We start from the raw sequence: 72,089 nt of genomic DNA, 5'->3' as shown, positions 1-72,089 counted from the left end.
AAAATTATGCATGATCATAGTACAGGAATTCAGTCACAAGAAGCAAAGAAGCCACATTTTGAGATGTTGAATTGGGAGTCTTTATTGGAGAGCCAAGGACCAGTCTCAAAGACCGGTAGCTGGGCCCAGAGCTTGCACAAAGCTTTTAACAACAAAAACAACATGTTTGGGATGGAAACCCAATTCCAACAGAAGCAGATCATCTAGGGAAAACTCAAGGACAAGCAAAATTTCCTTAAGGCTAAACAGCATGACATCTGCACATTCTTTGAAGCAAAGCTCTTTATCTGCAATTCAAAGAATGGCTTATCTCACCTCTAGGCTTTTGAAGTGGAGCAAAGAAAAGCCATCACCCAGCTAGGTGTCAAGTTGGCTGTGAGGACTAGGTACATTGTTTAGACCCAGTATCCTGATTTCAATCGTATCTTTATTAGTGATCACTAAACACTGGCAATGTCCTGAATGCAAGTAGATGGGTCTCAAGCCTTTAAAATATGGGCCTTTGGGAACACTTAAGATCCAAAGTATAACGTAAGCACACTGCAAATAAACCTGTCTGTATTGAAAAAGGGTATCTTAGTGTTGAGTAGAAAGACAGAGGCTTTAGGCAAGCAGTCCAAGAGGGAAAGGTGAGAATTGTCTAAGTAATAAAAGGAGGCTATGATGGAAAAGAATTTCTCTGGAGGTCCAAAATAGTAGAGACAGGAGGAAGCACAGGGGAAGGGCAGCCTGAATGATCTTTGATGGTCTTTGATGCATTTGGAATGGATTCTGGTGCAGGGTGATATATAAATATCTAACTTTAGTTTTCTATAGGTGCTTAACCAATTTTGCCAGCACCATTTACGGAAGAGGCAGTTTTTCTTTCCTCCATCCTATTTTTGGGGCTCCTTTATCAAATAATAGGTGGCCATAGGTCTGCCGGTTCATTTCTGGGGCTTCAATTCTATTCCATTGGTCTTCAGGTTCGTTCCTGTGCCAGTACCAAGCTGTTTTTTTATTACTATAGCTTTGCAATAGTGTTTGAAGTTTGGTATTGATATTCTTCCAGCACTATTCTTTCTGCTAAGGACTGTTTTTGCTATTTGGGGTCTTTTGATTATTCCATATGAATTTTTGGATTGTTTCCTCTATTTCATTAAAGAGTGATGTTGGGATATTAATGGGTATTGCATTGAATTTGTAGATAGCCTTTGGTAGTATTGCCATTTTCATAATGTTAATCCTCCCAATCCAGGAGTATGGGAGGTTTTTCTACTTCCTTAGTTCTGTTTTAATTTCCTTTTTCAGGTTTTTAAAGTTTTCATCATAGAGGTCCTCCACTTCTTTGGTTAATTCCTAGGTATTTTATTGGGAGAGGGGGCTACTACAAAAGGAGTTGCTTTCCTGATTTCAGTCTTACTGTTCTCATTATTGGCATACAGAAAAGCCATTGATTTTTTGAGGGTTAATTTTATACCCTGCTACTTTGCTAGTTTCAGATCAGCTCGAGTAACTTGGGAGTAGAGTCTGTGGGGTTCTTTAAATGCAGGATCATGTCATCTGCAAAGAGGGAAACAAATCCTCAAAGAAACAACTGCCCCATTAAGAAAGATTTAAAGAGAGACTTCTCTGAAGAGGAAATAAGAATGGCCAATAGACACATGAAGAAATGTTCAATATCTCTGGCATAAAAGAAATGCAAATTAAAACAATTTTGAAATTCTTCTTCACCCCAGTTAGATTGGCTGTAATCAAGAACTCTAATGACAACAGATGCTGGAGGGGATGTGGCCAAAAGGGAACATTACTACACTGTTGGTAGGAGTGTAAACTTGTTCAACCACTTTGGAAAGCAGTATGGAGGTTCCTCAAAAGACTTCACATAGAGCTCCCCTATGACCCAGCAATCCTACTTTTGGGCATTTACCCAAATGATCACAAACAAGGCCATACTAAAGCTACCAGCACAACTATGTTTATTGCAGCATTATTCACCATAGCTAAGATATGGAATCAACCCAGATGCCTCTCAATACATGAATGGATCAATAAAATGTGGTATATATTTACAATGGAATTCTATGCTTCCATAAAAAAGAATGACACCACGCCATTTGTAAGGAAATGGAAAGACTGGGGGAAAAATCACATTAACAGAAGTAAGCGAGACCCAAAGAAACATAGATCCCTTGGTTTCTCTCTTTTGTAAAAATTAGTATATGTCTAGGATAATCCTAGCCCGTGAGCAGAATAACTCAATAGCTATGTACATATGACCCTCAAAGTGAAATTAATTCCAAGACATGGAAGCAAGAGGTTTTTCTTTGTTGTTGTTGTTTTTAATGTACTATGTGATTTATTCCTCTTCCCCCATGGTTTATCCTCTGTTGTCACTGTATTTGTTTTTGGTATCCTTGGTTATTGTATATACATTTATCTGAATTAGGGAAGGGAAGCTGAACAACAAACAGGTGAGACAAAGGACAAAGGGTGAACCAATGCAACGGCAATACTCACAAGGCATCATATGGAAATGAACTGTACAACTTTGGGGTGGGGTAGGGAGAGGGAAAGTGGGAGAAAAATGGGGGAAGGGTAACAAATTGGACAAGAAATATACTCATTCCCTTGTCTAAACCCTCCGTACATCACCCACAATAATTTTTTAAAGATTATAATGAATTATTAGAAATAATCTTGGTACAGTCAAAGAAAATCAAGAAATTTTAAGTTTTACCTTTTCATTTATTTTATAAACCTTAATGCTATTAGTCTAGGTTTTATGTAATGTCTTTTAAAAAGTTATTTCCACTATTAAAAATGAAAAACAGGCTGAAAGTATAGCTCAATGGTAGAACTCTTGCCTAGTAAGGCAGAAGCCCTAAGGAAGAAGCTCTATGTTCAAATCCCAGTATGAGAGAGGGAGAAGAGGAGGAAAGGAAAGGAGGGGGGTATTGGGGAGAGGATGGAGAAGGAAAGGGGTAGGGGAGGGGAGGAGAAGGGAGGGAAAGTAAGGGGAAGGAAGGAGAAGGAAGGAGAAGGAGAGAAAGAGGGAAGGAGGGGAGGCAGGGAAGAGAGAGGAGAGAAAATTAGAAAGTTTTCAAAATAAAAAAAGAAAACATAGTTTTCTTATTCATAGTTGTAAGCCCTAGAACTGATTTCCATTTAATTCTTTTAAACTGTAACTATTTTTTAATTTAAATTTTATTGTAACAATGATGTACAGAGGGGTTACAGTTACATAAACAAGGTAATGAGTGCATTTCTTTTTGAATAGTTTACCCCCTCCTTCAAAGTTCATTTCCAACATAGTGAGTATCACTGTTGAATGGGCTCACCCTTCGTCCCAACGTTTCTGTGATTCTCCTTCCTTTTTCCAAATCAGGTAAACTTATATACAAGACAAAGGGTATAGAAATAAAAAACAATGACAACAGGGAATAAAACAAAGGGGGAAAAAATAAAGAAGAAAGAATTGCAAACAGGACAATAAAAATCCTCATTTCCATCTCTTGGAGTTCATTTTTGATAAGCATCATTTTATATGGTCACATGCACCTAGCTATAGAGCCACTGTAATCCTCTCCTAAGAATATCCTCCTGTGTTCTCACTGTGCAATGCTCGGAGTGCTGGTAAACCATAACTATTTAAAACCACACATATCCATTTACACTTTTGTTTCAGTCATGGAGCTCGAACTCAGGGCCTAGGTGCTGTCCCTGAGCTCTTTTTGCTCAAGGCTAGCACTCTACCGCTTGAGTTACAGATCCACTTCCTAAACTTCTTTTATGTTTGTAAACATAAGCTTAAGCTGAGCATACATGGTACATGCCTCTAATCCTAGCTACCTAGAAGGCTAAAATCTGAGGATCACAACTCAAAGCCAGTCCAAGCAGGAAAGTCTGTGAGACTCTGATCTCCAATAAACTACTCAGAAAAAGCTGTAAGTGGTTCTGTGGTTCAAGTGGTAGAATGCTAGCCTTGCACAGAAAGAGGCTCAAGGACAGCACCCAGGTCCTGAGTTCAAGCTCCAGGATGGGGGAGGGGGGGTTAGGAGTGGGAGGGGAGAACCTCAGGGACAGCATCCAGGCCTGGAATTCAAACCACAGAACTGGCACGCACACACACACACACACACACACACACACACACACACACACACACACACACACGAAAAAAGATTGGCACCAGACTTTCAGGATGAATAAAAGAATCAAGTTTTCCTCTAGAGAGAAACAAAACAAAGATCAGAGCTTTGCATTATCAATGTCTTCCATACAACTTGTGGAATCAGATAACATTAACTAAAACTTCTCTGAATCTCAGTATGTTTTCCAAATAGGTGTGTTCCTTATATCAATTAATGCAATCTGAAGGTTTTGTATAATAAATCCAGCGACTAACAGAAATTCAACTTCATGCTCCTGGGTCTGGGACTAATTTCCACCATGATGCCTCTTCAAAATGTTCTCTGTGGCTCCCAGTAAGTAAAAACTGTTAGTTTAATATTAATTTCTTCTCATTAGTGAGATACTAGTAAAATTTATAAAAGGGTGACTACAGACTGTGAAAAAATCTTTTCCTTCTTTTTTGTGCCAGTACTAGGGCTTGAACTCAAAGCATTCTACCACTTGAGCTATGTTTACAGTTGGGTATTTTGCTGGTCAATTGAAGATGGAGTGTCAAAGACTTCTAATATCAGGCCAGCTTTGAACTCTGTTCCTCCAGGTCTCAGCTATCTAAGTAGCTAGGGTTACCAGTGTGAGCCACTGGCACCCATGCTATATGAAAATCTTAAGGAGAAAGGAAGTAGTATATATAGAATGGCTACCACATAAAAACTACAAAACACTTAATTCCCAAATGTTTATAGATGCACTTTATTAGTGTGCCAGGAGCTTGTACTATAGGCTTTGCATTGACTTCTTTCAGTTCATCAGAACCAAGTATGTTAGGATCAATGATTATTTTCTGAGTGAGACTGAGGCACAGACAGATGACACATCAACAGAATAAGTTGGCACTGCTTTGAACCCAGGTAAATGGCTAGTGACTGCAAGCCCAGGTGTGGTATTGAGGAAGGCTGTGCTACTTGTCCTATGCTCTGTCTCTACAGCGCAGCCTCTAGAGACACAGCCACTCTGTGACTGGTCTTAGCATCTGAGAGCACACTTCATTCTCTGATACACACTAAACTGAGTGACACCTGCTATACAATTTTCCCTATTAGAGCAGAACCACTTCGTTTTCCAAAGAATAGAGCATCTTGACATTGGAAAAAACAAAACCCAGGAACTTAAAAATAGAAAATCTATAGCAATTATTTCTCTAGAATCTTTTAAACTGTACAATAACTCAAGGGTTTTGTTGTTGTTGTTTGGTCTTGGACAGTCTAAAAACGGCTGAAGCCACATACCAGGAAACTATTAAGGTCTAGACTGGGGCCTTCTTGCTTTATGATTTCCAACTAATGTCACCTTTTAAGATAGAATTACCAGTCCCCTCTCCCCCATTATCCTTGCAAAGGGCACAATCCAATAAGAATATCTTGGAGCCCAGCATTGTTGTATAGTTTAAACAAACTTCCAGCTGTTTTAAACAAAATGGACAGATTTTGTGGAACTTGACTGTTTTGGCTGAGAATGATCTATAGGATTATAACACTACAACCAGGATACAGCTGTTGGTGACTAAATCCCTGCTCACCAAATAAGAACCAGCCAGCATTATACATCACCAGACATCTGTTTCCTGTTTTCATTCTTCCCTTTCTCATTCAACCCAGATTTCCTTCCACCTGGAGGCCACCAAAGACAACTACAATCAAGGAGCCTTGTTTGACTCTCTCCTTTTCCTTCAAAGACTTGTTGTCAGGAGAGCTTAGTCATTCTACTTGGGAGGATGGGGGAGGGAAACCCAAGAGCTCTCAAGTACATTTGGAGGTGGAAGGCTATTAGGGGAAGAAAGCAGTCTACTTTTAAGTGACTTAATTTCCTCCTCACTTCCCATGAACTATTTTTCCTGTGGAGGCAGAACAGCCCACAGAAGTACAATTGTAAATAGCTTCATAAAAGGAAAACCTACAGCCCTAATAAGGTAAGGCCATAACTTACCATGGCCAGGGCACAAGATATGGTATCTTCTGACCTTATTTCCACTTTATATAGAACAGGATGTTTAAATTTAAGGGAATTCCTGTGTCTTTAGGGGGAGAGGGACAGTACTAGGGCCTGAACTCAGGGCCTTACTTTTGCTCAGCTTGCTTGTTAGGTTGGTGCCTTACCACTTGAGCCTTGACTTCAGCCTTGCTTTTTGCTGGTTATTTTTGAAGCTGGAGTCACACAGACTTTTCTGATCCCACTGACTTTGTACCATGATCATTTAGATCTCAGCCTTCTGAGCAGCTACAATTATAAGCATCAGTCACCAATGGGTGCCCACAAGGAACTTCATTCTAGGCAAATCATTGAGATCAAAGTTTTTCTTGGCCCAAGGCAAAAATCTTTATGACTAAGATATTGTTGCTGGTGGCCTGGACAGTGCTAGAGCATTGCCTGGCATACCTGGGGCCCTGGGTTCTATCCCCAGCACAGCAAAAAAAAAAAATAAAAGTATATCATTGAAAGAGACTAGACTTCCTTTACATAACCTTTACAGTTACTGTATTTTACACAGCTTAATAAAAGTGAAATAACTTACTTATCTAATGTATTCCATCATAAATGGCTTCAGAATAAGAAAGCAGTTGAAGTACTCTTAAAGTATCCAGGAAGTGTCTTTAAAGTAGGTGTAGATTACCAGCTGAGTGTATGCTTAGCACTCATGAGGTCCTAGGCTCAACCTTCAACACCAAATACAAATAAATAAAAGATAAACTACATATAGAAAGTTCTGCATATATAGGTAGTTCTGGGGTTTGAACTCAGAGCATGCTTAGACTGGTGCTCTTTTGGCGCATGTTGCCACAACTCCAGCTGTTTAGTTGTCTCTGGTACTTTTCTGCCCAGGCTGGCTTCAAGCCACAATCCTCCAGATCTGTTTTAAGTAGCTAGAATTACAGGAATCAGCCACTGGTACCCAGTTTATCATCTATGCATTTGATTTAGACAAACAATCTACATGGTTTAGTTACCTCTGTGAAGGTCAAGAATGAGCACCAGTAAAAGGGGATTTTTGCTCCTTTTAAAATCTAAGTTTCATAAACATGAACTACTTTTGTGAACTATTTTTGTTCTGATTCGAAGTTTTTTTGGATCTGGGTACCATGGTTAATTTCTGTAATACTAGGAGGCTGACATCTAGAGGATAGTTTGAAGAGTCTGTGAGAAAGGGAGTGGGTGTGAGGAGTGCAGAATCTGAGACACCATCTCCAAATTAGTGAGCAAACAGGCTAGGGGTATGGCCTAAGTGGTAGAGCTCCAGCCATGAGCAAGAAAGCTGAGTGCAAGGTCCTGAATTAAAGCTCTGGTATTAAAAAAAGATTTTGAGGATTTTTTTCCCCATAGGAACTTTAAGAAAAAAAATTGTAATCAACACCTACTAGGAACTCACAGTTAACAGCCAATAAAAATATCTTCTAGCTATGTACTAGTAGCTCACATTTGTAATCCTAGCTACTCAGGAGACTGAAATCTGACGATTTCCTGCCAGCCTAGGCAGGAAAGTCCATGGAAGTCTTATCTCCAATTTACCACTATAATACCAGAAGTGAAGCTGTGGCTCAAAATGTTAGAGTGCTAATCTTGAGCAAAAAAGTGTAGAGACAATGCCCAGGCCCAGAGTTCAAGCCCCATGATGGACCATATATTTTTTTTCTTTGTACTTTCTTGGCATTAGTCTTTGCAATCTTTGTAAATTTACCCCTTATGTTATATTTAAAGTAACTTTCCAAATGCCCAGTAGGGGAAACATAAAATGATTTGTCAAAAATGTTTTTTAAACGGATACAGAAAAAAGGTCTTACATTTCCAATGCTTTTCCACTCTTCTCCTCTGAAAATACTTTGCATACCAACATGGATGAATTACCAATTTATGGTTATATGACTTATCAAACAAACAGCATTCCACAATGGCAGATACAGAACTAAGGAATTCTGCACATTTCCTGGGTTTGCCAGATGCAATTCATCTGAGTTAAAGATACAGTACCAAAACCTGTATCATTTTAGTATCATTCAGTACCAAAAACCCTTGCTCATTATCTTACTAATCTATCATAAAAGGATTTTTTGACTGAGATGAGTTATCAAAATAACTCAGGCCACTCCACAATAGGACTGTTTCCAAGCTCTGACTGATGGGATATAAAGAGAAAATGTGTGTGGCAGCATATAGGAACCTTTTTAGAAAAAGTTGGCTTGCTCCTACTGGTCCTTATTTGAATCTCAAAAATCAGGACCTCCCAGCAGCTCAGGAAGAAGTCCCCTAGGGAGCAGTGAAGTCACTGGGCAGAAGCAGCAGCCAGCTCAGCACTTTGTACTTATCTGTGAGAGAAAATGAACGATAGCGCATCCAAACACTGAGACTTGTTCCCACCACTGGAGCCAAAACTAACCCTAACACACCAACTCTGTTACTTGAGAGCTCTGAAAAATGTTTTTTAATTCCTCTGTAACCTCTGCAATTTCATATTCGACAGTCAAAGATGATCCCAATGATTTTTGCTAAGTTCTAGGTCAATAATGGTTTATACCAAGCCAAATTACACAAATGCTGGATAAAAACTGAAACACATGGATGGGAAGGGATCGGAAGGGGAAACAAAGGAGGAGGTTACAATGCTTAATAAGAAATGTACTCATTATCTTGCCCATGTAATTGTAACCCCTCTGTACAGTATGTTCACAATAAAAAAAAAATCTTAAAGCCAAAACAAACAAACAAACAAACACATTCTTGGCAGAAAAATAGATTGTAAACTCAATCCCAAGTCAGGAGTATATGAAAAAAGTTAACAAAGAATTACATAGTTTAGATATTTCATTTTATTTCAAGAAAATTAGCCAGGAATCATTTTATTTCTACTGTGAATGATTGTCATGAATTATTCAAGATGAATTTTAATGAGTATGGTAAATTAAGCTTTCCTAAACTGTGAATACAACATACCCCCAAAAAGCAAATAAGCTTACTAGTTCCTGTGTCTTTTATATCAAGTGACTTTAAGCCTGGTATGGTACAGTTCACCTGTACTTCCCAGCATTTGGGAGGCTGAGGCAGGAGGATCACTTGAGCCCAAGAGTTCAAGATGCCATCTCAAAAGCAAGCAAACTGAGTATAATTTTCTTACAACCGATTGTTTTTATGGTTTTTCCTCTAACCTCCAATGTTGTTGGAAAATATGCTACTTAGAAGCCATTCATCCTAATCACCTCCATCCCAGGAGAGGGTTCTGGGTAGCAGAGCTTCCTTAGGCTGCTGATTGAAGGACCACAGCTTACCAGCAGCTGCTCTACCTTAGCCTATTAAGTCAATCTAACTCTCCAGTGTTGTTCTTTCTGCTTCACAGCAATAACAAGACAAATCTTGGAGGAAAAAAAATCATGACAAAATGGACCAGAAATATTCTAAAATAGTTGTAATCATTCTGCAATAGACAACCAGAATTTCAATCTTTGATACACAACCCACAGGATTTGGTTCCTATGTGCAGTCCTTGCTTCTGCACTTTAAAATTTTAATTTTAGGAGAAAATGAAAAAGCCATGATTACAGTAATAGTATACACCACTATCTGGAGGATGACACATTTGGAGAATACAGTAAGAAACCCGATGTTCAGTCCTTTTCCTGGTACTCTTCAATAACTGCCTTCCTGGAAGGAATTCATGAGCTGTAATACTTAAGGAGATTCTCATCTGTAGGTTTGAGAATTTTCTTATCTGCCATATTCACTACCCATCCTGGAGCAAGACCAAAGAAAATCTGCCTCGGATCCTTCCGCGTACTGAGCATTTTGAAGAGTTCATCTTTGGTGATATCAGGGAGAACATAACCATATTTCTTGGCAAGTTCAAGTCTTGCTTCAGGAAACTTGGCAGGGTCTGCCAGGTAACCCCGGTTCTTGGCATCTGTGTAATATAGTACCAGATCTTCAGGTGGAAGCATTCGTTTTGGAATGGGTTGTCCACGCAGAAAGAATGGAATAGGCTTGCACAGAATTCCTAAAAATAAATAACTGTAAACTTTGGCTCTTTAATGACTATAACACTTAAGAAAGAGATGAGAATTATACTAGTAAATATATTTACTAAGTTTTCAATTATGAGAGAAATGAATGGAAGTTATCTGTTACAAACTACATACTGAGGACATGAATGCCTAAGGACCAAGGCAGCAACAAAATACAAACCTAGAAAAAAAAAAAAAAAGTAACAACTAATAGGTAACAGAGAGAGAAAAAGAAATGACAACAATTAAGCTTACCCAGACTTATTGGATCATAGAAAGCTGTAGTAACAACACCACCATTTTTTTCAATTGCAGCGATGGCCAGTTCTGAAGCCAACTGTACTTCAATGTTAACTTTCGCCTGAAATGTGTCTGCACCCTGTCATAGGTCAGAATAAAATCAGTTAGTAAGGTGTTTCACTAAAAATAATTACAGCAAGCTTCTTTTGTTTCCCCTCCAAGCTATCTATAATGTAGTAACAATCCCCTTATTTGTACCAGACTTAGGCTTGAACTCAGGGCCTGGGTGCTGTCCCTGAGCTTTTTTTGCTCACGGCTAATGCTCTACCACTTGAGCCAAAGCTCTACTTCTGGATTTTTGGTGACTAACTGGAAATGATCTTGGATTTCCAAGATCATTTCCAAGCTGGCTAGGCCAGCTCTGAACCACCATACTTAGATCTCAGCCTCCTCCATAGCTAGAAAGATAGGCATGCACCATTACACCTGACTAGCAATCCCCTATTTTTAAATATCTCTGCTTTAGGGTTCTATCACATTTTTTTCTACATTTTTTTAGGCCACTCTGTTTCACCAATTCTCAATCTGTGTAGAATAACTATTTCCATATTTATTCCAGAACTATTTTACCTATTTATTTAATAGTAGATTGGTTAATCCTTGTAACCATTACATAAATAAAAACACTCAAACACACAAGAATAATTTGCCTAAGATCACAAAGTTAGGATTCTAAACCAGGAAGTCTAGTGAGAGTCATAGCTTTGAGGTAGGTTGTTTTGCTTCATTTACAATGTTGGGAGTGGGGATCAAATCCAGCCTCAAACATACAAAGCCAGTGCTCTATCACTAAGCTATACCCCCAGCAGCATTCATGCTCTTAGCTACATTATAGAACACAATCTAGATTAAAAAACAACAACAACTAATCATCTTTATGTCCAAGGAGTTTAAAGATGGGCTAAAGGATGTTGAGCAGGTAGAAGAACAAAAGTATCACACAATATCTGTACTTCAGAGGGGTTAGCCCTCTCTGAAAGGAAAAAGGCAGAAAACAGACCTCATTTTACATGAGCTGAGGCTGGAAAAGAATAAGTATGCTTTTTCCTAGAACATTCAACACCAGAAAACACAGTACTGAAAATTTTAAAGCTGTGTTTTCAGTCACAGAAGAGGCTAATTTTTCTCTACTTTCAAAACAGATTTATTTATTTCAAAATAGGAAGACAGCAGCATTTTCACTCTTTTTGGTCAAGGACATTTCTTGCCTATATTTAGGTATATTTAAAACAAACTAGTTTTCATTTTTGTTCCTTCTTTTATAAATTGTTCATGTATTTCAAAATATTTCACTGAATCTAAGATGCATTTTCTCACTTTTTTTTTTGGTCCAGTTGTGGGGCCTGAACTCTGGGCCTGGGCGCTGTCCCTCAGCTCTTCAGCTCAAGGCTAGTGCCCTACCACTTGAGCCACCAGTGCCACTTCTGGCTTTTTTCTTTTTGCTTATGTGGTGCTGAGGAATCGAACCCAGGGCCTCAGGCATGCAAGGCAAGCGCTCTACCACTGAGCCAACTTCCCAGCCCTTCTCACATTTTTTGTATCTGATATTGTTATATATATTTATAATCAGGGACAGCTTTGATTAAAAAATTGGGACCTTGGCATATTCTGATTTTTATTTATTTTGTTGTTTTGATCCTTAGGACATGGCAATTGTCCCTGTGCTTCTTTTGCTCAAAGCCAAGACTTTACCACTTGAGTCAAACAGTCCCATTTCTAGCTTTTTTTTTTTTTCTTTGTAGCTTATTGGAGTCTTACAAACTATCTTGCCCAGGCTGGAGTCAAACCACGATCCTCAAATCTCAGCCTCAAGTAGCCAGGATTATAGAAGTGCGCCACCAGTGTCCAGTGAATTGTAATTTTTTAATTACTGCTCCATAGACGCTTAAATGTAACCCTATTCTTGAACACTGGTGTCAGTTCCAGTATTTGCAGCATTTGTAAATAGCATTTTTAGGAAGGTTTCTTTGACAATATATATTTCCAAGTTTATCTTGTACTGGCTGATCAACACTGTCTTGATATCCACTACTTAATTACAAATCTAAAATTCAGAAAAGATAAATAAGGTTCAAAGCTATAAATGATGTGATTGCATTTACTCAATCATTGCTCCAGTAGACTTTGCAGGATAATTTTCACTAACATCTGAAGTATACTAGGATGTTATAATTTAAGTGATGATGAACTCATGGGTTCTTCCACATTAGGATACATGTCTAAAGCTGAAGTGTTGCTCAAATGGTAAAGCACCAGCCTAGCAAGCACACACACATAAAACATGCCTATTGCCTTATTTCCAGACTTAGTACACATTGTTTTGAGTAAGTGTAGTCAAAAAATATAATAAATACACTGGACATCAGTGGCTCATACCTACTATAATCCTAGCTACCAGGGAGCCAGCCAAAGGAAGACAAAACTATGAGATTCTTATCTCCACTTGAACAGAAAATAAAAGCCAGAAATGGAAGTGGTACAACACCAGATCTGAGTGGAAAAAAAAAAATCAAGCATTCAGTCATGAGTTCAAGCCTAGTACCAGCACAATTAAAGTAAATGACATGAGATCAAAAGGTCAAAACCAAAATTCTAAATTCCCAGACAAAACATACAGCTCAGCCAGGTGCCGGTGGCTCACACCTGTAATCCTAGCTACACAGGAGGCTAAGATCTGAGGATCATGGTTCAAAGCCAGCCCGGGCAGGAAAGTCCATGAGACTCTTATCTCCAATAAACCACTAAGAAAAACGAAGTGGCACTGTGGCTCAAGTGGCAGAGCACTATCCTTGAGCTGAAGAGCTGAGGGGCAGCGCCCAGGCCCAGAGTTCAAGTCCCACGACCGACCAAAAAAAAAAAAAAAAAAAATACAGCTCTGTTGATGCAGAGGAGCTGTGCCAGTCTTTATCTGCTGTTTCTCAGATTATAATTTTGTAAATATATGCCTTGCAAAAAGCAATTGTGGCCCTAAAAGCAGCTAAAAGTTAATGTACATAAAATGAAATTTGAGATTTGCTGATGATAAATCTTTAGTGGTGTTACTAAAAAAAAGTGTTAAGCATCTACAGTAATGTAGTACTTTTTCAAAGTAATCTAAAAGGTTTTCCATAAACACATACTTCCCTCTAGTGGACACTCTTAACTGATGTTAGAATGGGAGTTGGTTCATTCTCTCCCCTCATAAATATTAACCAAAGACTATCATATGAGCTAATATTTCCAATATTTTGAAATATAGCAATAAAAGTACCTGCCCTCACAGGAACTTAATTTGATAATAAATGTCAGCTGTTCATTATTCAAAGAAAAATATGTGGGGTAGGTAAGGCAGGCACAGAATGTGACAAGGACCAGGAAGGTGCTCTTTCATAAGAAGCTGTAAAAAAAAATCATTCCTGACATGCTGATATTGAGAAGAGAACGAAAGAAGTAAAGGAGTAAGCTAGAAAGATACACAGAAACACATTCCAGGACCAAGGCACAAAACTCTACCCAAAGAGTGTCAACTGTCTAAATGCATAATTAAGTAAACAATCACTGCTATGCAGTACTTAATACAGCTCCTTGGGGCTGGGAAGGTGGCTCAGTGGTAGAGCTCTTGCCTTGCATGCATAAGGCCCTGGGTTCGATTCCTCAGCACCACATAAGCAAAAAGAAAAAAGCTGGAAGTGGCACTGTGGCTCAGTGGTAGAGCACTAGCCTTGAGCTGAAGGGCTGAGGGACATCACCCAGGCCCAGAGTTCAGGCCCCACGACCGGACCCCCCCCAAAAAATCTTAATACAGCTCCACAGTTGTGTAACTATAAAAACAGACAAGGAAACCTGTTGAATTATTCTGGGAAGGGAAAGTGATAAGAGGGGAGAAGCTTGACTGGAATATATTGTAAACATGTGAAAATTTAACAGTGAAATTCCCTTCTGTATAACTAAAGCAAGGAATTATTCTGGGAAGGGAAAGTGATAAGAGGGGAGAAGTTTGACTGGAATATATTGTAAACATGTGAAAATTTAACAGTGAAATTCCCTTCTGTATAACTAAAGCAAGGAAAGAAAAAAGGAAGGAAAATAGGAAGGAAGAAAACACACTTTACAGCTCCTACTGCATAAAAATAAAATTAGTAGAGTGTTGATTACAGTAATTTCCCTTTAATCCCAGATTGCTTTCTATACTTACAATATCCAAGATCTATTATAGTCCAAAACAATCAAATGGAAAATTCCAGAAATAAATAATTTCTAGTTGCCTTTTTTTTAATATTAGCAACTGAACCTAATATAGCTAGGAAAGTGCTAGACCTCAGCCCTTTATAAATTTTAAACTGCTTGCTGAGTAGTGTGATGATATCTTACACTGTCCTGCCCAGTCTGGCCTAGAACAATCATCCCTTCTCCTACCAAATTTACATTTGTTTGTTACAGCATCACAGTACTTGACTTTGAGCTCTCATTTTATTTAATAATGACCCCAAAGCTAAATAGTGTATATGTAGTGTAAAGCTAAGTAGTCACTAAGTAGTGACACTTATGAGAAGATAAAGAGGTTGCTAAGATCTTTGTCAACTAATTGATATTAACCTCAAACTGTGCCTAATTTATAAAGTAATCTGTATTACAGTTATGAATGTAAAGAATATGGTGTTATACAGAGCTGGGGAATAGCTACACCATAGAAAATGGGCAGACTGCTATACACAAAAATTTTAAAAGTATCTATTTAAACCAAGAAGTCTTCTACAGACTTACCTCCTCAACCAGCTGTACCCCATAGTCCCTCTTATAGGGCTGGATGGTCACACCTCTTCCATTAACAAGCTGGGTTAGATCAATAGGTTGCGTTGGATCAACTCGACCCAAATCAATAAGATACTGCAGTCTCTTTAGACTCAAAGGATGATACTGGCGTCTGAAGCTATGAAACAAGAATGTAAGTGACAAAATAAAAATTAATCTTCCTGTAAGTTCTGCAAATCACCTCAAAGCTTTGTTTTGTGTTTTCCTCAGCACTTTTACGGCTTACTAAAATAAAACCCTCCTGTACAATACAAACATGTAACAAAAATATATCCTTTGTTGTTGTTGCACCAACATTAATTTGTCTCTCTATATATATTTACTCATATACACAAATAAGCAAACAAATTTATGGGAAATTTAACTATTTATTTGATTTAGTAAAGGAACATAAAGTAATAATAATAGCTATTACACACTAGGTGACTACAAAGGGAGAGATTTTCTTAACATGAGCTTAAACATTATCATGTCCATTTTTCAGGACTGAGTACATCTTGGCTTCCCTCTTCCTTCATTAATCCAAGCTAAATTTTGTTACCGAAAATGATTCAAAGGGCTAGGCAATAGTGGCTCACAAGGGATCAGACCTTGAGGATAGTAGTTCAAAGCTAGTCTAGACAGAAAAGTCTGCTAGACTCTATTTCCAACTAGCAAAAAAAAAAAAAAAAATAGGGCTGGAGGTGTAGCTGAAGCTGTAGTGTGCCAGCTATGAACAAGAAAGCTGAAGGAGAATACAAGATCTGAGTTCAAGATCCTGCTCAAGCACACAGATGCGTGCATGTGTGTACACATACACATACACACACACTCTCTCTGTCTCTGAGGAGCAGTATTAAGTTTGCTTCAAAGTGTATTGTAAACTTCTACCAAATTCACAAGTGATCCACTGTGGAAATTTGGAATTTGCACTTTAAGAAGTAGCAACCTTACCTATGTCCTTCATTAAATCCATATTTTGGGATTCGAATGTAAAATGGTGTCTGGCCTCCCTCAAAGCCCAGCCTGGGTCGAGTTCCTCTCTGCCTTTCTCCTTTATGGCCTCTGCCACATTTCCTACCTCTTCTCCGACCTCTTGGACGTCTTTCCTAAAGGAAAGAAGAGAGTTTTAGGATCTCCAGATACATTTCTACAAAAGTGTATTTAATCTCTTTACTTTGTTTTATTATTATTCCCTTCGTTCACACAAATAGTACTGGTTGCAGGTGCTGTGTGCCAAGCACCGTTTTATCTGCTCAACCATCCTCACACTCTACTGGAATCTGTCTCTGAAAACCTGGCTACAAACTTGGGCAACTAAATAAAATACAAGATGTGTTTCAAATACAAAGTTCAATAGATGGGACGGGAATAATAAGGGTTCTGTCGCAGGCAAGCTGGGGGGAAATCCTACAACTGTAGGAATAAATATAAACAAAAGTTTACGATATTCAAGAAAATGCTTTACTACTTTGGAGTGAATCGTAAATATGTAATTTTATCCGCTTTATTTTACTTGAATTCTATTGCACAAAGAAAAGCTTTTCCTTGTTCCTACTGCTTCGTGAAAGCAGGTGAAATCTGTTACAATGACAGCGCGTTCACAATGCACAGCTTTTCGCCCTCCATCCGGTGAGTTTCAGAAGACAGTAGACGGTAAATCAATTCAGATCTTTACTATGATGATCAAGATTCTAAGAAGCACTTGAAAACCATTCTGTGGTTTCGCTCCAAACATACACTTCATGCGCATGCGGGAGCGGGGCAGGGGCGCGGGGCAGGGGCGCGGGGCAGGGGCGCGGGGCAGGGGCGCGGGGCAGGGGAGCTGGGTTCGGACGCCCGCGGCCGCCTCAGCTCCCAGCCCGGACAGCCGTTCCCGCCAACCTCGGGCCGGGCGTGACAGGCCGGGCCCGCCAGGCCGCAGTCGCTGCCCTGATATCCACCGCAACCCCGCACCGCCACCAGCCTGTTTACCGGTTTCCTGGAGCCGGGATTGGGCTTCAAGTTGGCCAGGGACACTCGAGGCAACACCCGGAGCAGATCGAGAGACCGGGCCCCGCCGCCTCGAGCGGGACCGGCCATGACCCCCTCAGCGTGAGGACTTCCAAGGGCGCCCGGAGCGCAACCCCCGAGGTCACGTGGCCACGTAGTCGCGCCGTGCTGCTTTGCGCTTTACGGCCACGGCCCTCCGCTGTCGCGCCGCCGCTGTGCGCGGGAACTCGGCGTAGGGCGGGGTCTTCCGGGGCTGCCCGGGATGCTGCTGGGAGTGGCTTGGGGTTCGTTCTCCCCGGTTACGGTCGTGTTTTCCTGGGTCGTGCCTGGCTCTCACTCGGTCCCGTTCGGTATTCTGAACGAAAACCGGAGTCCGCGTCGAAGACGCCCTGCATTAAAGAGATATTCTGGGCTCCTGTGGCTCAAGCGATGAAATCTTAGCCTAGCAGTTCGAAGTCAGCCTGGGAAGGAGAATCCCTGAGGTTTCCCGGCTAGCTCCCAGATAGCCAGAAAGGGAGCTGTGGCTCAAGTGCTCTGAGTTCAAACCCCAGGACCAGCACAACAACAGCAACAAGACCCAAGTGAGAACTACGTTAAGGAAGACACTCGGGAATGAGCGAGCTGATTAAGCAGAACTAAATGCATTTTTAAAGCCAGTCCTGGGGCTTGAACTCAGGGCCTGGGCACTGTCCCTGAGCTTCTTTTGCTCAAAGCTAGCCCTCTACCCCTTGAACCACGCCCATTTCCAGCCTTTTCTGTTTAGGTGGTACTGAGGAATCGAACCAAGGTCTTCATGCATGCTAGACAAGCACTTTACCATTAAGCCACATTCCCAGACCCACTGAGTGCATTTTAAAATATAAATATTATGTATTTCCAGATTATCAGATTATTATATGTGTGTATCAATGTATACCATAGAATTTTAGTTTCAGAAAAAAAAAAAAAGCTCAGATGACTAAAAGGAAAGTGCTTCATAGTTGGGTAACAGTGGTTAATGCCTGTAATCCTAGCTACTTTGTAGGCCGAGATTTGAGGATTGAGGATTGAGGGTTGTGGTTTCAAAGCCAGCCAAAGCAGGAAAGTCTGAGGCTCTTACCTCTAAATAATCACACACACACTCACACACACACACACACACACACACACACACACACACACACACACAGAGGAGGAGGAGCAGGAGGAGGAGCAGGAGGGGGGGAAGGAGAGGAGAGGGAGGAGGGGGAAGAGGTGGCGGAGGCATCAGAGGCGACAGGGGCCATGGCACCTCCAGAAGTGGCCCTGTGGCTCAAGTGGTAGAGTGCTAGCCTTGAGCAAAAATTAAAAGGAGCTCAAGAATGGCATCCAGGTCAGGCCCAGAGTTCAAGCCCAAGGGCTGCGGGTGGGGTGGAGAGAAAAGGAAGAAAGTGCAAGTGCTTCATATTATCAAGTACAGTTTAAAAAAAATTGAGTTCTTTTGGGGAGAATCATATTAGTCTTGCCTTTTATCAGAGAATCGTTGGTTGTTTTGTTGGTAATCCACTTGTGTCTGCAACCTTACACCCCACTTTGTTTTCATTTTTATCAATAGGTTTTTCCATAGTCTTTCTAGACCATATACGACCAAGAAAAGGGGACAAGAGAGAATATATGTATGGCTCCAAGAAGTTTGTGAAGATTCAGAGCAAAACTGAAATGACACAGGTTTAAGCTCATGAACATGACCACAAAGCCTAGATGGAAATACCTGTACTTCTAGATCTTGAGTTTTACTTAGAACTTCAGTTCCTTTGGGGAAAAAAAGTTGCAAAATATAATTACAAATTGTACTCCAATCTACAGAAAGATATACAATTTTTTCTCCTACCTATAAAATCATTCTTTACATTAAATACTAAATTTCTGCAGAGCGTTTGCAGAGTGTCTCTAGGCCTGGGTCCAACATGGCTGACCACACTGTGTCTGCTCAGACTGATCTATTTCAACACTGGAGATGCTGCTTAGGGCCCCACTTCTGCCATCCCAGGTTTGTTTCTGTCCCTGGTGATTTCTTACATAGGAACTGAGCCACCCTTTGGTTTCTACCTGAGGATTGGCTGGCAAATGAGACCTTTGTCTAAATTAGACCATATTCTACCAAATGAAAAGGATGAGCCAGGCCTTGGTGAATATAGTCAAGACAGCCTCTGAGACGGAAATCAACATCTTTGGATGGTCTCATGCCCAGAATCATGTGAGGAGCAGTCTATTGGCACCAAAAAAACAAAAACAAAAAACAAGGTAATGTTCAGAGGGATGAGAGACTACTGCTTGAGCCACAGCTCCGCTTCTATCTTATTGGTGGCTAATTGGAGATTAGAGTCTCATGGAATTTTCTGCCAGGCTGGCTTTGAACCTCAATCCTCTAGTCCAGTCTTAAACAAAATGTTGCCAGCTCTTTTCCCTCAGTCTTTCCTTGTAGATGGTTGATATCAATTACTTGTCTTCCAGCTAAGATCAAACAATTTGAAGAGCCCTTGAAGAAACCAGTCATAGACACTTCCCAGCATCTCCTTTAAAATAGTATACTTGTCAGGAGTATGATGTGGACAGCCCTGCTTCTGCTACTTAAGTTAGAAAGCAGCTAGTATTCTTAGGTTGTTACATTTGTTTTTCATGTGTTTTCAGGGGTAGTAAGAACTATTCTAATAAATGATTTGGAGCAGTCAACTAGCATACAAAGATTTTTTTCTCATATGAAATAAACCAAATACATACATAAAAACTTCTAGTTGAATGTAAAAAAAAAGTTTTGGGCTTAAAAATGTTTAGGGCTTACACTCAGGACCTGGGTGCTGTCCCTTAACTTTTTCACTTAATGCTAGCACTCTGCCACTTGCGCCAGAGTTCTACTTTCAGCATTTTTTGTGGTTAATTGGAAATAAGAGTCTCACAGACTTTCCTACCTCAGGCTGGCTTTAAACCACAACCCTCAAATCTTGTTCTCCTGAGTAGCTAGGATTACAAGCATGAGCCAGAAGAGCTTGGAACCTATAACTTTTTAATTGTGGTATAAATTCATATTGAATAAATGCAATACAAGGAAAAAAATGCACTGCCCTTGTTGGAAGTAAATAAAATCTTTGTTGTATAGGTTATGCGATGTCATTGGTGAGCATAAGTTTGCGGCTAATTGTAAACTTTATCTTTGTTTTCCCATATTCAGCCTGTTGATTAAGCCTATAGAAGTATCAGAATAATTTGAGGAAATTCATTTGTGTCTTAAAAATGTCGATTAAGGGAGTGCAGTAAATAGGCATGTGATTCTTTCTTTCTTTCTTTCTTTTTGTCGGTCATGGGGCTTGAACTCTGGGTTTGGGTGCTGTCCTTGTGCTCTTCAGCTCAAGGCAAGTGCTCTACTGCTTAAAGCCACAGCACCACTTCTGGTTTTCTAGTGGTTTATTGGAGATAAGAGTCTCACAGACTTTCCTGCCTGGGTGGCTTTGAACCCTGATCCTCAGATCTCAGCCTCCTGAGTAGCAAGGATTACAGGCATGAGCCACCGGCGCCCGGCTTAGGTATGTGATTCTTTAAGTCTAGGGAAGTTTTATATCCTCATCATGATAATCACACAATTGGTATTCATTTCAAACCCATATATTTGGGGATTATTCTAACTCATGTTTAAATCAAGGATGGCTTGAAATTAAACATTTATTTCAACAAGTCAGGTCCATCCTGACCCCAGGCTTAGAAAGAAGACTGAAACGAACCCTGTAAAGATGATACAATTTAAAGTTCTTTGGGAAAGCCTCACACACTCTCAAATAATCTTCCCCCATCTAACCAATGTCTAATACTCTGTCAACATAGATTAACTCCTTTTAGTTCATTATTTTTAAAAATACTCAAGTGAGCAGACACTGGGAGTAAGGAACTGAAACTAAAAGGGACTGAATTCATCACATGACCATAAAAATAATACACTGCAAAAATGTAGCGTTTGATCTGCTAATTATTTGCTATTGCAATGGTGAAAACAGCAAAAACAGTGCTGGGTATAGTGGTACAAGCTTGTAAACCCATCAGTTAGGAGGCTGAGACAATAGGATTGGTCAGTTTGAGGCCAGTCTGGGCTTTGAAGCAAATCTCTGTCTCAAAAACAAAACAATGAGGCACCAGTGTCTCACTGCTGAAATCTTAGCTAATCCAGAGTCTGAGACCTGGAAAAAAAAGAGAGGCACAAAGTCCAAGTACCAGCAAAAAGCTATGCTAGAGGCATGGCTCATGTGATAGAGTACCAGCTATGAGTAAGAAGGTCCAGAAGCTAACCCTCTGCATTCAAGTCTTGGTAACAAACAAAACAAAACAAATCCAAAAAACAGAAACCACTTCATCTTATCTGCCCAAAAGAGAAAATAAATAACTCATTAACATTTTGTCAGAGAATAGGTGAGAAGGATTTCTTTGTGTAGGTGCATGTGTGTGCATGTGTGTGTGTGTGTGCGCGCACACACACACACACACACACACACACACACACACACGTGCGCTGCTGCCAGTCATGCAGCTTGAAGTCAGGGCTGGATGTTGGTGCTGAGCTGGTCCTGGGCTTTTTTTATTTTTTTACTTTTTTCAAGGCTAGCACTCTACTACTTCAGACATAGCCCAACTTCTAGCTTTTTGGTGGTTAATTGGAGAGAAAAGTCTCATGGACGTTTCTTCCAGGGCTGGCTTTAAACCACCATCCTTAGGGGCTGGGGAGGTGGCTCAGTGGTAGAGTGCTTGCCTTGCATGCATGAGGCCCTGGGTTCGATTCCTCAGCACCACATAAGCAAAAAGAAAAAAAGCCGGAAGTGGTGCTGTGGCTCAGGTGGTAGAGCCCTAGCGTTGAGCTGAAGAGCTGAGGGACAGCGCCCAGGCCGAGTTCAGGCCCCATGACTGGACCCCCCCCCAAAAAAATAAACAAAAATAAATAAACCACCATCCTTAGATCTCAGCCTCCAGAATAACTAGGACTATAGGCATGAGCCACCATTGCAGAAAAGATTTGTTGTTTGTTGTTGTTGTTGTTGTTTTCCCTCCTGTCAGTCACAGGGCTTGAACTCATGGCCTGGGTTCTATCTTTGAGCTCTTTTGTTCAAGGTTAGTTTTCTACCACTTTGAGCTACAGTTCCACGTCTGTTTTTTGAGTAATTAGTTGGAGATGAAATCTCACAGGAACTTTTCTACCCAGGCTGGCTTCCAGCCATGATCCTCCCATCTCAGCCTCCTGAGTAGTTTGGATTACAGGTGTGAGCCACCAGCACCTGCAGAAAAGGATTTTTGTTTTTAGATTATTGCAGAAATTTACTATAAGCCAACAAGTAAACAGTTTAGAATTAGACCAAGAACAGACTAGGTTTGTGAAGATAAATACTGAGGAGAAGAAAACAGCTGGAGACATGGTTATTATTAAGATATGAGGAAGCAGCCAGGGACAAGATAACAATAGAGCCCTTTCATATCAGGATAAAGCTTACATTGAGACAAGGACTCAATATAAGGGTATACAAAAGAGCCAGTGTAGCTCATACAACAAACTCCACAGAATCATAAAGCTTGCTAATTTCATTGAGCTTATAAAGCTCAATGATAGAGCTCTTGCATAGCATATGTGAGGTCCTGAGTTTGGCCTCTGGCACTATCAAAAATAAATTTTGTTTGTTCACAGCTATTACTCTACCACTTGTATCATACCTGCAGTTCCCAAAATTAATTTTGAAAAAGGAAGGAGCTGAAAATTTTTATCTTGATAGTTTGAGTAAGAACTGGTCCTAAGCTAAGGGTTTTCATTTATTCTTAAACAGGTTTTTTTTTCCATTTTATTGAAGTACTTGGTCATACCTACATATATTATGAAAAATCAAATATTATATTTCCAGTTTAAATGAAAAATTTCCACCAAATGGAAAATTTTTTACATTTCCATTTTAAATATTTTTTTCCTTCTCACCCTGCACAAACTAACTTAAGAAGCAACTTAAGAAGTACTAGGACTTATCTGACCTTTTCTGCTTGTCTCAGAGATATACTAGTTATTGCAAATAAAAAACCATGGGACCTATGGTTCTTTGGACCTGGCTTACTTCACTTAATATAATTTTTTCCAAGTCTTTCCATTTCCTAACAAATGGGCAATGCCAGATAAATTGATGTTAGGTGAAATGAACCCCAAGATAAGTATTCAAATGTTTTTTTTTCTTTCTTGTGATTGTTTCTAACATATTTATAAGATGATTTCTTTGTTGCTTTGAATGTCCCTCCCCTATGGTATAACCCCTGCTTTTATTGTATTTGATATTGGTATAATTTGTGGAGGAGAAGGGCAAAAACAAACTGTTTAAATAGGTTTACAGGTGGACCCATTGCAACAATGAGATGTACAAATCGTTATGTTGAAAAACAAACTTTACAACGTTGGCCGGGTAGGGACGGGGTGGGGGGCTGGGGGGGGGGGAGATGGGAAGGGATGGGAAGGAGAACAAAGGAGGAGGCAACAATGCTTGATAAGAAATGTACTCATTACCTTGCCCATGTAATTGTAACCCCTCTGTACGGTATTTTCACAATAAAAAAAAAAAAAAAAAAAAAAAAAGAAGCACCAGGACTTCTAGAATGACAATGTAAGGAGAACATCTCCACAGTGAAACAACTATGGATATCATGAGAACTATTTTTCAAATTTAAAGTCTCCTGAAACTATCCCAAGGATATAGAGCATACAAGGAAACATTAATTCAAGAAAATCTAATAAATCAGGGTAAGAACAGCAATGAGCTGTATCCTGTGAGCTAACACACACTTCTATCAATATCTCCTTCCTCAACTTAAAGTAACATCACCTACTCTAGACAGCTACTAAGAGGAAGTCATCAAAAATTCTATTTTGCCTCTTAGATCTTAATTTACAATTATAGCTCCTCCTTGAGTGGCTTGGCTGCTGGTATCTCTAATACCCCAGCTTCATGTTACAGAAGCTCTAGTCTGGCAAATATGGCTATGAGGACTGGGTTCTCTTAGTCCCTTAGTCCCTACTTGTAGGAAAATGTTGTATCCCTATTGGTGGCTGACTGAGAGAACTGGGCAATGATAACCCTCTCCCCACTTTGCATCTAGTATACATGTTCATGTTATAAAATGAATTGTGCTTGTCTCAGAATCATTATTGTAAGGTCTACTCCTGGATGGCGAGCAGACCCTACCTAGTATCTGTGTTACCGAGGCAACTAGGACACCTGGAAGAGGTCACAACTGCATCTTCTGAGGTTACATCTGGATCTGATGTGGCCACATCTTTCTCCCACGTGGTCCCACCTCCCTTTACCTGGCCACACCTTTCCCCGCCCCTACCTTAGATAAGGTCTAGCTCAGGGCCAGAAGCCCTCTTTGCCAGCCTAGTGGAGTGCCAACCTGGCCTGGTCCCAGCAGGTCTACTGAATAAACCTACCCTCTACCTGAATACCACATGTATGGTGTGGTTCTTACTCAGCAACCTCTTTTTAAAAACCTAACACTTATGTTGAAATTCTAAGCTCCAATACTTTAGAATAAGACTATATTTGGAGATACGTTCTTTAATGAGGTAGTTATATTAAAATGGTATCATTAGGATAGGCTATAGTGCAAAATAATAATTATTATTTTAGGTCCTGGTGTTTGAATTTAGGACCTTGTACTTGTGCTAGTGTTCTACCACTTGAGCCATGTTCTCATCCCCTTTTGACCTTATTAGAACAGATTATTTATGTGGCAATGGTACTAACAGACACTATGTTGAAAATGAACTATAAAACTTGTGGGTGGGGACAGAAGGGAAAAATTATGGGAGAGAGCAGGAAGGGGTGATATTGTACAAATACAAATATACTCATTACATGATTTATGAAACTGTAACTCCTCTGTATATCACCTTTATAATAGCAAGAAAAAGAGAATAGATTATTTGAACACAAGAGTTGTATAGAGGGAAGGCAATATGAAGACACAGAAAGAACAGCCATTTATAAGCCAATGGAGGCACTTCCTTCAGAAACAACCAATCTTTCCTAGCACCTGCTCTCAAACTACCAAACTGCAGAATTGTAAGAAAACAATTTCTGTTGTTTATATCTGCAATACTTTGTTATAAGAGCTTTAGCAAATGAATACAGATTTTGGCATCAGAAAGTGTAATGTTGCTATAATAAATCTTAGACTATGCAAGTGGCTTTGGAACAGGGTGGAAGATACAAATTGTGTGTGTGTGTGTGTGTGTGTGTGTGCGTGTGTGTGTGTGTGTGTGCATGTGCACGCATGTGTTTGGGAGCTTGAACTCTGGGCCTGGGCACTGTCTCTGAGCAATTCAAATCAAGGCTAGAGCTCTACCACTTGAGTCACAGCATCACTTCTGGTTTTCTGGTGGTTTATTGGAGATAAGAGTCTCACGGACTTTCCTGCCAGGGCTGGCGTTGAACCATGATTCTCAGATCTCAGCCTCCTGAGTAGATTACAAAGCATGAGCCACTGGCACCCAGCTGAAGCTACAAATTTTTAAAGTGTATGATATAAGAAAGAAGCAGGAGCTGGGAAGGTGTCTCAGTGGTAGAGCGCTTGACTTGCATATATGAATCCCTGGGTTCAATTCCTCAGCACCACATAAGCAAAAAGAAAAAAGCCGGAAGTGGCACAGTGGCTCAAGTGGTAGAGCGCTAGCCTTGAGCTGAAGAGCTGAGGGACAGCGCCCAGGCCCAGAGTTCAGGCCCCACGACCGGACCCCCCCCCCCAAAAAAAAGAAGCATATTTTGATTTGCAAAAATCTTGGCCTATCCATATTAAAGAGAGAAAGAGAGAGAAAAAGAGAAAGCATGTTCTTAAAAAAATTAAATGTACAGCTGAAAAATCATTCTCCACAAGATTTCACTAGAAGGAAATCTAGTATGTTTAGCTGGCAGATGAACAAACTGTCAGACTTTCATATAAATTAATAGAGATTTTGCAGTATGAGGAAAAGAGAAAGAAATGAAGAACAATGAACAGAGACTTAGAGAAGTATTAGTCCCACTAAACACAGCAACATGGAAATACCAAAAGGAGAGGAGAAAAGAAAGGAGCAAAAAAATATTGACTACTGAAAATTCCCCAAATTTGATGGAAAATATTAGTAGACATAATCAAGAAAATGAAATAATTCTACAAAGAATAAGTGAAACCAAAGAGACATATATATACATATATATATATATACATCATAGACAACTGTTAACTATCCAGAAATATTTATAGCAGTGATTAAAGCAGATATGACTATTTGTGTTAAATAAATACAAGCATACGTGGATAGATACATGCATACAGTGGAATATTATCAATCATAAAAATGAATAGATTTGGGGATGTGCTACAATATGAATACATTTTTAACACATATGCTAAGAAGTGAAACAGCCAGATTTTAAAAACCTTATTTGTCTGACTGTTGGTGGTTTACCCCTGTAATCCTAACTACTCAAAAAGCTATGGTCTGCAGGACTGTAGTTCAAAGTTAATCTAGGTAAGAAAACTCATGAGATGCCATCTCCAAATAACCAGAAAAAACTGGACTGGAAGCATGACATAAGTGGTTGAATGCCAGCAGAGTAAACATGAGGTCCTAAGATCAAACCCTAGTAACAGCATAAAAATTGAAGCTATTTACGGGAAATATCTAGAAAAAACAAATTTGTGGAAGTAGAGGTTACCAAGGCTTAAGAGATAGTAGAATGAAAAGTAATTAATGTTTACAGTTTAGTAGTTCTGGGATTTGAACTCAAGGCCTCAAGGTTACTCCACTTGCTTGTTTGGCTGCACCCTATTTCCTTCAAAATCCTTCCCAATTCTCCACTGTACTTTCTATCTCTATGGAGATGGAAATGTCACCACCAATCTTTTTTTATTTTTTATTTTGGCCATGCTGGATATTGAACAATTGGTCTCTTTTTTTTCTTTTCTTTCTTTTTTTTTATTAATAAGTTTAATTGTGAAAATACCGTACAGAGGGGTTACAATTACATGAGCAAGGTAATAAGTACATTTCTTATCAAGCATTGTTGCCTCCTCCTTTTGAACAATTGGTCTCAAGCTCGTGTTCCTTTTGCTTTTAGTTTGTTTTTCAAATAAGGTCTGTTATCACCAACCATTTTTGGAGACATACTCAGGAAGCTGATCTTGTGGGCCAGGGCAAATTTGCTACCAGTCTTTGGGATTTTAGATAGTTATGTAGGGAAAAAAGAAAAATAACTGATTATTATTTACTGTGGAATTTACTGTGGAATTATTACTTCAAAATGAATCATGATATATACCAAATATGAGAGAAAAATTGTATATGGAATGAATTTTAAAGAAATTTTAGTGATTATCATGTTAAGCAAAATTTTCTTAAATACAAAAGGATAAACTATTAAAGAATATTGAGAAATTTGAATTCATAAACAGATCTTTCTGATATCACCCTCTCAAGTAGACAGGTAAAACATAACTTTTTTTTTAAAGCATAACTTTTTAATTGGAATATAATCTATTGGGATTGTAATGATGGTTGCATTGCATTAGATTAATTCTGAAAAAATTGATAAACTAATAATATTTTATCTTCTGATCCAGCTATCTTTTCCTTAATAGCATATTTTTCTTCATGTAACACATTCAAGCTTTACTTATGTAAAGCAAAAGCATCTCTGCAAATGCCTCTTACACATAGTCTCTATTAAGAAAATTGTTAGAACTTATAAATGTACTAATATGTAAGATATTAAATGAACATAGAAAAATTAGTTGAATTAATACCCACTAACACCAAACTATATGGAAAAGAAATGAAGAGAGCAATACAATTTACAATAGCATCAAAAACAAAATAGGAGAAAATTTAACCAAGGAGATGAAAAATCTGTTTACGGAAACCTGGCAAACTGAAATGGAAAGATGTCCTATATTCGTGAACTGGAAGGATTATTGTTAAAATGTTCATCCTACCGAAAACAATCTACAGATTTAATGCAATGCTTATTAAAAAGCCAATGGAACATTTGTATAGAAATAAAAAAAACTATCCTAAGATTTATGTGCAACCACAAAAGATGGTTAACAACCTGATTTCAAGTTATATTGCAAACTGTAGTTATCAAAACAGTACAGTACTAGGATAAAAATGGACAAATCAGTGATGCTTGAGATCCCAGAAATAAATTCATGCATAAAAGTTAACCAATTTTTAATATTTACTGTTATAATAGAGGTGATGTGCAGAGGGGTTACGTTTACATGATTCAGATGAGTGCATGTCCTTTTGTACAATGTCTTCTGTTCCCTCATTCTCTCTAGTCCCTCCCTTCTGTCTCCACCTCAAGTTATATGATTTACTTTCATCAATGTCCGTGAGCTCCACTGATGCACTTTTTCACTTTTTTTCTGAGTTCTGTGCCCACCCCCTCTCTAAAGACATATAAGTAAACACACTATATATAAGGTAAAGAAGATAGACTCATCAAAAACTAAAAATTATTGGGATTTCATTTCAGTATGTACATTATTTTATATAAATGTCAAGAAGTGCTTAGGCATTGTGCCTTTGTGGTTCTCTCCTAAGAGTATCCTGTTTTGGTCTCACTGTGTGTATTTAGAATCCTGTATAATTTGTCATATTCCAGTGCATTTTAGATCTAATGTCCGCATATCAAAGAGAAGATGTGCCATTTGTCTCTCTGATCTTGGCTTGCCTCACTTAATATGATATGCTCTAGTTACATCCATTTCCCTGCAAATGACATTGTTTTATTCTTTCTAATGGTTGTGTAAAATTTCATTGTATATAGGTAGGACAATTTTTGGTTCTCCACATCTGTTGTGGGGCATCTGGGTCATTTCCATACCTTAGCTATTGTGAATAGTACAACAATTAACATGGATGTGCAGGTGTTCTTATATTTTGCCCATGGTGTTCAGGGTAGAAGTCTAGGAGTGGTATGGCTGGATCATAGGAAAGGTCTATGTTTAGTTTTTGAGGAACCTGTAGACAGCTTTCCAAAGTGGTTGTACTAGTTTACATTCCCACCAACAGTGCAGTAAGGTTCCATTTTCCCCACATCCCTACCAACATTTGTTGTTTTTTGGGGGTCCGGTCATGGGGCCTGAACTCTGGGCCTGGGCGCTGTCCCTCAGCTCTTCAGCTCAAGGCTAGCGCTCTACCACTTGAGCCACAGCGCCACTTCCGGCTTTTTTTTTCTTATGTGGTGCTGAGGAATCGAACCCAGGGCCTCGAGCATGCAAGGCAAGTGCTCTACCACTGAGCCAACTTCCCAGCCCCAACATTTGTAGTTTTTTGAATTCACAATGTTGGCCAATATAATTGGGGTGAGATGGAATCTCAGAGTTGCTTTGATTTTCATTTCCTTTATGGCCAGAAATGATGAGAATTTCCTTGTGTGTTTCTTTGACATTCTTAACTCTTCTGAAAAGTCTCTCCTTAGCTCCCTTCTCAATTTAGTGATTGATTTGTTAGATTTGGGAGGGGTTAGTTTCTTTAGTTCCTTGTATATATTGGTTATTAGGTCTTTGTCAGATGTATTGCTGGTAAAAATCTATTTTCCAACTGGTTAGTTGTCTTTCTAGTTTAGTAACTATATTCTTTTCTGTGCAGAAACTTTTTGTTTGATGTAGTCTCACTTGTTGAGTTTCTCTCCTGTTGGACTTGAGACTCTATCCAAGAAGTTTCTGCCTATACCTGTAAATTCTAATGTTTCTCTTACAGTCTCTTGCAGTAGTTTCGGGTCCGACATTGAGGTCTTTGATCTACTTTGAATTGATGTTGGTGCATGTTGACAAGCACAGATACACTTTTAGTTTTCGGCAGGTGGCTGCCCAGTTTTTTCAACACTAATTCTTGAAGAGGCTATTTTTCCCCACTGTATGTCTTCGGCTCCCTTGTTAAATATCAGATAACTGTAAGTGTATTATTTTATTTCTAGGTCTTCTAATCTGTTCCATTGATCTTTGGGTCTATTTTTTGTGCCAACACCAAGATTTTTTTTTTTTTGTGGCTCTTTAGTAGAGTTTGAAGTCTGATATTGTGATACGCTACTCTCATTGTTTTTTTTTCCCCCTATAATTGCTTTGGCTATTCTAGGTCATTGTTCCATATGAAATTTTAGATTGTTTTCTCTATCTCAGTAAATAATGTCATTGGAATTTTGATGGAGATTACATTGAATTTGTATATCATTTTTGTCAGTATGGCTATTTTTACAACATTGATTCTATCTATCCATGAGTATGGAAAGTGTTTTGCAGTTTTTACTATTTACAGTTTTCACTATAAAGATCTTTTAAGTCTTTAGTTAGGTTAATGCCTAGGATTTTTTTGAGGCTATTGCAAATGGAGTTATTTTCATGATTTCCCTTCTTGCTTATACATTCTTGGCATACAGAAAGGCTACTGACTTTTGTGTGTTAATTTTGTATCCTGTTACTTTGCCAAAGTGGTTGATCAGCTGTAGGAGCTTGGAGATACAGATTTTTTGATCCTTTAGGTAGAAGATCAGGTCATCTGCAAACAGGGATAGCTAGATTTCTTCTTTCCATATGTGAATCTCTTTTATATCCTTTTCTTGCCTTACTTCTCTGGCTAAGAATTCCAGAATTATATTGAAGAGGAGTGAAGAGAGTGGGCGTCCTTGCTTTGTTCCTGATTTTAGGGCAAAAGGTCTTAGTTTTTCTCCATTCAGTATGATGTTGACTATTGGTCTGTCATATATTTTTTTTTAAAGACTGTTCCTTCTACCTAGCTTCTGCAAAGCTTTTTAACATGAATAGATGTTAGATTTCGTGGAATGTTTTTCCTACAACTATTGAGATGGTCATGTGGTTCTTGTCTTTGTCTCTAAGTCAACCAATTTTTGACCACAAGTACATAATGGAGAAAGGACATTCTCTTTGACAAAAGGGTATTAGAGAAACTGGACATCCACATACAAAATAATAAAATTGAGCCCTTATATTGTGCACAAAGATCTACTGAAAGTACCAAATTCTAAATGTAAGCTTAGAGCTTAGAAATATATAGATGTTCTTTGACTGTCTTGTCAATGCTATTTTGGATATGGCATTAAAGCACAGCCAACAAAAACAAGAGTAAACAGGTGAGATCACATCAAACTAAAAAGAAAAAATAAAAATTGTGTAAAGGATATGCATAATTTCTTTTTTTATTTCTTTTTTATTTTTTTATTGTGAAAATACCGTACAGAGGGGTTACAATTACATGGGCAAGATAATGAGTACATTTCTTATCAAGCATTGTAGCCTCCTTCTTTGTTTCCCCTTCCCATCCCTTCCCAACCTCCCCCCGGCCCCCCCACCAAATCCTCTCCGCTTCCCCTCCCTCCTCCCCCCCACCAAAGTTGTAAAGTTTGTTTTCGACATAATGACTTGTACATCTCATTGTTGCAATGTTTCCACCTGTATCCCTATTTAAACGATTTGTTTTTTCCCTTCCCCTCCACAAATTATACTGACATCAAATACAGTGAAAGCAGAGGTTATACCGTGGGGGAGGGACATACAAAGCAACAAAGAAATAATCTTATAAATGTGCTAGAAACAATCGCATGAAAGAAAAAAAACATTTGAATACATATCTTAGGGTTCATTTCCCTAACATCAACTTATCTGACCTTTTCTGCTTGACTCAGACACAATCGCATGAAAGAAAAAAAAATTTGAATACATATCTTAGGGTTCATTTCCCTAACATCAACTTATCTGACCTTTTCTGCTTGATTCAGACACATACTAGATATTGCAAATAAGGGAAACCATGGGACCTATGTTTCTTTGGGCCTGGCTTACTTCACTTAATATAATTTTTTCCAAGCCTTTCCATTTCCTAACAAATGGGGCAATGTCATTCTTTCTGATGGAGGCATAGAATTCCATTGTGTATATATACCACATTTTCTTGATCCATTCCTCTACTGAGGGGCTTCTGGGTTGGTTCCGTATCTTAGCTATAGCAAATAATGCTGCAATAAACATAGTTGTGCTGGTAGCTTTCGTGTGGTCTTGTGAACATTTGGGTAAATGCCCAAAAATGGGATTGCTGGGTCATAGGGGAGCTGTATGTGGAGTCTTTTGAGGAACCTCCATACTGCTTTCCAAAGTGGTTGAAAAAGTTTACACTTCCACCAACAATGCAGTAAGGTTCCCTTCTGTCCACATCCCCTCCAGCATCTGTTGTTATTAGAGTTCTTGATTATAGCCATTCTAACTGGGGTGAGGTGGTATCACAGTGTTGTTTTGATTTGCATTTCTTTTATGGCTAGGGAGGTTGAGCATTTCTTCATGTGTCTATTGGCCATACTTCTTTCCTCTTAAGAGAAGTTTCTATTTAAGTCTTTAGCCCACTTATTTATTGGGCAGTTGTTTCTTTGAAGATTTGTTGTTGGGGGGATTTAATTTTTTGAGTTCCAGGTATATTTTAGATATGAGACCCTTGTCTGTTGTATGGTTAGTGAAGCTCTTCTCCCAATCTGTGGGCTTTCTATTGATCTTGCTAGCTATGTCCTTTGCCAGGCAGAAGCTCTGCAATTTCATGCAATCCCATTTGTCCAACCTTTCCTTGATTTGTTGTGTTTGCATAGATATTTCTTGAAAGAACTGGAAGTGCTGCTAAGGATGCACAACAACACTGAGTTGGATCCCCAGCATTAAAAACAATGACATTAAATGACTAAAGGGAAAATGAAAAAGATGTTCAGTATCATCAAGGGTATGAAAAGCAATACAACAATGAAGTACCATCACCATTACATGCCAGTTGAAATGACCATTATCAAAAGAAACATTAGTCATGATGTCTGGTACTGAATGCATCACTGAGGAGGTCAAAGGCTGTGTGGAATATGCAGTGTGTCTTTGCACTTCCAAGATACTGGGAGTCTATTTGTATAGCAAGCACCGAAAGACCACAGCAAAGAATAGTCCCTGGAAAGCTGTCAAGGCCTTGGGGGCAAACTTACATCTGATGGCCTATGACTACCATACCTCCAGCCCAAGTTCCGCAAATTAGACAAAATGTGATATTTATCTTTCTCAATCAGGCTCATTTTGCTGAACATGATGATCTCCATTTTCACCCATTTTCCAATGAATAATATAATTTATTTTTTCATGGCTAAGTAATACTTCATTGTATGCATATATATATATGTATATATATATACATATATAACCCACATTATCCTCCATTATTTAATAAGCACCTAGGCTGATTCTATAGTCTGGCCATTGTGGATAGTGCTGTCATATACATGTATGTGTAGGTATCTCTATTGTATGCTAATTTACATTCCCTCAGATATATAGCTAGGAGTGGTATACCGAGATCCTCATTTTTTAAAGGAATTTCCAAATTGATTTCCATAGTCAATGAGTTAATTTTTTTACATCCCCACTAATAGCACATAATGTTTCCTTTCTTTCCTGAATCCTACTATACTTAGTTTTCTTTATAGGTGTCATTATGACTTAGGTGAGATAGAAACTCAGTATAATACTGACTTGCACTTCCTTTCTGACTTAGGAAGTGGAAAATTTCTTCATGTATTCATTTGTCATTTGTATTTCTTCTTTTGAATCTATTATTTGTCCATTTACTATTTTACTGTTGTTTGTTAGCTAACTTTTGGAACTCTTCCATTATTCTGGACATTAACCTTTTTCCAGTGAAGGCTGGGATGGAGATAATACCTGGTACTAGGGTAATGTGAGGAATAAATGACACAATGTATGTGACACATTTTATATCAAGTGCAGGTCATAATCATGCCCAATAGCTAACTACAAATATTCTGGAGTTTGAAGTAAATGTTTAAAATGGTCTAAAGTCTTCTCTCTTATTACATCCATACAGTAAAGGCTCTCTAGTCATTCATCAATTAATTCCAGGCATTTTATTAGGTAACTATTAAGTGTCCTATGCAACAATGGTGTAGGGCAAAAAAACCAACCCAGACATAGAAAGCGAAAGCTGGGACTAAGCAGAGGACAGGTTATCGAGGAATCAGGTGCAGAAGAAGTAACATGATCAAGGGGGGGTAGAAGTTCCTGCCATTTATGCTACTTCTTGGATTCCACCTGAAGAAAGAGTATATGTACCTCTTGTAATGCTTAGTCCCTTAACAATCACAGTGTGTTCCCCTATTGTATCACCTTGACATTTCTGTCATGATTTCCTGTGTTTGGAGATTCTGGTCAAGGGCATTCTCCCTTTTTGTGGTACAGAAATATTTTCCCAATACTGTCACAAGAGTTTCATAATCATTATTTCACTATACAGGTCAAATACTGATTCTAAAGCACAGCACGCCCATTTGTTCTAAGTTATTTTAAGTCTTTTTATCATTCTGCAATTTATTTTAAACCCAAGTATAGGAATGAACTTGAGATAGAAAGAAAACAATATTATTAACTTACATAACTTTTTAACATGTAGGATAATTAATGGTTTAAATGAAAGGAGCATGTGAAGATGCTTTGATAAATTAAAAAGATAATTTCAGTTACCAAAAAAAGCAAGTGATAACAAGTCTTGGCAGGAAGGTAAGGAATAGGGAAACTTTGGACAGACAATAGCAATGCAAATTGGTGTTTCCTTTTCATTTTGGAAAACAGTATAGAGTTCCTTAAAAAAAAGAAAAACCTTAAGCTGGACGCTTGTGGCTCATGCCTATATTCCTAGCTACTCAGGAGGCTGAGATATGAGGATCAAGGTTCAAAGCCAGACTGGGCAGGAAAGTCCATGAAATTCTTATCTCCAATTAACCACCAGAAAACTGGAAGTGGCTCTGGGGCTCAAGTGGAGGAACGCTAGCCTTGAGCTGAATCGCTCAGGGACAGCGCCCAGGCCCAGAGTTCAAACCCCATGACCAACAACAACAACAACAAAACCCCAAACAACAACAACAACAAAAAACAACCCAGAACTGTTATACAAATTCTGGACATCCATCTGAAGGAATTAAAATCATTAACTTAAAGAAATGTCTGCACTCCCATATTGTACTATTGTTCATAACAGCCAAGATAAGGAAGTAAACTAAATGTTCATCAACAGATAAACTGTAACATATATACTATATGGAATATTATCCAGTCGTGTGTGTGTGTGTGTGTGTGTGCACGCGCGCGCGTGTGCACGCGCCAGTAGTAGAACCTGAACTCAAGGCTTTGTGCTCTTGCTTAGCTCAAGGCTGGCACTCTACTATTTGAGTCACAGCTCCATTTCTAGCAAGGATCTCAGCTTCCTGAGTAGCTAGGATTACAGATATGAGCCACCAGGCTTGTGTAGCCTTATAAAATGAAGGAGATCTTGCCATTGGAGACAAAGTGGAAGGACTTAAGAGGATATCCTGTTAAGTGAAATAAGCCAGACACAGAAAGATATAATTTAGCTTACATGCGGAATCTAAAATAATCAAGATCACATAAGCAGAGAGCAGAATGATGCTTGCCAGAAGCTGAGGAAAAGGAGAAATGGGGAGGTGATGGTTAAAAGGTACAAAGTTCCACTTCTGCAAGACTAATAAATTCTGGAGATATCCTACATGGCATAGTGCCTCTAACAATACTATATGGAAGACTTAAAATACTCAAACATTGACTTTCTGTTGTGTTCTTACAAAAACAAAACAAAAGCCAGAAACAAAACCTACAATAATAAAAAGTGTGTGGAGAAAGTTTTGGGGAGGTGGTGGATATATTTATGACTTCTTGGGTATTTCTTTAGCTCCAAACTCATTGAGATATATTGACTAAACATGCACTTATACACCAACCATACCACAATGCTTATCTACATATATTTAACTTTCTATTGTATTTTTTCCTCTGTTCGATTAAACTTAGAGATAGTTTGTATCTAGGAAAAACATTCTTTTGTGTGTGTATTGATTTAGTAGTAAGTGTCTCTACTACTGAATTTTCTTAGTGAGTTAAAAGTACAATCATATTGTCTGTAGAATAATTTTGCCTTTCTTTCCAGTTTTTTTTATTTTGAAATTACTGTATAGAGGGGTTACAATTACATGGGCAAGGTAATTAGTACATTTTTTATCAAGCGTTGTTGCCTCCTCCTCCTTTGTTTCCCCTTCCCATCCTTTCTTGGCCCTTCAAAGTTGTAAAGTTCGTTTTTCAGCATAATGTCTTGTACATCTTATTGTTGCAATGGGTCCACCTGTTTAAACAATTTTATAGTTACTTTATTCCCTTACTTGTGGAAGAGAGAGATGATTTAGAACAGTAAAAATAGGCTCCTTTGAACATGTAGGGCTCAGGCAAACACTACAGGACAAGTGATACTGGGTTGGATAGGCAGGAACTTTCCTACTACCTCACATGGAGTAAATTGACTAGAATCATTGGTGCCATCTGGAATTCTATATATTAAATCACTTTTAAAAATTCACATAATTGAGACTGTAGAAAGGAGTGACATTGATCAAGATGTATTGTATCCATGAACTGCTTTGTTAAATGGGAACTCCTTTTTACAACTTCTTAAAGATAATTTAAAAATGTAAGTAGAAAAACATTTCACATAATACTTTTCTACAATGTTATGTTTTTAGTAAGCACTCAAGACATTTTCTTTTATATCATTACAATAAAATCACTTAAAACCTTACATAAATGTACTGGCACAAGTTATGTGAGTTTCCTTATTATTATTATTATTATTAAAAAGGTGATGTACAGAGGGGTTAGTTACATAGGTCAGGCAATGCGTACACTTCGTTTTGGACAATGTCACCCCTTCCCTCACTCTCTCCCAATTTTTCCGTTTGTCCCACTCACCAGTTGTACAGTTCTCTCTCTCCCCTTCCCTCCTTCCCTCCCTCCCTCCCTCCCTCCCTCCCTTCCTTCCTTCCTCTCTTCCTGCCTTCCTTTTTTTTTTTTGGCCAGTCTTAGGGCTTGAACTCAGGGCCTGGGCACTGTCCCTGAGCTTCTTTTGCTCAGGCTAGCACTCTACCACTTGAGCCACAGTGCCACTTTCCAGCTTTTTCTATTTATGTGGTGCTGAGGAATCGAATCCAGGATTTCATGCATGCTAGGCAAGCACTCTACCACTAAGCCACATTTCCAGCCCTACAGTTCATTTTCAACATAGTTTCTGGTGAGTACTACTGCTGCATTTGTTCATCCTCTGAACCTCCATTTCTGTGCCTCCCTTTGCCCTCCCAAAGACTGCCGAACAAACAAGATAAAAAGAAAAGAACAGAAAAACAACAAAGAAAAAAATCTATTGTTTCCATTTCCTGGAGTTCATTTTGAAAAGCAAGTTTTGTTATTATCACTTTGAATAAATTAACATCAGTTTAAGTAACGTTTTTTTTGGTTGGTCGTGGGGCCTGAGCTCTGGGCCTGGGCGCTGTCCCTCAGCTCTTCAGCTCAAGGCTAGCACTCTACCACTTGAGCCACCGCGCCACTTCTGGCTTTTTCTGCTTATGTGGTGCCGAGGAATCGAACCCAGGGCCTCATTCATGTAAGGCAAGCACTCTACCACTGAGCCACTTTCCCAGCCCATTAAGCAGCTTTTTTTTTGGGGGGGGGAGTGCCAAAATTCTTGCTACTGGAATCCAGGACAGGAATGATGAAAGTAGTTTCAGGGAGACCTGAACTCTCGGTACTGCGGCCACAGTGTGACAAAGAGGACTGTGCTCTGTTCTTGTGTTTTGTTCCCCAGTCCGACAACAATGCCGTACAAGGATGGCATGTAGCCTTTCCCTTACTGCCAGGAATTGTAGCCTGCTCAAGACCACATTTTGGCTTTAGTGTTCCTATGTCTTGCCCATTCCATATCATGCATGCAATAAGAATGCTAAGCATTCCATAAAGTGCATTTTCAGGCGGTGCAGCCACGCGTGCAGTCCTGTGATTAAATCCCTATTGTAGCCACCGACACCCACCCAGTAAGCAGTGGCGATCAATTTAGGGACCCAGTGGATTCCCGGTGACTCCAGCGAGTTTTGCTTTTCGAAGGAAGATTTGCAGGAGGGGCGGGATCAAGCCCTAGTCCACACACGGACGTAGCCCCAAATGGGAACGCCGCAGAAGCTCGACTGTTCCCGCCGGGGCTGTCCAGTACACCGGTGCGGAAGGGCGGGAAGGCGCACTCGGGGTTGGGTGTAGTGGACGCGCGCCTCCGTGGCCCGAGCATGCGCAGTTCGGGAGAGGAGGGCGGGCGCAGGTCGGCTCGGGCCGCGCTCGAGCTGGGGCCCCGGGAGCAGCCACCACATTGTGACGCGCGAGGGCGGCCGCGGGGGAGGGGCGGCGGGCCCCAGGAACGCGCAGAGCTGGCGGACCGCGGCGCGGCGCCGTGTCGGCGCGCACGCGCCTGAGCGCGCGCCCGGCGGGGCGGGCCGGGACTCGGGGGCCGGGACTCCGCCGCTCGCACGCCCTTGGGCCGCGGCCGGCGCCCGCTTCTCCCTTCCGCTTCCGACGCGCTGTCTGCTGAGCCGGTGGATGTGCGGCAATAACATGTCCGCCCCGCTGCCCGCCGTTGTGCCCGCCGCCCGCAAGGCCACCGCCGCGGTGAGTGGCGGCCACTGGAGCTCGGAGGGGCCCAGTGGGCCCTGCGCGGTCCTAGGCCCGGGATGGGGGCGGCCGGAGGGCGGGAGCGCCCGCCCTTGCCTGCCCGGGTGGGTACGTGCGGGTCAGTCGGCGGGCGGGCCTCGGTGCGGAGGCCCGGCCTGGGGACGCGACGCTGCGGGACGTCGCGCCCCTGCCCCGGGGCCTCTGCATTGCGGTCACCGACCGGCCGGGATACCGGGCTGCGGACCCCTCGGTGGACGCGGCTGGACAGAGGGGCCCGTGCCGCGGCTTGTGCGCGGATTGCGGGGAGGTGTGTGCCCCAGTGTTCTGCTTTGCACTCTTGTCCTCAGTGAAAGTTTAGGATTTAGTGTCCTTAAAAACCGGAAAGATGCTGGCCGTGGGTAGGAAACTTGGCTATGAGAATCTCAAACTTTTGCTCCCGAAAACCCTTTTATTGGGATGGGGAAAGAAAGTGTATATATATATATGTGTGAAACTTGGGTGACTTGACAGAGACAAACTAGTTTTCTTAGAGCGTGACCATTTGCATTTGAGGATGTCTTCGTGGGACCTCTAAGTGTTAAAATCCCACGCTAATTATCTTAATTATCTTCAAGGATTAAAGGGAGAAGTGGCCGGGTGGGGTAGCTCCTGCTTGGGATCCTAGTACTAGGGAGGTTGAAGCTAGTGGGCTGCCAGTTCCAGGCCAGCTGGGCTAGCTAGCAAGACATTTTCTTAAAAGAAAAGGAAAAAACAAAGTCCAAAGGCTGATTCGTAATTTTGCTCTTTTAAAGTAAGATCAGTTTGCCTGTCAAACAATTCTGTGGTAGGTAAAGACTTTTCATTCTACCTTCACCATACCCAGAGCTACAGCAAGTAACAGTTTAGTGTGGATTTTTTTTGGGGGGGGATTAAAATTTTTTTTTCTCCCTTCTCTTTTAGGTTATTTTCCTTCATGGACTGGGAGACACTGGGTAGGTGCCATTATTAATAACTCATGAAATAGAGTCATGTAACTTTGCTTACTGGTCAAAGGTTTATGTTTAAGAATGCTGAAAATGCATAAACAAAGATTGCTAATGGTATTTCTTTCTGTGTTAAGATAACAATCTTTTCTGCTTGAGAAACTCCCAGAATTTATCCCCCTATCTTGAATTTATAATTTTTCAATTTCTCTTTCTGGAACATTTTAAAATTGTAAACTACTCCTTGATTACTTGGGGGTATTGGATAGCAGAGAAGAGTGGAATTTTTGTAGAGGGTATGCAGTACAGCTTTCCAGGGGAGTTAGAATTTCAGAGCAGTTGGAGAGGGACTAGTTGATCTCTCTCCCCCCTCCCCTCTTACTTCCTCCCTCCCCCCTCTCTCTCTGCCCCCCTTCCCTCCCATCCCCCTGGTCTGAATGCTGTCCTTGGGTTCCTTCTTGCTCAAGGCTAGCACTCTACCACTTGAGCCATTGTGACACTTCCAGCTTTTTCTTTATTGTAGACAAAAGTGTCTCATGGACTTTCCTGCTGGTGCTAGCTTCCAACCTTAATCCTCAGATCTCAGCCTCCTGAGTAGCTAGGATTACAGGTGTGAACCACCTGGTCAAGTGACACTGGGTATTAGTTGATTGCTTAAGAGAAATGGTAGCAATTTAAGACATGCAGAATTTTGGATTAGGTGATACATGAACAGAGAAGATAAGCTGAAAGTCAGAGGCAGAGGCTCATCAAGCATTTTATTTTGCTTTTGCAGTGCTGAGAATGAAACTCAGAATCTTATGTGTTCTGGACAAACTTTTTACCGTGGATCTACCACCCCAACCCCTTATCAAACAAATTTTGTGTACTGACTTTGGATTGTGATTTATTATTCTTTAAGTTATGGAGCATGAACTCAAGTCCTGGGCAATGTCCCTGGGCTCTTTTGCTCAAGGCTAGCACTCTGCCACTTTGAGCCACTGCTCCACTTCTAGTTTTTGAGTGGGTAATTGGAGATAAGAGTCTTGGGGGGGGGGCTGGGTATGTGGCTTAGTGGTAGACTGCCTGCTTAGCATGCGTGAAGCCCTCAGCACCACATAAACAGAAAAAGCCAGAAGTGGCGTTATGGCTCAAGTGCTAGCCTTGAGCAAAATAAGCTCAGGAACAGTGCACAGGCCCTGAGTTCAAATCCCAGGACTGGTTAAAAAACATCTTATGGGGACTTTTTTGCCCCAGCTGGCTTTGAATTACAATCTTCAGATCTCAGGTTCCTGAGTAGCTAGGATTATAGGCATGAGCCACTGGTGCCTGGCTTGTGATTTATTTTTTACTCAAGATTTTTCCATATTGAGAGGCTTTTACTTTGTATTTAAATTTGTGATTATGTTTGAAACTTAGGTAAAGTGCGAATGTCCTTAAAACTAGCAGTTGGAAGAAACACAGAAGATAAATTTTAATAAAGCAGTGAAAACTTCATTGAAGATTATTTCAAATGAGGCATCCAATGGGGACAGGGTGGTACAGGAAGGAGGGTCACTTGAACCTAGAATCACCCCGGGCAACGTTGCAAAATCTCAGAATGAAAGAATGGGTGTATGTATGTATGTATGAATGAATGAGACTTGCAGCTAGATTAGTTGCCCTTTCCAGCTACTAACCTCAGGCTTTACCTTCTTAGCTTTGGAGATCAGATGAGATTAAGTGTTACTGTTCTTCACACAGGCTAGATGGGGTAGATCTATTTTTGTTTTTCCTAGAATGGTGGTTTCAACTTAGGGCTGAGGTTTGGAGGCAGGGCCTCAGATTTGCTCAGCTTGATTGCTTCATTGGCATTGTGCCAGTTGAGCCGTGCCACTTGAGTCCAGCTTTTTGCTGGTTATTTTAGAGATAGAATTTTGTAGATTTTTGTCCTGGATGGATGAACTCAGATCACAGCCTCATGAGTAGATAGAATTAGGTATGAACAACCAGCTCCTGGGATAGATCAGTTCTGAAGATTGATTTTTCATATTTTATGCATAGTAAGACTAGTATGGAGTTTCAGAGAAACATTATTGGACTTTGTCTATTTATCTGATGGAAAGGACAGGTTTATTTTACAAAAAGGAGCCACTTAAATAGTAGAACTTCTGCTTTATTACCAAACCCTTCGTGGTTCTGCAAGCCAGGGAGATGCTTGCTTACCTTATAACTTACCCAGTAAGAGAGCTTCTAGGCCTGAAGGACCAGTCCAAATAAAAAAAAAGCTTCAGTGTAGCCAGATTCTCTATGTTGTGAGGACAATCAAGATCATGACTTTTTTTTTTTTGGTCAGTCGTGGGGCCTAAACTCTGAGCCTGGGCTCAGCTCTTCAGCTCAAGGCTAGTGCTCTACCACTAGAGCCACAAGGCCACTTCCGGCTTTTTCTGCTTATGTGGTGCTGAGGAACCGAACCTAGGGCCTCATGCATGTGACGCAAGCACTCTTACTACTGAGCTGCTTTCCCAGCCCATGACTAAAGTTTACATTAAAAAATTCAATGTCTCTGGTTGTGAACACACTGTGTGGGATATCACTATAGAAAAGCTTATTCTAGATTGGTTCCATGAATACATGATAAAACTCAACAAACCAGTTTAACAAGTGACAGTTTAACATGCCCCGGTTTTAATCCTCAGCCTAGTGACTCCCTCAAAAAAAAAAAAAAAGTTTAGAAGCACATGTGATCGAAGGATAATTTATAATGAAGTGTGAAGTTAGTATTTGAGGAAATACATTTTAGGGTATAGTGTATGAGATCAGTTTTTCTTCTAAAATAAAAATAGCTTTTGTTGTGGTTTGGAAAATAATTGTATTGTAAAAAATTTCAAAATACAACTATGCTTATAAAGAAATGATTTGAAATCCCACAGCCCAAAGATAGCCTATTTATTTTACATTTTGCATTTAAGAAAGTTTTGTTTTGAAATATTTACAGATTCTTAGATGAGCTGCAAAAAAATAGATTTCTTAGTGTCCTTTACCTAAATTTACTAATCTCTGTATTTATTGAATATAATCTATGTTTGCTGTACCCTTTGAGAAGTTGCATATGTGATTGCTTACTTTCAGAACACTTTAGTATGTATTTCGTGTATGCTATGTAAGTCATATAAGTTATATATAAATTGAATGCTTTATGATTATATAAGCACAGTCTTTTATATAACTACAGTTTTCAAACTCAGAATATTATACACTGCATATGCAAACTTTGCTTGTATGTTAGTACTATCCTTTCTAGCTATCCCCTTACCTCTTGGGATTCAATTCCCCATCACACATTGAATTTAGTTGTCACATCTCTTTAATGTCTTTTCATGTGGCAGAATTTCCCAGGCAGAAATGTTGTTCATGACACTGGCATTTTTTTTCAGAGAACATCCTTATCTTTAAATTTATTTGATATTGACTCATTCTAGATGAATTTATACATTTTTGGTATTAATGTTATATAAGTGCTGAGTCCTATTCATTGTATCATATCAAGAGATGAATGATGTCATTTTTGTTATTACTGGTGTTAACTTGGGTTGCTTGATTAAGGTAGTATCAGGGTTTTCTATTGCAGTTATTTTTCCTTTGTAATAGAGCAAGTTGTGGGGAGATACTTTGAAATTACCTAAATTGTTCTTCATCAGACTTGCATCCAGTATTTTAAGCAACTCTTAATGATTATTGATTAAATCACTATTTGCTATCATGTCTTTTATTTGATAGACAAACTAGTTGTTTGCTCAGTATTTTGTACAGATTCAGATTTAGAGGATTATATTCCATTACTGTTATGTTTTAATTTCATTTACTTTTAAAAACAACTTCAAATTTATATGAAAGTTACAGAAATAGCATTTATAGCTCCATGTACGTTTTTCAGATTAACATTTTGGACTATTTACAAATAAGTTGCAGACACACTGACTCATTACTCCTTGTTACTGAAGTGTATATTTTTACATATAAGGACAGGTACTCCTGCATAATCACAGTAAGACCATCAGTCTAGAACTTAGTACTGATCTAATTCTACTATCTAATCCAACACTTCTATTCACATTTTTTTTTATTGTGAAAATACTGTACAGAGGGGTTACAATTACATGGGCAAGACAATGAGTACATTTCTTTCTTTTTTTTTTTTTGGTTGGTCGTGGGGCTTGAACTCTGGGCCTGAGCGCTGTCTCTCAGCTCTTCAGCTCAAGGCGAGCGCTCTATCACTTGAGCTACAGCGCCACTTCTGGTTTTCTGGTGGTTTATTGGAGATAGGAGTCTCATGGTTTCTCCTGCCCGGGCTGGCTTTGAACCGCGATCCTCAGATCTCAGCCTCCTGAGTAGCTAGGATTACAGGCGTGAGCTACCAGCGCCCGGCAATGAGTACATTTCTTATCAAGCATTGTAGCCTCCTCCTTTGTTTCCCCTTCCCATCCCTTCCCATCCTCCTTCTCCCCCCCCACAAATTATACTGACATCAAATACAGTGAAAGCAGCGGTTATACCTTGGGGGAGGGACATACAAAGCAACAAAGAAATAATCTTATAAATGTGTTAGAAACAATCCCATGAAAGAAAAAAAATTTGAATACATATCTTAGGGTTAATTTCCCTAACATCAACTTATCTGACCTTTTCTGCTTGACTCAGACATATACTAGTTATTGCAAATAAGGGAAACCATGGGACCTATGTTTCTTTGGGCCTGGCTTACTTCACTTAATATAATTTTTTCTAAGTCTTTCCATTTCCTAACGAATGGGACAATGTCATTCTTTCTGATGGAGGCATAAAATTCCATTGTGTATATATACCACATTTTCTTGATCCATTGGTTCCATATCTTAGCTATGGTAAATAATGCTGCAATAAACATAGTCGTGCTGGTAGCTTTAGTGTGGTCTTGTTTGTATTCACATTTTTTAATATGACTATAGTGTTCTTTTTTTTAAATACTTTTTTTAATTGTGAAAATACTGTACAGAGGGATTACAGTTACATGAGCAAGGTAATGAGTACATTTCTTATCAAGCATTGTTACCTCCTTCTTTGTTTTTCCCCTATCATCCCTTTCCTCCCACCTTTACAACTGCACTCCTCCCCCCCCCTTTTTTTTCTTTTTGTTGGTCTTGGGGCTTGAACTCTGGGCCTTGGTGCTATCCCTCAGCTCTTCAGCTCAAGCTAGCTCTCTACTACTTGAGCCACAGTGCCACTTTTGGTTTTCTGAGTGGTTTATTGGAGATCAGTCTCACAGATTTTTCCTGCCCGAGCTGGCTGGGAACTGGGATCCTCAGATCTCAGCCTCCTGAGGAATGAGCCACTGGCACCCGGCTTATAATGTTCTTTATCTACCCTGAATCTAATCTGTCATCAGGTATTACATTCAGTTATCATATTTTCTTACTCTCCTTCACTTTGGAAGTTGTCTTTCATAACAGCTGAGGTTTTTTTCAAGCATACAAGGGTAGTCACTTATAGAATGGCCCTTAGTTTGGATTTTATCTTGTGATTTATCCCTTTCTAGTAGGAACAACACATGAATGTTGTTATGCTTACCTCAGTGTATCATATCACGCAGAGTGTGGTGTTTGTTATTTTTTTTTGTTTTTGTTGGTCATGGGGCTTGAATTCTGGGCTTGAGCACTGTCCCTCAGCTCTTCAGCTCCAGGCTAGAACCCTACCATTTGAGTCACAGACCACTTCCGTTTTTCTGGTGGTTTATCGGAGATAAGAGTTTCATGGCCTTTCCTGCCCGGACTGGCTTTGAACCTCGATCCTCAGATCTTAGCCTCCTGAGTAGCTAGGATTACAGGCGTGAGCCATTGGCTTCCAGCTGATTTTTGTTCCATTATAGGTCACTTTACATGTTTTCTCTTTTTGTTAAGATAGTTGTATTATTGTAACTGTGACTTAATTACCTGAGAGAACAAGGTAAAGGAGGGAAGATTTATTTGAACTCATGGTCAGTTCATGGTTGCCTTTCCTCATGTGTTTGGATAGAACACTATGGTGGTGGGAGGCTGATCTTCACTTTTTGTAGATAGGAAGCAGAGAATGGGAATCTAGAAAGGGACTGGAGAAGGATCTGCTCCTTAAGGATGCACCCCTGGTGACCCCCTTTCTCTAAGAAGGTCCTACGTCCTACCTTTTACCACTTGTAGTGACACCTCTGTAGTATGACTCCATCATGTGATTAATCCATTCATTATGTCAGAGCCCTCTGGATGTAATTGTCTCTAGAATTGCCATCACAAACAGCCACAGAGGTGTACTTTATTAATAGGTGTTTACAAATAATTTGTAGGAAGATACCTTGATATTAATGAAGATAATTATTTTCTCACCATATTTTCACCCATGGATTTAGCATACACTAATGGTTGTGATAGTTGCCCAATATCTTACCATATTTAAATGTAGAAAGATGAAATTATGACCTTTGAGCCAGGTGTAAGTACTGACTCACACCTATAATCCTAGCTATTCAGGAGGCTGAGATCATTATTTGAAGCCAGCCAGGGTAGAAAAGTCCAAGAGACTCCTATCTCCAATTAACCAGCAAAAGCTGGTCTAGGGGTATGGCTCAAGTAGTTGAACATCAACCATGAACAAAAAAGCTGAACCAGAGCTTGAGGTCCTCAGTTCAAGGTCCAATACTGGCATAAACAGAAAAAATGTGGAAGAAATTATTTTCAAAGCTCATAGAATTCACAAATGTTGTAGATCATGATAATGACAATTTGCCTTGTGAAGGTTAAAATGTGTTTGTGACTTACTGTTCCACAATACTGTGAAATATGTGAAATTTATGTAGTCACATAATCTCAAAAAAAAAGTGAGAGAAGGGGTGGGTTAGAAGCAATGAGTGACAATGTTATCAGACACTGTACTCATATACTGTTTTGTAGAATGGGAACTTCTTTGTATAACTACTTAAAGATAATAAAAAATTTTTTAAATGAAAAAAAATTTAAAAAATTTTAATTCTTTTTGTTATTGTTGTTAGTCGTGGGGCCTGAACTCTGGGCCTGGGCGCTGTCCCTCAGCTCTTCAGCTCGCTTGCCTTGCATGCATGAGGCCCTGGGTTTGATTCCTCAGCACCACATAAGCAAAAAGAAAAAGCTGGAAGTGGCGCTGTGGCTCAAGTGTTAGAGTGCTAGCCTTGAGCTGAAGAGCTGAGGGACAGCACCTAGGCCCAGAGTTCAGGCCCCACGACTGACAACAACAACAACAACAACAACAACAAATTATTCTTGACTATTTTTTTGGAGTCTACAGTGGGATTGAGTCTATTTCTCTTATGTATGTATATATTCATTTGAAGGTTTTAAATCAGTACAAGCTTTCAGATTCTTGTTTTACTCTGAGGATTATAATCTGTTGCTTAAACCTATCATTTATTTTGAGGCTCAAATTGTCTTACACTTGGCCAGTGGGAACATATTCAGGCTGTTTTCTTTCTTTCTTTTTTTTTTTTGGGTCCGGTTGTGGGGCCTGAACTCTGGGCCTGGGCGCTGTCCCTCAGCTCTTCAGCTCAAGGCTAGTGCTCTACCACTTGAGCCACAGCGCCACTTCCGGCTTTTTCTTTTTGCTTATGTGGTGCTGAGGAATCGAACCCAGGGCCTCAGGCATGCAAGGCAAGTGCTCTACCACTGAGCTACCTTCCCAGCCCCAGGCTGTTTTCTTTGGACATACAACTCCCCTCCCCCATTATTTGAGCATGTCTTTACTTTCTGGTGCAATTAAGATCTTTTCCAGGGGACTGGTAATGTGGCTTAGTGGTAGAGTGCTTGCCTAGCATGCATGAAGCCCTGGGTTCAATTTCTCAGTGCCACATAAACAGAAAAAGCTGGAGGTGGTGCTGTGGCTCAAGTGGTAGAGTGCTAGCCTTGAGCAAAAGGAGCTCAGAGACAGTGCCAAGGCCCTGAGTTCAAGCCTCAGAACTGGCAAAAATAAAAGAAATAATATTTTCTAGGATTTTAGTCCTGGACTCAGCCTCCTCAGTCCTTTTCCCCCAAACCACCACCAGGCTTGGTTCTTTCAGGTATAGAACAGTCTATAGGAACCAGAGTTGGGTGTTGTATGTGCTTATTTCAGTTGTTTCTTCTTTTTTTTTTTTTTGGGTCCGGTCATGGGGCCTGAACTCTGGGCCTGGGCGCTGTCCCTCAGCTCTTCAGCTCAAGGCTAGCGCTCTACCACTTGAGCCACAGCGCCACTTCCGGCTTTTTTCTTTTTGCTTATGTGGTGCTGAGGAATCGAACCCAGGGCCTCTGGCATACAAGGCATGCGCTCTACCACTGAGCCACGTTCCCAGCCCTTTCAGTTGTTTCTTCTGAGCCTTTAGAAGACAGAACAAAGCATATATCCACATATGTACAGACATGTATCTTTATCAGTTTGGATCTCTGTACATATTAATGATCCTTTGGAAAAGAGGGAAGAGTTTTTGAGTTTTGCTAGGAGTGGCTCATATGTATAATTGTAGCTACTTAGGAGGTTGAGATCTGAGGAGAGACTTACCTGATTTGCTAGCAGAAAGCTAGAACATTTCTGAAATTAACATTAAATTTAAAATATATCTTGTTCTGGGCTGGGAAGGTGGCTCAGTGGTAGAGTGCTTGCCTTGCATGCCTGAGGCCCTGGGTTCGATTCCTCAGCACCACATAAGCAAAAAGAAAAAAGCCGGAAGTGGCGCTGTGGCTCAAGTGGTAGAGCGTAGCCTTGAGCTGAAGAGCTGAGGGACAGTGCCCAGGCCCAGAGTTCAGGCCCCACGACTGGACCCCCCCCCCCAAAAAAATATATATATATATATATCTTGTTCTGTTTCATATAGTCACCATAGATTTAAGTCATTACTTCTCAACTACATAAAATGTTTTTACAGTGTAAAACAGAAGGAAATAAGATTGTCATCCACTTAGCTAACCATGTTAAGGAATGTAATTGAAACCATGTTCCGCTCAGAGTCGAATAAATAGGTGGACAAATTGTTTTTTTCTTTAAGTAGCTGTGCAATCCCAAAGCTATAATTAGCTGAAATAATACCATGATGTTTAGGGCTTGTTTAGTTATCCCCTGGGGTCATTAGCACAAATCCTGAAATGGAAAATACACTAGTGATACTCTTAGAAATTGAAGAGGATAGAAGCTAAAATGGCATACATAAAATCAGCATTGGCAGTGGCCAGGGAATTGACCTTTTATAATTGATTATATTGTTATCTTTTATAGGAATAACAAATAGGTGTTGCACTTAATTAATTAATTTTGTGAGATGGGTATATAAGGTATATAGCCTTGTTTGGCCTTGAACTCATAATCTCCCTGCCTTAGCTTCCTGAGCTCTGACATTACAGATGTGAGCCACTGTACCCAGCAGTGCTTTGTAGATCACATTGTTGAAAAGATCTGGTAACAGGAGTTCTAGGCTAAAGACCTAACTCCAGGGATTCTACCCATTAGGTCTGGTCATTTGCTCCAAAATGCAAAATAAGAGCAAGAGTTGTGGTGAAGGGCACAAAAAGGTTTATTTTGGCCAAGTGCTAGCTAGTGTTCATGCCTGTAATCCTAGACACTCAGGAGGCTAGATCTGAGGATTACAGTTTGAACCTGAATGTCCTTGAGACTTTTATCTCCAATTAACTACCAGAAAACTGGAAGTGGAGCTGTGGCTCAAAATGGTAGAGCACTAGCCTTAAGCAAAAGAAATCCCAACAGCATGCAGGTCCTGAATGCCCCATGACCAACCAAAAAAAGGGTTTATTTTGCAGTATGGGCACTGTTCAGGAAGAGGCATCTTCCAGGGTACCATGAGATTTAAGTTTAAACAGAGGAAGATTGGGCAGGGTGCCAGAAGAATGCATCATTTTCTAGATAGTCCAATTACAAGTGTGGTCCTGTGGTCAAAGATATGATCTGGGTGGTCATCTCAGGATTGGTAGTGAGAGCCTGGTCATAGTAGAAAGATGTGTTTTTGGTGGTAGTTTTAACTCTTGTCACAAGATGTTTATCCATCAATCCTGTTCACGCCTTTAGAAGTGGCCAATAGTGTCCTTAGTGAAGTGACAGTATCTCAGAGCAAAGGAAGCGGATAAAAAGGTAAGGTAGAGAAGCTCAGTTGTAATTCTGTTTCTTAGTCTTTGGACATTTACAGGCCCAGGTAAAGAGTGACTAATTTCATCAAAAGCAGATTGTAATACCTATTACACTTTGTACTTGGAAGCAAGGAATAACTGGACTGCTTGATCATTTCTGGGAGTTACAAATAGGTCCATTTTTATTTGGGAGTGGAAGTAAGTTAACTATTTATGAATATTGTATAATGTTATTTATTGTACACAATGTAAGTAGATTACTTGCAATGCTAACTATACTCATACTGTGAAATATTACCCTTAATTTTATTGAAAATATTAGAAAACTTGCTAATTATTAATGCCAAAATATAACTACATTGTATAATAGGTCACAGTCACATAAAAAGCAGTAATAAATTTAAGTGTAAAATGAAAGGCAATAAAAGGTTTATTAAAGGGGTTGTTTAGCATAGATCTATTAATTGACTTGAGTCAGTTAATACAGTTAGTACCTTTACATTTCTCTTAGCAGATGGAAGAACATGATTCTTATCTGTAGACTCTGAGGGGTTTTGTATGGTTTTTGTGGTGCTGGGGAAGGAATCTAGGGCCTCCCACACACTACTATTGAAGCCATATCCCAACCCCCAGTATCTGTGGTCTTGGCTTAAAATGAATTCCCAAATCTTTACAGACTAATCTCATGACAACTATCTATTTCCCTCAGCTTAATTTTTCAGACTGCTTATCCTAATGCCAGTAGTAGAATCTATGAGCAATGAATAGCTGGGAGCCCAGAAAGACTGTACTTAACCAACTCCAGTGACCATTAGCCGAATACTTCACCACTTTGTGATTGAATGTGGCAGGTAGAAGAGAATCTATCAGCTGGTCTGCAGCTGTTATATAGTTCTTAATTTAAATTGGTTCAGCTTAGCATTCTGATTGACTTGGTTGTGATTTTGTTTAAGCTTTTTTAAAAAAAAATTGTGTTGGGGGGCTGGGAAGGTGGCTCAGTGGTAGAGCACTTGCCTTGCATGCTCGAGGCCCTGGGTTCGATTCCTCAGCACCACATAAGAAAAAAGCCGGAAGTGGTGCTGTAGCTCAAGTGGTAGAGCGCTGGCCTTGAGCTGAAGAGCTGAGGGACAGCGCCCAGGCCCAGAGTTCAGGCCCCACGACCGGACCCAAAAAAAAAAAATTGTGTTGGTGTATAATATAGTCAAATATTCAAGTCTTGAATTGTCTAGCTGGATAAATCTTTACATGCATACACCCATGTAATCATCAACCAGATGTAGATAAAGCCTCCCAAATGTTCCATCATTCCCTTTTTAGCTAGTATCATCTCATCTCTAGTAGGAATCATTATTCTTTGCTACTACAGATAAATTTTGTCTGGTTTTGACCTTCATGTATATGGAATTGCAAATTGTTGGCATATCCAACTCCTTTTACTCGTTATTCTATAAGATTTATACTTTGAAACACACACATGTATTTGAACTCAGGGCCTTGCACTTGCTAGGCAGATGCTGTATCACTTGAGCCACTTCAGCAGCCCTCTTTGTATTGGTTATTTTTTAGATCCTGTCTCTCTTTATGCCCAGACTAGCCTTGACTAGGTCCTCCTATTTGTGTTTCCCTGTTGTACATGCACCACTGCACCCACCCTTTTATTCTTCCCCCCTAGCTGGAATAACAGGTACATGCACAAATGTTTTGGCTTAGGCTGGCCTCAAACTGGTCTCCTAAATAGCTAGAACTATAGTTTTGAACACCTGCTAGAAAATAATTTTTTTTACACACATTGCACCACCCAAAATCACCCAAGTTTTTAAAAATAGGTATGTGTGTTGTTGTTGTCTGTTGTGGGGCTTGAACTCTGGGCCTGGGTGCTGTCTCTGAGCTCCTCAGATCAAGGCGAGCACTGGACCACTTGAGGCACAGCACCACTTCCAGTTTTCTGGTGGTTAATTGGAGATAAGAGTCTCATGGGCTTTGAACTGCTATCCTCAAATCTCAGCCTCCTGAGTAGCTAGGATTACAGGAGTGAGCCACCAGTTCCCGGCTAGGGTGTGTATTTTTTTTTTGGTATATTTTTTTTGAGAGTACCTTTCTGTGTAACTTTAAGCAAGACTTGTTTTTGAAATCTATCTGTTTCAATCTCCCTATTCTGGGGTCAAAGGCTTACATCACCACACTCTGTCATATGTGTATACAGTAAAATGAGACATCACTAACCTAGAGCTTTCCAGGTCATTAATTCTTTACTGAATATGTTCCATTGTACATTCAGCCCATTGCATGAAGGTGGAGGTTTCTGCTCTGTCTCCATCTCATTTCTCATTTTTCTTCCCTTCTTTTCTCCGCCCACACACAAACACACATACATGATTATGTCAACATTTGAGATGAACCTGCAAATGTGATCTATCACCTTGCAGAATTCCAGCTTGTGTTCCTCATTCACAAGGACACTGAACATAACTAGCATGCAGTATCTTAAATTAGGAAAAATCAACAAGGATCCATTTATCAGTACAAATAAGTACTTTATTCTTTTTCATTGTTTAATCATACTCCATTGTATAGATATGCCATATTTTGTTTATTAGTTCATCCTTTGCTTGCAGTTGTAGGTATCTTTGTGTATGCTCTGTCTCCCTCAAAATTTAGTGGGCATTTGGATTATTTCCACTTGGGAGAAGAATAATGCTGCTAAGAGCATTACTCTTATGTGTTTTGGGGGTGGGCATCATGTTTCCAGTACTGTTGGATAGACCTAGGAGTTGAACTGGATCATATGGTAACTTCATGTTTAATGTTTGGACGACTTGCCAGATGGTTTTCAAAAGTGGCTGCACCATTTATATTTCTTCAGCAGTGTATAAGGGTTCTGTTTCTCTCCATCCTCTTTAACACTATTATCTTTTTTTTTATTATTATTATAACCATCATGGTGGGTATGATGATGTATCTTGCAGTCAGTTTTGTTGGTTTGTTTTGAGATGGAGTAAAAAAATAGTTTTCAGACTTATCCACTTTGGCAGCATGTCATAATTTAAAATGTTTATTATAGTGGAGTAATACCCTGTCATAAGTATATTAGCCATGTATCCATCTGTCCACTGATGGACCTTTGACAGTATTTTCATCTTTTAGTGGTTCTGAATAATACTGTTATGAGCATTTATGTGCATTTTATCTGTATGTTTTCAGTTTTCTTGGGTATCTGTCTAGAATTGAAGTTTTGGGGTCCTTTAGTAATTTCACTTACTTTATTGAGAAACTACCCAATTGTTGTCCACAATGCCTGACCATTTTATATTTTCACCAGAAATATATATTTGTTCTGATTTCTCTACAGCTTTACCAGGCTCTTGTAATTCTTTAAGTCCTCCCTTTTCCCACCCTGCTCCCCTTGGTCCTGGGTTTTGAATTCAGGGCCTGGGAGAGGTCCTTGAGCCTTTCTGCTCAAGGCTAACAATCTTCCACATGAGCTATAGTTCCACTTTCAGCTTTTGAGTGGTTAATTGGAGATAAGAGTCTCACAGATTCCTGCCTAGATTGGCTTCAAACCAAGATCCTCAGATCTCAGCCTTCTGGATAGCTATGATTACAGGCATGAGCCACTAATGCCTGGCCCTCTTTATGTTTTTCTTGTTTGTATGTTTTTCTTGTTTGTTTTTAGACAATTTTATAGCTTTCCTGGTATAAAATAGAATTTGCATTGTTTTTGAGGCAGAGTTTCACTGTAAGTCTATACCAGGCCAGCCTAAAACTGGAGATCTTCCAACCTTAGCCTCTTGAGGACTAGGAATACAGAGGTGCTCCACTGCTCTCACTGTATTTCTTTAATGACGAATATAATGTTAGGTATTTTTCCTATGCTTTTGACAATTTGTCTTGTCTTCTTTGAAGAATTATCTTCAGGTCCTTTGCCCATTTGTAAATGGGGAGGGGATTGTGGTGTGTGTGTGTCTATGTGTGTGTGTAATATTATTCAGTATATATTATAGATACTAGACAATTATTAGACTTAGGTTTGCAAATATTTCTTCTAATTGCTTGTCTTTTCACTTTATTCATTGTCCTTTGAAACACAGCAGTTTTAAAATTTGATGATTTCCAGTTTATGTAGTTTTTCTTTGTTGGTTGTTCCATTGTATCTCAAAAATCACTGACAAGGTCACTAAGATGTATGCATGTTTTATTCTAGTAGTAAAAGTTTCATTTACTATATTTAAGTCTTCGGCCTATTTTGTGCTAATTTTATATACAGTGTGAAGTAGCAGTCAAGTATCATTCTGTATATGTACATGCTCACCTGTCCATTACATTTGTTGAAATGACTGTTCCTTCTCCGTGGATTTGTTCTGGTATTTTTAAGTTGACATGGGTTCTCAGTTGATATACATCAATACTTCTTGGGCTACTACTGTCATCTTTCTTATATTGTAGTAATGTTAAAGTTGGGAAATGTTAGTCTTCCAACTTTGTTCTTTAAAATTTTGACAATTTTTTTGTTTTAGCACATATTAGTTGTACAAGGGATGTTTCATTGTAACATTTTCACACACACCCTGCTTAACCTCTTATAAAAATTTGACAATTTTTTTGTTTTAGCACATATTAGTTGTACAAGGGAGGTTTCATTGTAACATTTTCACACACACCCTGCTTAACCTTATAAAAATTTTACAGTTTTTTTGTTTTAGCACATATTAGTTGTACAAGGGAGGTTTCATTGTAACATTTTCACACACACCCTGCTTAACCTCTTATCATTTTTCCCTCATCCTACTCTCTTTTTAAAAACAATTTAATATTCTGTTTTTATACATTGACCATATTCATCTTCATTCACCCTTTCTGTCAAACCTCCCTTCTCCCTCTAGTACCCTTAGTGTCTTTCCATTATACCAAGGGATTTCATTACGGTATTTAAGATGTGTATGTATTATGTTTTGCTCAGAATAACCCTCTCTATTGCTTCCTGTTTTCACTCCTTACAACTTTGTTATTTGAAAGATTGTTTTAGTTATTCTGAGTCTTGAATTCCCAGGACTTTGTGAGTTTCTGCACACTCACCTGGGTTCTCATAAAGATTATGTTCACTGATGATCAAGTAAGGGAGTCCTGCTATCTTACAAATGTTGTCTTCTAGGCCGTGAACACGAAACATCTTTTATTTATGCAGCTTTTCAATTCTTCCAAAATGTTTTATAGTTTTCAAAGTAAAATATGTAAGAGTTACAAAGATATATGTATGTATAATGTACATTACATATGGTCTGTATCTCACATATGTACATAAAACTCACACATATACACATGAACAAACACAGAGCTCCTAGAATAGTCTAGTTCATAGTTGGTATAGTTGTTTGTTTTTGTTTTTGTTTTTGCCGGCCAAGGGGCCTGAACTCTGGGCCAGGGCACTGTCCCTCTGCTCTTCAGCTCAAGGCTAGCACTCTACCACTTGAGCCACAGTGCCACTTCCAGCTTTTTCTGATTATGTGGTGCTGAGGAATCAAACCCAGGGCTTCATGTATGCAAGTCAAGCACTCTACCACTGAGCCACTTTCCCAGCCCATATAGTTGGTTTTATGTTACTATTAATACTTTGATGTTTTAAATGTTTTCTTTTTTAAAATATATTTTTAACACTTTAGGGATTGTATGGATTTAAAGTGATTAAAGTAGAAAAATAGTTAACAAAAGTTTTTTTTTGTTTTTTTTTTTTGGGGTCCGGTCGTGGGGTCTGAACTCTGGGCCTGGGCACTGTCCCTCAGCTCTTCAGCTCAAGGCAGGTGCTCTACCACTTGAGCCACAGCACCGCTTCCGGCTTTTTTTTTCTGCTTATGTGGTGCTGAGGAATTGAACCCAGGGCCTCATGCATGCAAGGCAAGCACTCTACCACTGAGCCACCTTCCTAGCCCCAACAGAAGTTTTTAACATTCATGTCCAGATAATTTTACAAAAGGCTTAAATTACTTCTACTTTATCCTTTAGAAATAACATATAAAAAATCAAGTGTAATATAAAATGTAAACAAGCAGGAAACTGTAGAGAATGTCTCATTTCCATCACATTTGTTGTTCTTTGAGTGGAGCTGGAGAAATGAACCCAGGGCTTTGTTTGCATTTAGGCTGGTGATCTGTCACTGACATCTCTGATCATATTTCTCAAGTGGTAATCATGGAAAAAAGTCAGAAATAATATCAAAAATATGTCAAAGGACTTTATTTCTTGCCCAAGTATTTTTTCCCAGTTTTCCTGTGTTTTATTTTGAGCCGACACAGATTTTTGCATAAATGCACAAGGGAAGAATATTAACTCAAGTTTTTAATAATGCAAAAATAGAATAAAACTCGTTTATTCTTTTGAGGCCTTTTTTCAAACAAAATTTGAATTATCTTCTCTGTTTTGCCTCTATTATAACTTGTTTATAAAGTTATAAAAGGATATAAATACACAAATATATTTTTAAAACTGAAGTACAGTGAAAAATAGGAAGAAGCACACACATCCTGTCCAGAGGCATGAGACTGTCTGCAAAATCTGTTGGGATGTTTCTAGGTCCATGATACGGTTTAATAATACTGATAGTCCACACTTTTGAGATAGTATTAAGAGCTAACATCACAAATTTTAAATACTGTTGTTACTGTTATTTGTTGTCATTTTAAACAGTATCGGATATAATAGTGCTTCCAAATAATATTTTCCACCAGGCATGGATGGGCAGAAGCCTTTGCTGGTATCAGAAGTTCACATATCAAATACATCTGCCCACATGCGTGAGTATTTCTCATCTTTAGGTTTGTAATTCAGAACAGTTGTTAGAGACTTGCTTTTCTAGAAAAGCAGTTGAATATTAATATCTTTTTGTCCAACTTAGGTTTTGTAACTTCTAATATAGATTTATTTTAGGAAACACGGAGTATCTAGATTTTAGAATGTTTTTCTTTTTGCCTGGATAATTTCTGATTGCCCACCCTTATTTTTCATGCCAGCTTTGCCTCAGATGTAAGGGACACTTAGGCATAGCTTTAACTTATTTAGCAGGTACAAAGCTAAGAAATAGACAATAAGCAAAGCGTAATCTGAGCATATGGAAATTAATGCTACATTGTTTGAACAGTAAATTGTTCTTATATTTATTTCCAACTGTCTTGATTTCTGGTTTTGCCTTCTCATGTCCTGAAAAGTTACAAATGTAAAATAAAGACTTGAGAAAGAATTTTTCCCCCTTAGCTAGCTTAGTTCTTTGCAGTTGTTTCTCTCTCTTTAGAAAATAGTTGGGGGCCTAAAGAGCAGCTTATTTAGGTGTAAAAATACAAAACAGTTCATGTTAGTAAATACTACAGCATGAAATTTTGTATGAGTCTAAAATAATTACCAACTATTGATTGACAGAATTTATCAGGTTTGGCTTTAATCTGACTTGTCTGTTTTTATATTCTCATGTAGGCCAATTATGCCTGTTACATTAAATATGAATATGGCTATGCCTTCATGGTAAGTAAGAGTTTATTCATTAAGAACTTTTTAGTCTTTTATCAGAAGTACCCTTGTGTATATTCAGTTTATTTAGCCAGTTTTATATTGCAAAATTACATAAATAACTTTAAGTTTATCCTCTTACTTAAGTTTTCATGCTTTAGATTGTGGGTAAATTTAAACTTAACAGGTAGGGGAATGAGAAATTGAGGGAATAGAAATATTGGAGCGAAACATCTCTTACTGCTTAATAAGGCAGTAAGACATTTGATTTTTTTTTGTTTTTGTTTTTTTTGGGGGGGGTCTGGTCGTGGGGCCTGAACTCTGGGCCTGGGTGCTGTCCCTCAGCTCTTCAGCTCAAGGCTAGCGCTCTACCACTTGAGCCACAGCACCACTTCTGGCTTTTTTCTTTTTGCTTATGTGGTGCTGAGGAATCGAACCCAGGGCCTCAGGCGTGCAAGGCAAGCGCTCTACCATTGAGCCAACTTCCCAGCCCAGTAATTAGACATTTGAATGATCACATGTGGTACATCAGTTAAATTAGAACCTCTTCATTTTTCCCACTTCTTATTCTTCCTGAGAGCTAGATAGTTTCCAAGGCAATCACTTCTCTTTCTTCCCTCAAGAAATTCTCATATTTCTTTTGCACTTCATGATCGGGAAGCAGGACTAAGTTCTCATTCTTCTGTGCTGCTTACAGGTTGTGATTTTTCCTCAGTGCTGTCTAAGATTCCTGCCATTGGCTCTGGAGAGAGCCTTTGGTACCTTTGACACTTGTTTAGTAAAAGATACTCACCAAGGATAGATTTTCTTAAAATTGAATTGGTCTTTTAAGATTTGGCCTTATTTTCTAGGTTTGATATTATTGGGCTTTCACCAGAATCCCAGGAAGATGAGTATGGAATTAAACAGGCATCAGAAAGTGGTAAGTACAGAAAATTTTTTATAAAGACAGTCATTCAAACTATTCTTAAGAAACTCAGTAGTGAAATTGACGCTGATTATATATGACACAGTTATGTAAATTCAAGAGGTAGTGTTGTTTCTTTCTTTTGTAAATGTGGGTATTTTTTTTTTTTTTTTGTCAGTTGTGGGGCCTGAAATCTGGGCTTGGGCACTGTCCCCTCAGCTTTTCAGCTGAACACTAGCACTCTACCACTTGAGCCTCAGCCCTACTTCCGGCTTTTTCTGCTTGTATGGTGCTGAGAAATTGAACTCAGGGCCTCATGCATACAAGACAAGCATGCTACCACTAAGCTACCTTCCCAACCTGTAAATTTGGGTTTTGTTGTTGCTGTTTTTTTTTGGTGGTGGTGGTGGTGGTGATGGAAGCCAGGAACTTCACAAATGCTTTACTGTTTTTCCATTCTCATTCTGTTGTTTTCTTACCACATACACATATCTGTGACCAGTGGAAGTAAAGTAGATAAGAGACAAATAGTTATCAAGTTTCAGCTCTGTCGAATACGTAAGAACCTTGCTTTGATTTACATAGTATAGGCTATACTTTAAGAATCTCCAGATCCAGAGCCTGTTTTCTGGTTAGTATTCCATTCTCCTTTGTAATAATAAGTTGGCTTATTTGGTGTGTAAAAACAGAACATTAACTTTCTGTGGGATGATGTAGTTTTAAAAAATACAGAGAAGCTTCCTTGTCTTCTTTTTAAATGTATGCAGATGTTTACAACTAGAACACTGATGACTGGAATTGGAAATGTTCTGGGTGGTGATTCCTGAGGGTGGGCAGCACTGGTGAAAGAACCCAGCTGGGAACTGACCCACATGCCGTGTAGGTGGAGAATTATCACACTGCTCTTTTTTACTTTTGAATTTGTTTGAAAATTTTCTGAAATACATTAAAAACCAAAACTCAGTAAAAGTCCTTTTTATTATCATTAAGAATTTAGAAAGCCAGCCGGGCGCCAGTGGCTCACGCCTGTAATCCTAGCTGCCCAGGAAGCTGAGATCTGAGGATCTCGGTTCAAAGACAGCCTGGGCAGGAAAGTCCATGAGATTCTGACCTCCAAAAAACTACTCAGAAAACCAGAAGTGATGCAGTGGCTCAAGTGGTAGAGCTAGCCTTGAACTGAAGAGCTGAGGGACAGTGTTCAGGCCAAGTTCAAGCCCCATGACTAATAACAACAAAAAAGAATTTAGAAAACCAGGTGTCGTGGCTCATACTATAATCCCAGCTATTCAGGGGATCTTGGTTCAAAGCCAACCTAGCAGTTAACCACCAAAAAGTTGTAAGTGGAGCTATGGCTCAAGTGATAGCCTTAAGCACAAAAGCTCAGGAACACTGCCAGGCCCTGAATTCAAGCCCCAGGCCTGACACAAAAAGAAAGAAAACAATTTTAGAGTTCTTTGAGATTGAAGAAAATACATTCAAGAGGCATTGGATGATTGGGAATGTCAAACCATGAAGATTGACTTTTGGACTCACCAAAACATAAATCAAAGCTCTCCTCTCCTCCCCTTTCCCCCCTCCGCCCACATATACACTGGGGCTTCAACTCAGGGCCTCACGTTCTTGCCTTGCTTAGATGGTTGGCATTCTAACACTTGAGCCATGCCTCCACTTCTAAGTTTTGTTTTGTTTTGTTTTTGCCAGTCAAAGGGCCTGACCTCTGGGCCTGGGTGCTATCCCTCAGCTCTTCAGCTCAAGCCTAGTGCTCTACCATTTGAGCCACAGCACCACTTCGGGCTTTTTTTGCTTATCTAGTGCTGAGGAATGGAACCCAGGGCCTCATGCATGCAAGGCAAGCACTCTACCACTGAGCCACCTTCCCAGTCCTCCACTTCCAACTTTTTGATGGTTACTTGGAGATAATAGTCTCACACACTTGTCTGCCTAGGCTGGCTTCAAACTGAGTAGATGGGATTACAGGCACAAGCCACCGGCAGCCAGCTAGGATCTTAAAGCTAAGATTTTGCCTAAGCATAAAAGATGGTAAAAGTATGACCTCAAGTAAGGGAAGATGGAATGTCTTCTCTGTGGAAGACAGGAAGAGGCCAGGCCCTTCTAGATAGGCAAGCCTAGTGAATTCCAGAATGAAAAGTTCTGTCCTCACAATAGAGTTGGCCTATGAAATACTTCTTATTTCTTTCCTCTCCAAAGCGAATTACTGAACAGAGGCTCATACTCCCATTTCTATCTTGAATGTACTTTGTTCTTATTTTTTTTTCCTATTTTAAATTGTATAAATATACTTAATTTTTAAAGTATTTGTAGTAACTTTCTTTCTTTTTTTTTTTTTTAAGTAAAAGCTTTGATAGATCAAGAGGTAAAGAATGGCATTCCTTCTAACAGAATTATTTTAGGAGGATTTTCTCAGGTAAGATATGTCAGTACTTTCAGTATATTTATTTATATAGAAATGTATGGTTTCTATGGTTTCTTTTTTCTAGAGAAGAGTTTTTCTTTAAGAAGCTGTAGAATCTTGTAGTAGTATGGAATAAAATTTGATTAGAGTGGAACTAATTAATTTCTGCTTAGTATACTTTTTTTTTTTTTTTTTTGGCTTTTCTAGTTTCCTGGTCTCAGTGTTCATTACCTTTTAGAATGCCTGCAAAATCTATTCATTAAATAATAGATTGGAGCCTGGAATGTACTTTTAAAAAATAAGCACAATACATTGTAGTTAGGTTTCTAAGTTAATAACATATGCCCTTGTTCTTAGAGAAAGCTACTAGTGGCAACCATAAGAAAGGGAAAAGGAGAACTTTTTTCCTTCTTTGGCCTATAAGATAGGTATGGATAAAAGTATGTAATGTTTACTTTGGTGTCTTCCTCTTTGTATTTCTTCTCCAACCTTCTGTACTTTCTCCATAGCCAATTTCTTTTTTTAAAATTTAATACTTTTTTATTGTAAAAATACTGTACAGAGGGGTTACAGTTACATGAGCAAGGTAATGAGTATATTTCCTATCAAGCATTGTTGCCTCCTCCTTTGTTTTTCCCTACCATACCTTCCCTCCCACCTCCACAACTACAACTACCCCCCCCCCCCCGCCAAATTGTAAAATTCGTTTTTCGACATAGTGTCTTGTACATCTTATTGTTACAATGGGTCAACCTGTATCCCTATTTAAGCATTTTGTTTTTTCCCTTCCCCTCCCCAAATTAGAGATCAAATACAGTGAAAACGGGTTATACTGTGTGGGAGGAACATACAAAGAAACAAAAAAAATCACATGGTACATTAGAAATACTTTAGAAACAATAGCAAGCAAGAAAAAACCACTTGTGTCCCTATCTTGGGGTTCATTTCGCTTAACATCATCTTATCTGGTCGTGTGCATGTAGCTTTTGACCTTATCTGCTTGCCTCAGACATATATTGGTTATTGCAAATAAGGGAAACCATGGGACCTGTTTCTTTGTGCCTGGCTTACTTCACTTAATATAATGTTTTCCAAGTCTTTCCATTTCCTAACAAATGGGGCAGTGCCATTCTTTCTGATGGATGGAGGCATAGAATTCCATTATATAACATTTTCTTGATCCATTCATCTACTGAGGGGCATCTGGGTTGGTTCCATATCTTAGCTATGGTAAATAATGCTGCAATATACATAGTTCCACAGCCAGTTTCTTTTTTATTTATTTAGTTATTTATTATTGTGAAAATATTGTACAGAGGGGTTACAATTACATGGGCAAGATAATGAGTACATTTCTTATCAAGCATTGTAGCCTTCTCCTTTGTTTCCCCTTCCATCCCTTCCCATCCCCCCCCAATCCACCACACCAAAGTTGTAAAGTTCGATTTCGACATAATGACTTGCACTTCTCATTGTTGCAATGGATCCACCTGTATCCCTATTTAAATGATTTGTTTTTCCTCTTCCCCTCCACAAATTATACTGACATCAAATGCAGTGAAAGCAGGGGTTATACTGTGGGGGATGGACATACAAAGCAACAAAGAAATAATCTTATAAATGTGTTAGAAACAATCGCATGAAAGAAAAAATACATTTGAATACATATTTTAGGGTTCATTTCCTTAACATCACCTTATCTGACCTTTTCTGCTTGACTCAGACATATACTATATATTGCAAATAAGGGAAACCATGGGACCTATGTTTCTTTGGGCCTGGCTTACTTCACTTAATATAATTTTTTCCAAGCCTTTCCATTTCCTAACAAATGGGGCAATGTCATTCTTTCTGATGGAGGCATAGAATTCCATTGTGTATATGTACTACATTTTCCATTCCTCTACTGAGGGGCTTCTGGGTTGGTTCCATATCTTAGCTATAGTAAATAATGCACAGCCAGTTTCTTTAGACTGAGATTCTATCAGTACTTGTGCTCATGTAACTCATTCCCCAATACAGTAGCTTCTAATCTATAAGTCTCCTCAATCAAGAACTTAGGGGACATTTCAAAGTTCTAGAATCATTTAAGAATAAAATTTGCTGGGCATTGGTGGCTCATGCCTGTAATCCTAGCTACTCAGGAGGCTGAGATCTGAGGATCACGGCTCAAAGCTAGCCCTGGCAGGAAAATCCATTAGACTCTGATCCAATAAACCACAAGAAAACTGGAAGAGGCGCTGTGGTTCAAGTGGCAGAGCACTTGCCTTGAGCTGAAGAGCTGAGGGACAGTGCCCAGGCCCAGAGTTCAAGCCCCGTGACTGAAAAAAATAAAAAAATTAAATTCAATAAAAAGGGATGCTGTTGATAAAATTTAGTTAGAAGGTTTTGATTTGGCGATTGTAGTGATAATGTCTTGACACAATATGGGGATAGAGACTAATGATGTTTGATTAAAATGAGACATACAGATTTTATTACTTATAATTCATCAATTATAGCCTACAGAAACCGATTCCTAATACATTTAGGAAGAAGGAGTAGGTCAGGAGTCTTTGGCATTATATCTAGGGAACTGTAGATAAAAATAGAGCAAGGCTTCAGTAAGTAGCTAGGATTGAGCAAGCCATGAGGACTCTTCTTTCAACCTTCCTGTCTCTCTGCTCAACTGTTTCTTCTATCTTTCCATCATTGGTCGGCCATTGAAGCATTTGCATCCTGGAGCTTTCTAGCTTCTACATGTTACCATTCCAGCCACGCAGAGACTGGTAGTCCATAGTCCTGGGAGAAAGACTCTCATGCCCCATGACTTATGGGCATGGACAGAATTATGGGGCCTGGAGATGGCTAGTAAGAATGTAGTTCCCAAGACAGGGTATGGGCAGACACTACTGCTAAACAGTAGTAGATAGGACTGCTATACAGTCATTACCTTGAATTTCTGTTTTAGAAAACAATACAAATTTGCTTCTAGGTTAGATTTTTTTGCCTAAGACTTTTCAGAGGACAAAATGGTAACTACACATTTAGAATATGGCTTACCTTACTTGTAATGTTTGAACTCACTCTCTCCTCACACTCCAGTCTCTGCCTTTTTATTCACTCCTGGCTGATGCACTTGTGCTGCAGATACACCTCAAGTGCAGCTTTTTTGTTTGTTTTTTGTTCCTGGTTTATTGGAGATGGAGTCTCTCAGACATTTTTGCCCAGGCTGGCTTAACACTTCTAGCCTCAGATCTCAACCTTCTATGTAGCTAGGATTATAGGTGTGAGCCACCAGTGCTGGACTATTTTGTTACTTTATGAACATCATTAAGAAAGGGAAATTTTTCCTGCTGCAGACAGAATGCATGTTCCAGTCAGTCCCTGCTTTCTTTTCAGGGAGGAGCTTTATCTTTATACACTGCTCTCACCATGCAGCAGAAACTGGCAGGCGTCACTGCACTGAGTTGCTGGCTTCCACTTCGGACTTCGTTTCCACAGGTAGCTTGGTTGATGTGCATAACATAAAATTGCAGAGCTAAGAGATAATAGATAATGTTGGGGAGTTCATCCTTTTATTTAATAAGCCGTTGTTTTTAAAAAGCAGTTTTATGCTTATAGTAAAATTGAGTGGAAAGTACAGAGTTCCTTTTTCCCCAGGAACACAGCCTCTCCCATTGTACACATCCTACACCACAGTAGTACCCTGGTTACAAATGGTGAACATGCACCACTCATCACCTCATGGTTTTCATGAATCATAGTTTAAGAGAATTTCCCTAAAGTTTTTTTGTTGTATTACTGGGCTTTATATCTATATACTATAATGTCTTTACTGTGGGTTACATGAAATGCAATAAGAAATGTCTATTGTTATGAATCATAATATTTGAAGATTTGGTACATTTTAGAGTATTATGAAATAGGGCTGTTTTAACAGAGTATTTTTAATGTTTAAAATATTTAGTGTTTGGTAGCAGAAGTTTACTATCAGATATAATTTCTCTCCCTCCCTCCCTCCCTTCCTTCCTTCCTTCCTTCCTTCCTTTGTACCTTTTTCCCTCTCTCCCTACCTTTCCCTCTCTTTCTCTCTCTCTCTGTGTGTGTATGTGTGTGTGTGTGTGTGTGTGTGTGTGTGTGTGTGTGTCTGTCTGTCTGCTAGGGCTTGTCCCTGAACTTTTGTGCTCAAGGTTAGCATTCGACTATTTGAGCCATACCTCTATTTCCAGCTTTTTGATGGTTAATTGGAATTAGGAATCTCATAGCCTTTCCTGCTTTGAACTGTGATCTTCAGATCTCAGCTTCCTCAGTAGCTAGGATTACAGGTGTGAGCTACCAGTGCACAGGCAGATATAATTTCTAAATATTCAAACAATAGAGCCAATATACAGAACACATGGGAGGTGTGGACATTATTTTTGAATTCCTTTTTGCAGCACTGGGGATTGAATCTACGGCTTTTTTCCCCCTTACGTGTGCTAGGCATGTGTGCTGAAGCCTGCTTTTTTTTTTGAAGCCTTTTTTTGTTTTTCCCCCAGAGTCTTTTTTGCCCTAGGCTGTCCTTATGATATTCTCCCACTTCAGCTTCCTGAATACTAGATTGCAAGCATCCCAGTACTGGAGTTTGAACTCAGAGGAAGGCTTGCTCAGCTTGTAGTTGGTGCGCTACCACTTAAGCTGTGCTCCTAGCTGAGATTTTTTTATTTCTGGCTAATTCAGGGTTGAGTCTTTCAGACTTTTCTGCTGGGCTGGCTTTGGACTGTGATCCTTTGGGTTTCAGCTCAGTAGCTAGGATTACAGGTGTGAGCCACTGGCACCTGGCTTTCGGTTCAGTTTTTTTGTTTTTTGTCGGTTGTAGGGCTTGAACTCAGGGCCTGGGCACTGTCCCTGAGCCTGTGCTCAAGGCTAGTGCTCTACCACTAGAGCTACAGTGCCACTTTCAGTTCACTTTTTAAAAAATTTACTGATTATAGAGTGACATGCAGGGAGGTTACATTTATATGCATCAGGTAATAAGTATATTTCCATTTGTATGGTTACCTGTTTCTTCATTCTCTTCCATTCCCTTTCTCCCTCCCATCTTCACCCATGAGTTGTATAGTTCATTTTCATCAATGTCCATTGTGCTCCACTTTTTCACCCTTTTTCCTCGGATTCTGTGTCCTCCCCTCCCACAGATGTGCACATGAATACAATGTGTATAAGGTAAAAAATACAGAATCATCAAAAAAATTTAAAGTCCTTTGTTTCCATATCTATGTAGTTTGAATTGTATATTATCTATCTATCTATCTATCTATCTATCTATCTATCTATCTATCTATCTATCTATCTATCTATCTATCCATCCATCCGTCTATCTATCTATCTATCTATCTATCTATCTATCTATCTATCTATCTATCTATCTATCTATCTATCTATCTATCTATCTATCTATCTATCTGAAGAGGTGCTTGGGTATTACACCTTTGTGATTCTCTCCTAGGTATATGCGAGTATCTAGAATCCTGTGTAATTTGTCATATCCCAGTGCATTTTAGATTTAACTTTCTGCATATCAGAGAGAACATGTGGTACTTGTTCTCTGATCTGGACTTTCTTCACTTAACATGATTTGTTCTAGTTCCATCCGTTTCCCTGCAAACGACATTATTTTATTCTTTCTAATGGCTGTTTAAAATTCCATTGTATATAGCTCCACACATCTTTTGTGGGGCATCTGGGTTGTTTCCATTCTTGGCTATTGTGAATAGTGAGGCAATGACCAATTCATTTTTAAATTTAGAGTTTTATCTCTGTATAGTAGCTGGTATATTACACATAATATTTATTAACACATTCATTTGCCTGATGTATGTTAGTAGTAATTACCTTACATATTAAGATACTGAAAATAGGAAGGTGAATTAAGATGTAATTGGCTACCAAGGCAAAATAATCATCTATCCTTTAGAAGTTTAAGTAAAGGAATGAGGGATCAAGGAATTTCATTTGGCCAAATATAAGTGATAAGGTGCATATCTACAGTCTTATAATATAATGCTTTTTATATATTTGCATCAATAATACTATTTTGTCTTGCTTTTTTGCAGGGTCCTATAACTGGAGCTAATAGAGATATTTCTATTCTCCAGTGCCATGGAGATTGTGACCCTTTAGTTCCCCTAATGTTTGGTTGTCTGACTGCTGAAAAACTGAAAACATTGGTCAATCCAGCCAATGTGACTTTCAAAACATATGAAGGCATGATGCACAGTTCATGTCAACAGGTAGGTACTTCGAGTTAGCTTTTTTTTTTTTTTTTGTCAGTTGTAGGGTTTGAACTCTGGGCTTGGGCACTTTCCCTGAGCTCTTCAGCTCAAGGCGAGCGCTCTACTGCTCTACTGCTTGAGCCACAGCGGCACTTCCCGTTTTCTAGTGGTTTATTGGAGATAAGAGTCTCACAGACTTTGCTGCCTGGGCTGGCTTTGAACCGTGATCCTCAGATCTCAGGAGGATTGTGTTTTGAAACCAGTCTGGGCAGGAAAGTCCATGAAAAATGGAAGTGGCACTGTGACTTAAGGTGGTAGAGCACTAACCTTGAGTGAAAGAGCTTAGGGACAGTGCCCAAGCTCTGAGTTCAAGCCCAACAACCAATAAAAAAGAAAATAGAACAGTGAAACCTGTCAAAATGTTTTAGAAGTGAGGAGATATGGGGTAAGGGACTGATAGAGAAGGGAGTAAGGTTGATTGGGATACATTGTATGTATGTATGGAAATGTTACAATGAAGTACTCCTTGTACAATTAATGTATGCTAGTAAAAAAAGGGGGAAAAATTTAACAGACAAAAAAAATGAAAGTCAAACTAAAAGAAAAAGGTTTGAAAGTATGGTTCAAGAAGGTAGAGTACTTACCTGGCAAGTGTGAGGCTCTGAGTTCAATCTCCAGTACCAAAAGGAAAAGGAAAACGACAAGAAGAGGAAAAGGGAAGAAAGGGAGGGAGGGAATCTTTGAGATCATATGATAGAACTAAAACCATAGATGGACTGTCTTATCTAAAACAAGGAGAAAACACTAGTGAATTGAGACAGATAATGGAAAAGTGTAACAGATAAAGAGCTTTCATTTTGATGCTTTTTTTTCAATAAAGAAATAGGGTCACTTGATGAGAACAAAGGAAGCTGGGATAGGTGTGGGAACTTGTAAAGTCTTGTAATAAAAAGAGATTAACTGCTAAGCAGTGAAGTAGCCAAGCTAACACTATTTCACAACCACTCAGCTTGCTTGGCTAAGTCATTTGCTTTAGGGACCGAATGATAAGAGGGCCAGGAATCCTTTAAGTGCTCTCCCACTAAAATGAAGTATTCCATCCAGAAAAGGGAGGGTCAGTTAGGAGCTGGCACCTTGCATACTCATTTAGGAGTTCCCCACTGAGGAGTAGGGAACCTTCTCTCATGCCTGCCAATGGCCATTTGGATATTTATAACATCTTTTAAAGGTCATATATAATTATCAATACAGACAGAAAACAGTAACCAAGAAGCATGTGTCTGTTTCAGGGCCAGCAAGGTGTTTGTGTTAACACATTTGAGGACACTGAATGAAATGAGCAGCAGGAGGTGTCATAGGCCTCAGGGTCTGGTGAGGACACTATCAGAGTAACTACGAAGTTGAGAGTTCTCTACATAGCTAATTTCTTTTTTCTTTTTTTTCTTTTTTGGGTCCGGTCATGGGGCCTGAACTCTGGGCCTGGGCGCTGTCCCTCAGCTCTTCAGCTCAAGGCTAGCGCTCTCACTTGAGCCACAGCGCCAATTCCAGCTTTTTTCTTTATGTAGTGCTGAGGAATCAAACCTAGAGCCTCAGGCATGCAAGACAAACGCTCTACCACTGAGCCACCTTCCCAGCCCCTCTACAGAGCTAATTTCTGATCTGGTGAGGTGGATGCCTTTGAAGTGGGCTTGAGGGAGATGGGGAACAAAGCCAGATTACTGGAGGTTTCCTGGAGTTTGTTTTCTAATAAAGACTTGGTATGTTCATCTGTATTTCCAGGCTATTATAGGTACATACTTTCTTTCAAATGGTTAGTTGTATGCAATACCTTATGAAAGGCACAAATAGTTCATATTATGGATTTAGCATTGCATTCTAATGAGAAAAATGATAAAAGCTAGGCTTCTCCACTCTCTCTATATAGTTGTTACTAATTACATAGTTACTGACATTTCTTGGCATAGAGATTGTCTCTTAAACTTCCTCACTCCTTAGTGTTGTTTTTAAGAATAAGAAGATGTTATTTTCATGGAACTAGATAATAGGTGAAAACTATCATTTCAGTCTAAGTAAACATTATAGAGACGGCTCTGAAATTTCTATTAAAGGCACATGGGTTGGGTAGAGTGCCTACCTAGTAAGTGCAAGTCCCTAAGTTCAAATTCTGTACCATAACAACAAAAACAACTATTGGAGGCTCTTATTTCTTTTTCTTTTGCACCTTCCCCCGCTTGTTTGTTATTGGCTGGGAATGAAACCCAGGCCCTGGAGTATGCTAGGCAAGTGCTCTACCACTGAGCTACACCCTGGGCCTCCATTTTTTTGTATGTCTTTTCACTGTAGTTGTAAAAAAAAAAAAAAAAAAAAAAAAAAAAAAAATATATATATATATATATATATATATATATATATATATATATATATATGGCCTCATTTTATCTATGGGTTTACTTAATGATATTTTCATGACCTAATTTCTGACTTATATACCTGCTTATTAAATTACTTTTTCCAAACAGGAAATGATGGATGTCAAACAATTCATTGATAAACTCCTACCTCCAATTGATTGATGTCACTAAGAGGCCTTGTGTGGAAGTACACCAGCATCACTGTAGTCAATTATAAACCTTCTCCCATGCCTGATCTTAAAACTTCTAATGTTTGCAGTGGTAAAATGTTTTGCAAATACATACAATGATTCAGATTCAATAATGTCTCCCCATGGGAATATGATCTTTTAAGTTTCTATACATGTATTTGTATAAGATAATCCAGAATATAGTAGTAAAATAAGTGAAGCCATCAGCTTGTTTTTCTCAAATATAATTTAGAAAATAATAAAACTGTAATCAGAGTTTTTATTATATCATTTAAAAACTACTAGTATTCTTAGTGAAACTTTGTTCAGATGTAAACAAGCAGTTAAAGTATAAATGATGTATTAATGCTGTGGTTTAGTCTAGGGAGTTGTTCCACAATTGCTTAGCTGTCATGCAGTGTCTGTATTTTTATACCTGTATTCATGGATATGTAATTACTGTAATACATAAGAATTAGATGGTAATGGTATTATTCCTAACACTAGGAATAATGCTTTTAAATATCAGAAAAGAGTAATACTGTACTCTTGAATTAATGGCCTTTTTATTTGAGGGACAAGGCTTTTTCCCAGATATCATTTCTATTTAATACCCTTCTATCCTCTCAAAAAAATAATTTCTTTCTTGACTTTTACAGTAGACCAAATATTGACTCCCTGACATAGACATCTGTCAAGATATGCTGTAATTTTATATTCTGAATCACAGATACATGGTATTTAAAATCTATGTATATTATAAAAGAAGTCAAACATAAACTTCCTGTACTACGAATTTCAAATTACACCTTAGGCCAAATTTAGATCTAATTACTAGAATATTTAGGTAATATGATTATATGGTTTAGTTTCTTGTTGAAAAAAAAGGATAGCTAATACTCTGGTATGTTCAGAGATGTTTAAGATTGATCTTAAAATCAAATTATTAAATGATTGGGTATGTAGCATAGAATTTTAAGTTTACCTTTTCTGTATGTATGTTTGAAACCCATTACTGTAGAAAATGAGTGTTTCATTAGAAACTTCTACATTATTTCTATCTGCGAACAGACTTACTTGAAAATTTTACTTTAGTCAAATGAATTTTAAAAATTATTTCTTTTGAGCCAGGCACTGATGGCTCACACCTATAATCCTAGCTACTCAGGAGGCTAAGAGCTGAGGATCACTGTTTGATGCCAGTTGGGGCATGGAAGTTTGTAAGATTCTTATCTCCAATTAACCACCAAAAATAATGAGTTGTGGCTTAAGTAGTAGGGTGCCAGCTTTGCCTGGAAAAGCTAAAGAACAGCCGCTGGGCCCTGAGTTCAATCCCTAGGTACTAGTACCAAGAAAAGATCTTTTGAGCAAACCTAGAAATAGTAAGTATTTGATTTTTAAGTAAAAATTTCTGGATTAACAGTAAAAATTACTTAAAAACAAATTATGGATAATAAAGATCAGAACCTATACTACTGTTTAATATATACTACACAGTTTAATATGTAGCAAAGATATGTGCTTGGTATTTCTGAACAGTGTTAATTTTTCTGCTGTATTCCAACTGACCAAAACAATGTTAAGAATGCATCTTTATAAATGGGTGCTAATTGATCATGGAATTTAGTAATAGATTATACAGGATGTTAATAATGAAGCCATATGTTTGTGTCTGGATTTGAAAAATTTCAACGATCATTTACTAAGTCATTTGCCTTGAAGAACATAAACATTTCAGTTACACAAACCAATAAGGTCTTTATGGCAAGAAATATCCCAGTGAAATGTGGTGTAACATGGGAATATGTAAATGTTTTTCACGGTTTCTATCAATGTGAAATAAAATTTAATTCTGACTTTTCTGTGACTGTTATTTCAAGTATTTCTGTTTTTGCTTTGTTTTCAGAGTATTGATATATAGCCCAGGTAGACTAAAACTCTTGATCTTCCCGCTATACCTCAAATACGGGTGTATATTATGCAGGACTGTTTTAACATTTGGGTTTAACTTTGAATGGGTATCTATAATTAAAAAGAAAACTAACAATGTAATCATAAGAAAATACATTAGGAAAGATATTTTTTTTTCCAGTCCTGGGACTTGAACTCAGAGCCTGAGCACTGTCCCTGAGCATCTTTTTCAAGGCTAGCACTCTACCCCTTGAGCCACAGTGACACTTCTGGCTTTTTCTGTGTATGTGGTACTGAGGAATTGAACCCAGGGCTTCATGAATGCTAGGCAAACACTAAGCCACTAAAAAGAGATTTTGATGATGGTGTGATAAGCTTAGAATAGAAAAAGGGATGATAGAATCTCATGGTGTTTTAATCTGCTTAAAAAGTTTTTGTTTTCAGTGTTCTTAACCTATTTAAGAATCTTATTTTTTTTCCTTTTTCCTTTTCTTTTAGTATAGAATTCACTGGAATTTGGGCTGGGAAGGTAGCTCAGTGGTAGAGTGCTTGCCTTGCATGCATGAGGTCCTGGATTCCATTCCTCAGCACCACATAAGCAGAAAAAGCTGGAAGTGGTGCTGTGGCTCATGTGGTAGAGCACTAGCCTTGAGCTGAAGA

The 72,089-nt window shown here is 39.1% G+C and overlaps 2 protein-coding genes across 2 annotated transcripts; one reads left to right on the top strand and one right to left on the bottom strand.

Moving 5' to 3' along the window:
* Positions 1–8,951: 8,951 nt before the first annotated feature.
* On the bottom strand, positions 8,952–17,369 carry Mrpl15 (mitochondrial ribosomal protein L15). Its single transcript, XM_069990721.1, has 5 exons — positions 17,199–17,369; positions 16,179–16,333; positions 15,198–15,363; positions 10,410–10,533; positions 8,952–10,147 (listed from the first exon to the last, which is right to left on the bottom strand). Exons 1-5 carry the CDS (start codon positions 17,304–17,306, stop codon positions 9,810–9,812), a joined length of 891 nt encoding a protein of 296 aa, XP_069846822.1. The 5' UTR covers positions 17,307–17,369; the 3' UTR covers positions 8,952–9,809.
* A 21,275-nt stretch (positions 17,370–38,644) lies between these two features.
* Lypla1 (lysophospholipase 1) lies at positions 38,645–71,374 on the top strand. The gene is made up of 9 exons (XM_069990724.1): positions 38,645–38,822; positions 39,765–39,796; positions 56,610–56,675; positions 57,349–57,396; positions 58,233–58,303; positions 60,640–60,713; positions 64,083–64,184; positions 66,779–66,955; positions 69,457–71,374. Exons 1-9 carry the CDS (start codon positions 38,754–38,756, stop codon positions 69,508–69,510), a joined length of 693 nt encoding a protein of 230 aa, XP_069846825.1. The 5' UTR covers positions 38,645–38,753; the 3' UTR covers positions 69,511–71,374.
* Positions 71,375–72,089: the final 715 nt, after the last annotated feature.

Source organism: Dipodomys merriami, unplaced genomic scaffold, assembly GCF_024711535.1.
Source record: "Dipodomys merriami isolate MVZ:Mamm:240054 unplaced genomic scaffold, mDipMer1.0.p SCAF_4, whole genome shotgun sequence".
Classification (NCBI taxonomy): domain Eukaryota; kingdom Metazoa; phylum Chordata; class Mammalia; order Rodentia; family Heteromyidae; genus Dipodomys; species Dipodomys merriami.
Note: the sequence above shows the minus strand (reverse complement) of the source record. Positions and strands in the feature narration are given on the sequence as shown.

Excerpts from the sequence above, each read along its gene's own strand:
- Mrpl15 (XM_069990721.1), bottom strand. The coding sequence starts at position 17,306 with ATGGCCGGTCCCGCTCGAGGCGGCGGGGCCCGGTCTCTCGATCTGCTC. Across the intron at positions 15,364-16,178 it reads GGATTTAATGAAGGACATAG|CTTCAGACGCCAGTATCATC; the intron begins GTAAGGTTGCTA and ends CTTGTTTCATAG. Across the intron at positions 10,534-15,197 it reads GGGTACAGCTGGTTGAGGAG|GGTGCAGACACATTTCAGGC; the intron begins GTAAGTCTGTAG and ends GACCTATGACAG.
- Lypla1 (XM_069990724.1), top strand. The coding sequence starts at position 38,754 with ATGTGCGGCAATAACATGTCCGCCCCGCTGCCCGCCGTTGTGCCCGCC. Across the intron at positions 56,676-57,348 it reads AAATACATCTGCCCACATGC|GCCAATTATGCCTGTTACAT; the intron begins GTGAGTATTTCT and ends ATTCTCATGTAG. Across the intron at positions 60,714-64,082 it reads TTTTAGGAGGATTTTCTCAG|GGAGGAGCTTTATCTTTATA; the intron begins GTAAGATATGTC and ends CTTTCTTTTCAG.